General features: G+C 42.9%; 1 protein-coding gene across 2 annotated transcripts; it reads right to left on the bottom strand.

The window, feature by feature from the left end:
* Window positions 1-17,626: 17,626 nt before the first annotated feature.
* On the bottom strand, window positions 17,627-57,749 carry LOC147610112 (thylakoid lumenal protein (Mog1/PsbP/DUF1795-like photosystem II reaction center PsbP family protein)). 2 transcript variants are annotated; one of them, XM_086786943.1, is made up of 6 exons: window positions 57,471-57,749; window positions 57,259-57,395; window positions 29,005-29,108; window positions 28,012-28,123; window positions 27,598-27,825; window positions 17,627-18,018 (listed from the first exon to the last, which is right to left on the bottom strand). In XM_086786943.1, the coding sequence occupies exons 1-6, from the start codon at window positions 57,734-57,736 to the stop codon at window positions 17,954-17,956; spliced, it is 912 nt and encodes a 303-aa protein (XP_086643069.1). In that variant the 5' UTR covers window positions 57,737-57,749; the 3' UTR covers window positions 17,627-17,953. The 2 variants fall into 2 exon arrangements, with proteins under 2 accessions (XP_086643069.1, XP_086643068.1); XM_086786942.1 differs by having other exon boundaries at window positions 57,259-57,749.
* Between the last annotated feature and the right edge of the window lie 14,340 nt (window positions 57,750-72,089).

The following is a 72,089-nucleotide window of genomic DNA, read 5'->3' as shown; positions in this document are numbered from 1 at the left end:
GAGAGACCCACCGCATACGGCCGTAGCGCCGCGTGCTAAGAGAGAGACAAATCCCACAGCCGTAGTGCCGAGTCCTTCGAGAGAAAGCCGTTCTATGGCCGTTGTGCCTAGTGAACATGTCTATGACCGTAGCCCGCGAGAATATGCGCAATGCCTGCATCCTCCAATGTTTGGTACCAGTTGTGGACGCATTGGTAGAGTCCAACCCAGTCGTGCCGTAGTGCACCTGGCCATTTGTGGCATAACGCACTTGCTCGTGCGGTGCACGTACGTCTAAGGGTGCCGTAGCGTGCCCATGTCTGCTGAACCATTGACAGTCTTGCACACACGTCATGTCATGGCGTGCACATGTTGGTGTCACGTCGTAAGTGCACTCATACCCACATTGTGCCGTAGTGCACTAGAATTTTTTTAAGGTGGCAAGAGGGAAATCGATGGTAATGTTCTCGCGTAGTTCGAGAAGTATTCGTTGACAATACATAAATACATGATATAAATTCTCTCTGTTAGTGGTTTAACCATGTGGTTTACCACAAAGTAAATATGAGAGCAGATCAGACACATTGTTCTTGTTGAAAGTCCACAAGAAGATTTTCAATGTGCTTAGACCCAATGAAAAATGTCTACTTGGATGTGGTCCATTGTGACAAACAAATGTAGTCCGTAGAGACACTTTTGCAAGCGCAGTCTTGCCATGGTCATGACTTCTAAAATTGGTCAATGGCATTTAAGATAGCTGGGATTGAGGTCGCGTTTGTCGATTACCTAGTAGTTCTGGTGAGTCTTGATCACATGACCCCATTGGCAACGTACTCTCTAGACATAACTAGTGTTAGACTCTGGGAGCGTAGCCTCGCCAGATTTCAATTTCCACTTTTGCGAGCGTCGTCTTGCTAGAGTTAAAGTTTTGTTCGGACAACTTTGTGTTTGTTTTGTAGTGACAAACAAATTTGAAGGGGTATAGTCTTGAGATGTAATGCTCAATGCCCTTATAAAATTGAACGAAGAGAACTGTTCTTAAACTTATTAGCATGGTTTTCTCTTCTTTTTATTGCCATGCGTTGACATCCCACTGCTCGAGAGTTTGTGGTGATCTTTCGAGGGGGGAAAGAGCCTTTTTATATGTCACATCAGTTGGTTGAGTGGTAATTTGATGGTATGGGACATCAAATTCTCACGGAATCAATTGTAGTCTGGGTGGAATGGGACGCCAAGGCTTGTGCATGTAACTTGACTCTTTGGCAGGTTGTATGTACACTTGTCTGTAGTGATAAAGTGTGCAAGATAAAATTTGAACTTTGACAATTACAAATATAGCCATGAGTTGGGATAAAACCCAGTTACAGAGTTCGGAGAAGCTCTAGGTAGCAAGACCATGATGGTGTGCTAGTGCTAACAGAGTGATTTAGTTCCGGAGTGATCTAAATCTAGAGGTTAGCAGTAATACTAGTTGGTTGGACAATTTCATGCATGGGGGACGCCCTATAGCATTTTGCAAGTGTAGTCTTGCCTATGTTCAACATAAGTGTGCGATTGTAAGCACATTTTAGTTGCTACCATATTTGGAAAATAGATTACTTTCCTACATAAGCAATTGTAATATTGCATGACAGGCTATGTTGCTTACAAAGTTCACGTGCGTGTAAACCCTATGAGTCGTATGAACCTTGGGAATGAGTGGAGCATTCCATGGATTTAATAAGGTTTTACATGGCAATAGTGAGTAGTATCTCACTCCAGATGAGCCTGGTTGTTGTTAATATCGGATCCGACATATGAAGTGTACATAAACTTGGGCTGAGTTAGGATAGAAGGCTAAGCCGGAGAGCTTAGTGGTAAATCATACTGTATCTGGTGAGTTTTGACTTAACCGGAGTGTTAAGAAGTAAACTCAAAGTCTGGGGCTGAACTGGAATGTTCGGAGGTAGACATATCTTTTGTTAAATCGGAGAATTTAGCAAAAGATGAGCTTGGGGTGAACCATGGTACCCAGAAAAAAAGCTCTTCACACTAAAATAGTGCACAATAATTTTTAGGGTGATAAAAATCCATCGCAGGAATGTTTTACAACTTTCCATAGATGATAGATGAAGACCATGTACTTTACGGAGTTAAAGTACATAGGTGGTGACTTCGGCGCCACATTTTTTGTAGGAAGTCACCAGTGGTGTAGTTAGGTCAGCCGAGACTCCACAAGACCTATGCACTAGTTTTTAAGTTGACCTCTATTAAGGACGTCCAAAAATTCGGGTTGTAATACCAGAGATTGTACTGCAATGTGCAATGGAGGGGTCAATTTGTGTAGTCACTTCTTAGCAGCAAGTGACTTAAGCATCTTGTTATAGATGGCTGTATATGGTACTCCCACTCGGGGGAGGTACACCATTGGGTACGGAGTTACTCACAGACTAGTATGGAGCTACTAGTGTGATGATAGTGGGTACGTAGTTACTCACTACTAATACATAACTGCTAATAACATTAAGATCCTCGAGTGAAAGATACTCTAGATCAACATTTTGAATTACCGAACCACAATCCATGAGTATCGAGGTACTCATAAATATGTTAACGTTGCTCAAATCGAGGGACCGATTTGTTCGATGGTATGGAATAAGCAAGGAGAGTGGAGTAACTTAACAGTTACACATCACTAGTCCTAGTGAGTTGTCGAGGTCATCCGTAGTTTGATGATCCCCTCTACCTATCAGATAACATTCAATTTTACAAGCCCTGGCATTTAATCCGTAGTGATTATGAGTTGGGTGTGAGATATGGTTATGAAATTCTTACAAGAGTACTCGTTTATTTGCTTGTCATTGGTTATAGCTTGGTAGAGATTGCCACCTGTGATGGGTAGGTAGCTTTGCCGCTATGATGAGGAGGCAGCAAATAATGTTCTCATAGTTATACTTCATACCAACACCAAACAGGGATAGGTAAAATTCCTAAGTTTATCTTCACGAAGTACTGTGATGTTTGCATTTATATTGAATGTATGATGTAATGAGACATTGAATTGTGTAATTACCATCAATTATCTAGCAACCTATGGCTTCGCAGCAAGCTCAGTCATTAGCGCGTAGTCCGCTTCAGAGTAGAGTTTTTGAGGACAAAAACCTTTCTTGAGGGAAAGGAGGGATATCCTCAAATATCACATAAACTCGAATAGTTGTGTAAGTCTAGACACTACTTGAAGGGATGTGTCTGGTAATAGCAACAAAGAGTTGTAAGTGATTGGATGTAACTCCAGACACCCGTAGTGGTGCAAGAATCTTTATCAAACATCTCCACATACTATATGATCTGCTCGCAGATATAGTATGGCATAAGAGATAGGAAGTTTGATTGTTATATTTGAAAGGAAATTTTCAAAAAGTTACATTTACTCTGAGTTAGAGTGGAGTTTAACCATCCGGAGATTGATGGTAGTTAGAAACTCAACAAGATTCTAGAGCATATGCTTGTGCAAAGATGTTACTATGAGAGGAAGTATCTCTCAACTTTGGAACTAATCCTTGTGATGCATGATTAGATTGGCCGTAGAGCTTTCCAAGGAGAAGTTTCAACAAGTTGGTAAAGCAACATGGTAGCGTAGTCTACAAATATCTAGTAGCATAGTCTAAGAACTTGCGCTACTAGAGTGCTCTCCAGTACATTAGCTTCTGTGCTAACGACATGATGCAAAATCAAGGCATGAAATTTGCCTTGGGGTTTTGGTTGAAATACCAAATCATGGCTTGTAAGTTGTGTGAGCATGATCCTGTCTTTACAGAGGTCTGGCGTGCTGTACGCGTACACACTTTGTCACAGCCGCGCCCACCTTCCTCGCCGGCACATAATGCTAGTCCGGAGAGACTGGCCGTAGGTGCGACGGGTAATGAGGCGAGAGTTAGTCCGGAGAGGCTAGCCGAGCCTTCGGGGTATAGTTTTGATAGTCCAAGTGCGGGTCACCCTGGGATTCGAAGACCTATGCACTAGTAAAAAGACACTTTTATTGGCCTAGTTTGTTTAAGAACGTCCAGACTTATGTGCTGAAATGCAGTAAGTGCCAGGTCAATAAACATGAACGTCTTAAGGTTGGAGGACTACTCCGTCCACTGGAGATTCCTCAAGGGAAATGGGAAACATTTCCATGGATTTCATTACCGGTTTACCCAAGACGAGTCGAAGAAATGACTCAGTGTGGGTGGTAGTGGACAGGTGAATTAAACTGGCAAAGTTTATTACCACGAGAAAACTGTTAAAACGCCAGAGTTGGCAAAACTCTTTATTGAACATCTCTACAAGCTATATGGCCTGCCCGCAGATATAGTGTCAGATAGAGATAGAAAGTTCAATAGTCATTTTTGGAGGGAAGTCTTCAAAAAGTTGGATACTACTCTGAGTATGAGTACGGCAGATCATCCGGAGTCTGATGGTCAAACTGAAAAAGTTAACCAAATACTCGAGGATATGTTGCGTTCTTATGTTAGTAAGAAGCAATCTAATTGGGAAGAGTACTTGCCCTTATTGGAGTTTGCCTATAACAGCTCCAAACACTCAGCGACGACTGGATTTACACCATTCATGTTAATGTATGGATTCCAGCCGAGATCTCCGATGGCTGTAGGCCTAGAAAAGGAGAAGATTCAATCTGTCAAGGATTTCCTTGAAGATATGAATGATATGCTCAAAGCTGTACGCGAGAGCATTCGTAGCGCACAGGATCGCGCTAAAACATTTGCCTATAAAGGACGCAGACAAGTGACCTTTGCAGAAGGTGACTTTGTATTTTTAAAGGTTCCTGCGCAGTCAGCAACCATGAAAACGGGAAAGTGTCATGAACTTTCTCCTAGATATTGCGGTCCTTTCAAGGTCCTTAAGATATTGGGGACGTAGCCTACAAACTTGAGTTACCGGAGAGTTCTCAAGTTCATCCTGTCTTCCATGTCAGTAAACTGAAGAAATCAGTTCACGGGTTAGAGAACGCAGTTTCTCCAGAGATTTTGGTGGAATTGATCACTCCACCAAAGATACCACATGAACCGGAAAGGATTCTTGGGTATCGAGACAGATAAACCCGACATAAAGTGTACCAGAAGGTACTTGTTAAATGGACAGATAGGGATGAGGAGGTAGCAACCTGTGAACGCCGTAGTGCAATTTCCAAAAGGTTTCCCCAGTTTGTTTTCGAGGACGAAAACTCTTCTTAAGGGGGGGGTAATGTCACGTAGGCTGTAACGCCTGTGACCGACGGCGGCAGACCGGGGATGGCCATATCCGGGGTTCAGTGGGAGAGGACGCCCATGCGGAGTCATGGGCGGCCAGGCTAGTGTGGACGGCAGGCCACACACTATATAGCCTGGGGGATGAGGGGCAATTCTCATTCTTCCTCTATGGCTGGGTGGTGAGCCAGAGGCCGTCCCCTCTTGTGGTAATGCCCGTAGCGGCGTTACGGGAATGTAACACTCTGCCTTCCTTTCCCCCCAATGCAAATTTATGTCGTCTCCTTACTCCAAGGAAGTCCAAGCCTATGGAAGAATTTAAAGGATTAGATGGATGAAAAGTTGAAAGTGGGAATGGAAGAACAACTGATTCAAGACTCCTCGAATGAGTCGGAGAGAATGACAAACCTACTCTCAGGAGAGGTAGTTCACCAAGCCTTTCCAAAGGTACCGGTGTGAAAAAGCTAGGCCATTACTTTAAAAGTGATGACATGAATGACATCTTCCCTATAAAATACAATGACCCGAGTTGTTGCCATCTTAGATGGAGGGGGTGGGATCAACATCATTACCGAGCAGTGCTGGGAAAAGTGGGGACAACCATCACTCAACACTACCAGCTTGATAGTCAAGCTCACTAACACAAAGCCACAACAAAACCCATGGGGCTATTTTGAGACTTGAGAATTAAGACTTTTAGCCTAAGTTTCCACCACTCTTTTGTGGTGATGAACTTCTCATAGCAACTTAAGTCCTATGACTACATCCTAGGCTGACCCCCCTCATGAGAGAGATTCAAATGGTTCATGATTGGGGCATAAACCATATCTATGTTTGGAAAAGAAATGAAACCCTCAAAGTGAACCTACAAATATGGGAAACTCATCCTATGAGTTGTGGACCTTTTGCCAAAGTCCATAACCACCAATAACACCACTGAGCTAAATATGTGCCAAACATTTCACAAAATAATGGATGAGGAATGTGAAAGCTCACAGTTTGTCTCGCTTCCAGAGTTAGAAGACTCAAAAAATTGGATGCACATCCTTGCACTTGGACATCCTCCCATAAGAACAAGCACAAAAGATATTACATGACAGATGGTAAGGAAATCACTTCCATATATATGTTGAGCACTACAGTAATGCAACGTGCACCAAAATTTTAAGGCAATATCTATGACCAAGAGGTGGTAGCTTGGGGTCCAAAAAGATAAAAAAGGGATGACCTTTATATTTTCTAGAGAGGAAAATAAGACAATTGGCTTTCGATACGTCAAAGCTATAGACTCCCATGTAGACCTCTGCCACCCATCAATGGTAGGAGGAGTTCAATCTTTCGTGAATTTCAGTCAAGTTAATGGCTATCGAGAGAGATATGAACACATAGGATCGAATGGGTCCATAAAACTCTCTCTCTTGCAAGAAGAGTAAAAAGAAAAGCCTTAGTAGAAGTGCCCTACAAGAGAGAGCCTAACCACCTTATATAGGTCCTTGATCATTTCAAAACATACAATATGGGTGATTGCTTTCTACACTTTGAGAAGGTAAAGAGAACCCCTGATGGGAAGCTTAGAACATCTTACGATGGACCCACTGAGGTTAAAGAGGTCCATATGGCAAAACCTAACGAGGATTCCAAACCTCTATACATTGGGAAGAACCTAGCTCCAAAAGAAGAAAAAGGCCTCCTTAACCTACTCACCTAATTCTAAGACTACTTTGCTTGAAAATATACCGACATGGACATACCCCCAAAGGTGGTCAAGCACACAATTCCCATTTATGGAATGAGTACAACCATCGCCTACAAATGAATGCCAAGCACTCCAGAATGGTCAAGGATGAGATTAATAAACTCATTGAAGCTGTATTCATTTATGAGATAGAGCACATGAAATGGCTATCCCCCATATTCATAGTGCCTAAGAAAAATGAGAAGATCCGAGTTTGTGTTAATCTCAAAATAGTTAATGCAAGTGAAGAACCAATACTTGTTACCATTCACCAAGCATGTGCTAAAAAAAGTAGTAGAGCGGCAAAGGAGGCCTACAACTTCCTTGATGGATTCTCGGGCTATAACCAAGTGGAAATAGACCCAAATGATCACATAGAACTACATTTACCACAAGAGTGGAGCACTTATGCATACATAGTTACGCCATTCGACCTATCTAATGCCCCATGCACGTTTCAAAGGCTTATGTGCTTAGCATACAAGGAATACCTTAGGGAGTTCCTTGAGGCTTTCATGGATGACCTTTGCGTCAATTCCAAATAAAAAGTACATCTCTGGGAACTTATAAAGGTATTGAAAAAATACATATTATATTGAATATCCCTTAACCCACTCAAATGCCAATTTTGGGTGAGGCATGATGTAATAGTATGCCACATTGTTTCTAAACATGACATCTCAAATAAAAATAGTAAGGTGAAGCTAATTCTTGAGCTTCCACCACCCACTAACTTCAAGGGTGTCTAACATTTCATGGGGAACGTCAAGGGATACTATAGAAGACTTATAATCATGTATGCCGAAATCCCAAGACTCTTGTATAGGCTACTTATTATCTTTCCCAATTGCCTTTGTTTTGACACAACCGAGAGAGCATAACATGGATTTCCTTGTTAGCTTTGCTAGTCACTAGAGTTGAATGATGCTATAAAAAACTACACCACCATGGAAAGAGGACTCTCAATGGTCTATGCTATAAAGAATTATTTCCATTATCTGATGGCGGACAACTTCGTATTCTTCATGGACCAAAAAACAGTTATCTACTTAGTCAATGAGCCTTGTGACATGGAAAGGATAACCCAATGGTTCCTAATCCTACTAGGGTTTGATTTCATAGGTGTGACCATGCGATGCAAAAAGGCTCATAGCATGTGTATGCCAATCACTTGTTGCACATCCCCAATGGAGAATTGTAGAGGATGAACTACATGGCTGATGCCCTCCCTGCTCCTCAAACTCTATGTTGTTATGGAATGGGCCAAAGAGATATCCCATTATCTGGTTAATGGGTTTCCCTAGGAGAGACCCCTCACACAATAGAGCACGACGTCTTATCAAAAAGTCACCTCCTTACAAATTGATTGTGGCACAATTGTACAAGTTAAGCTAAGATGTGAGCAGACACCATCGCCAAAAAGTTATACTCGTATGCTTGTGGTGGCCCACTTTATTTGGATATGTAGTTGAATTTATAAAAGACTACGATGTGAATGTCCATTGGTGTTCTCAAACAGTTGAAGAGACACTACACCTCTTGTAGTGTCTCTTCAACTGTTTAAGAAGTGAGGCATTAACTTTGTTGGACCGATTAGTCTAGCGGCTCGAGGAACTCAAGCATGATTTATCATTGTTGCCACCACGTACTATATTACACCAAATGGGTTGAGGCACGTGCACCCAGAAAGGATGATGCTAGGGCAACAAGAATACAATTAATTGATTTGGCAAGCTTGCACTTGTTGAAACGGGTGCTAGCCATAACCTCATGTCCCACATAACTTGGTGTGCACTGAAACAACCATTATTGACACCCACAAATGCATGAGTTGAAGGATTAGACACATTCAAAACCTCATGCATTAGATCACTCTCACTAGTATGTTTTACATTGGAAAAACCCCTTACAAGGTTTATCTTATGCTTACATGTAACATGTATGAACAAGTACTCCTCTCGGATGAGGATGGATCGAGCATAATGGATGCCAAATAGACTAAGCCTCATGAACTGCTACCTTGTAACTAACCATTGGGCAAGTAACTGTCCTTGGGAGGGAAGTTTTATGTCATAGAAGTACTATGTGTGAAGAAGTACTTCTCAAACGAGGATGGATTGACGTCAAATAGACTTGGACTGGCAAACTGCTTCCTTGCAACTAAACGCCAGCTAGGTAACAGTCCTAATGACAGATCAGGAACCCATTTCCTGTCAAAATTTAACACTAGAGAGCCATTCTTCCATCAAAGAAGTGATCGCACACCCAACAAACCTCCAAAGGTACCCTACACTCCAATCAAGCCACTAAACAAGAGGTCTACTGCTGCAGAGGTACATGACCAATCTCCATTATAAACCTCACCTAATGTCACGTGCATCCCGCACTTGGATGCCACGTAGACATATCTGAACAATAAGGTGTAGAATCGGGAGTGGAAGTTGGTCCCATGTGAACCCAATCTGAGACGCGTCAACCAAGGTTCCACTCTATGCGTCCGAGGTCACGTGTGCATTGTCCCCTGCACATGAAGAGAAGCAGTGCCACTCTAAACTATGAGCCTCCCTCTGGAATGATGTCAGGTGATCTGAGTATCTGGTGCTAGACATCTATAGATGCATGTAGGTTTGCATGTAGAAAAGGGGCCAACCCATAGGGCTACCCCAAAGCAGAGCCTAAAGCTCTTGTTGTGGGCATGGCGAAGGTGTAGAACCACCTCCAAGGGAGACGAGGAGGGCCCCAGGTTGTGCCCACCAGCCTTGGCTTGGACTGGGAGGGCTGTCGAATAGCCCTTGGAGCTCTGGACAGGCAGTCGACAGGGCCCTAGGTTCTGGATAGCCTGTTGGCCAGGTATGGTGCAGCCCACACAGCCACCACATGGGCTGTCCCAGCAGTCCAAATGGTGTGCATATTGGCCAGCCCTTACATAGGTGTGAAACATCTGGATTAACTAGCATTTAATGCCCTTTTTGCAAGTTGTGAGTTGCAAGTTGTGAGGAATTAACCAACAAACCAACTTCTATAAGCTGGCCGACTTGAAGCATGAAGGGGTATTTAAAGCCCAGCCATAATTCATGTTTGATATCTCATAATTCACAACACGTTGCTGCGTTCAAAGGGCCACAATAGCCAAGGGGAAAACTTCAACCAAGGTGAAAAGTGCAGGTCAAGATTCCATCTTTATTTTCTACCTTATAGCGTTCTAGTAAAGCAAATACACCATTTGTGGTGGGGGCCCTACAAAGGGTATTTGGGACCCAATATTGTGTCCTCTTCTCCCTCTCCCTCTCTCTCTATTTTCTACACATCTACTTCAGTTTTGTGCATTATATTTGTCGTGAAAGATTATTGAATTATGACCACGAAGTTTCCACATGTTACATTAGTATTAGAGTCTTCTTCAAGTGTGAAGATTCAGCTAGAAAAACAGAAAGAATTTTTTTTCTAACTTGTGTGGTTGATTTCTAGACTCTGATGGACCATCCCTTTCGGTGCAACTCCTATCCCTCAAAGGACGGTTGATTTTCAGCCTCATGAAGCCTTCGAAAGTCTCCCACACGCATAGTGGATGGTCAGATTGCGCTCCAAAAAGGAAGTGCATTTTCCTGCTATAGCGAGCTACAACGAAGAGAGAGAATGACAAACTTCAAAACAGAGTGCATAAGGCAGTCCTTCTAGGATGGCCAACATGAGTGTACATGAGATGTTCCAATAGATGATGCAAGCAATCACCGGACAGGGTACCAAATTGGAAGAGCAGAAGGCACAGATCTTGGCCCTGGAAGAGCGCACCCATTCTCTAGTCCCTTCCCTCTCCTCCTCCCTCTCCTTCCATTTCCCAGATTCCAGATCCTCTACAACATGACCCTTTTGAAGGGGTGCAGAGTGGTAGTCTTCTTAGGGCACTCCCTAGAATTATGTCCTTTTGTATGACAAAAGAAACACGTACCCTCCTTGTACTAAGCTATCTCCTCAACACTCAATTTGCCACTGGTCTTGCTTGCCTGAGCTTTCTGGTCTAGAGTAAGCTTGGGCACATTGGTTGAGTTCTTGGAGCCAGAGGCTCATGTCCCCTTGTCTTGGAAAAGACCTCGTCTGGTTCTAGCCTTTGTCCCCTCCTGAGGAAGGTGCTTTGGGAGTGGTAGGCTAGAAAGTCTTGGGCTTTCTGCCCCATTGTGCTTCATTTCAGCACTCTGCGCAAGCGAGAGTGCGTCTTTGAAGGTGGCTGGCCTAAACATACAACACACCTCCCACTAGGCTTGCGTGTCAAGGCCATAAACGAACTGCCCTTTTTGTCCTTGTCAGATAAGACCAACTACAAACATAAGTTTGAAATTTTGTTGGCAAATTGAAGGACTAGTTGTGTGTTTTGACACGCTCCCCTAAACTCGTCTTCAAGTCGCTCAAGGTAATGGGGCAGTAGAAACCACCGCTTAAGGTCGAGGACAAACTTGTCCCAAACATAAGCCACCATGCCTAATCTGGTGTGGGCATGATCCCACTTGGTCCACCAAGGAATGGCCTCACCTAGCCAAGGTCACTCTGTCAGTATCACTTTTTCTAATTGCGAAAAATAAAGCTTTAAATAGATGCAACTAGGGATAAAAAGTTGTGGGGTCGAGTTTACCATTATACTTACTGAAGTTCATTTTCTCGAGGAAATGACTCGAGGAAGCTGTTGGTGTCATTCTTGCATCTAAAGCTACGAGGTATCTTTCGTGTTCCACTCGTTGCCTGGTGTCTTCTTATGCAGCAGCATGGGATGCTACTGCACAGTCTTCCATTGTCAAATCTCCATTGATTGCATCTGCAACTTGAGCATCGAAATCCTCCATGGCTTCCATGGTGACCCAAGCTCCCACACAGACCCCAACGGTTGTCCCAGATCCTAGTGCATTGGTTGGTGCAATCGTTAGTCGGGAGCTCGAAGATAAGCAGAAGGGCACCCATGACCAGGAGTATGAGCACAACGAATTGCTCTCAAGACCTTTGGCTACAAAGGTGGCCAGAGTGTCATTGTCTTGTTTGATAGGCAACACAGAGGATGTGGTCTCACGAAATAGGCCACTCGGCGAGCCCGTTTCGTCCTGACTTCGGTGGACAAGAAAGTAGAGGATTTTAGCACATACATGACTGCGAGCATCAAGTTTGAAGCTTAGATTGCTAAGTTAGTCATTCAGGGTATAGAGTTTGTGTGTGATTTTATGGTTGCTCCTCTTATAGGAGCAGACATAATTTTGGGAATTCAATGGTTTCACTGTTGCAATCCGGCTTCATACGTCCCAGTGTGTCACCATTTGCAGCACCGATCCTGTTTGTCAAGAAGAAGGATGGGTCTTCTCAATTGTGTGTCAATTATCGTGCACTCAATAAGCTGACTAATGCCTCGAATAGACTATATTCTTGAGAGGCTGAATGGGGCCAAGGTGTTCTCAAAATTGGACTTGAAGAGTGGGTACCACCACGTGAGGATTGTTGAGGGGAACATCCCCAAGACAGCCTTCCGTACAGAACGGGCTCACTATGAATTTGAGGTCATGCCTTTTGGCTTGACGAACGCCCCAGCCACATTCAACCGCATGATGATGTGTGTGTTCAGAGACTTCATAGGAAAGTGTGTGTTCATATTTATGGACGACATACTAGTTGTTTCAGCTACCGTTAAGCAACATGACATTGATGTGGAGAAAGTCGTGAAGTTGCACGAAAGCAATGAGCTCTACGTCAATGAGAAAAAGTCAGAACTTTATTTGTTCAAGGTTCACTACCTTGGATACATTATCAGTGCCGAGGGCATCCGACTTGATCCGACCAAGGTGGCCGAGATTGTCAATTGTGAAGTACCACATACTAATTATGACATCAGATCCTTTGTGGGTATATGCCAGGCATACTCTCCCACATCGACAAGTTTTCTAACCTCCCAGGAATCTCACCCATCTACTAAAGGGTGTCAAGACTAGAAGGTAGTGGATTTGAATGACTCCATGGGCGTTAGAGGCATTCAAGGACCACAAGGTGGCTTTGTCAGAAGTGCCTTGACTAGCGCTTGCCTCGTGGGGATGAGCCATTCCAAGTGATCACCGGTGTCTTACAACAGAATGGCCATCCAGTAGCTTACATGTCTTGTAAGTTACTACTCGCAGAAAAGAATTACTCAGTGTATGATCGAGAACTCCTCGCCATTATTCAGGCCCTCAAACATTCGAAAAATTTCCTCTATGGCGATGAATTTGAGATTCGCACACTAACCATCACGCATTACGCTGGATGCCAAGTGGACTGTGGAGTGATAGCACCGTTGGAGCAAGATTTTCCAACAATTTCGTGGTATGATCAAGTACCGTTCAAGAAAGGCCAATCCAATGGCCGATACTTTGAGCAAGAAGGGACAAGTGACGTTGATTCAAACCACTAGACTTGACCTTGCTGGTATGAGAATAGATGACATGAAGCACACGTACGCGAATTCCAAAGAATTCGGTACACAGTGGGAACATGAATTGAATGCCACAAGACCATGCCACTTTTTGATACGCGATGGTTTACTTTTCTACAAAGGCCAACTTTGTGTCATGAAGTCGTTTAGTGCAGCTCTTCTCCATAAAGCCCATGATGCCATCACTTGTGGTCATCAACGACATGAATTTGACTTTGGAGAAGTTAGAAAGGCAATATTATTGGCCAAGAATGAGGCAAGACGTGTTTGCACATATGCAACAATGTGACATTTGTCAAAAAGTGAAAGCTCCTCGTGGGAAGAAGATAGAGTTGCTAGCCTTTACCGATTCCCGAGGGACCTTTCCATGATATATCAATGGACTTTGTCATGAATCTGCCTCCTAGTCCAAGTAAGCATAATACTCAGTGCTTGACTATTGTTGATATATTTAGCAAATTTGTTATGCTTATCCCATGCAGGGTCAATGTGACCACCGAAGATGTTGCCCATTTGTGCATTCGGCATTGGTACCCGATTGGCAGGATCCCTAGAACCATAGTGTCAGACCGAGATGCCAAGTTTACCAGTCATTTTTGGAGGGCATTGTTTGCTAACTTCGGTGACTAAATTGAACTTTTCAAGTGCATTTCACCCAACAAACGGATGGCCAGACACAACCACTTGGCCTTTGATGTGTTGAAGTGTTATGTCCGCGATCATCAAGGTAAGTGGAAATCGTATTTGCCTTTAGTTCAAGCTATCGTATTTGCCTTTAGTTCAAGCTCTTTTGAATGATTCCTTTTCTTCAGCTACTATTGGTGGTAGGACTCCATATGAAGCAGCCTTTGGAAGACCATTCCAGTCGCTATTGACCCAAACCTCGTCTTCGGTACTTGAAGCAAACACAATGATGGAGTCGTACCAGGAGATTTTGGAGTCAGTGAAAGACAGGGTTGCTAAAGCGCAGGAGGCCTATGCTTGATAGGCCAACAAAGACCAAAGGGATGTGAAGTTCTCAGAAGGAGATTGAGTTTATCGTCGGATCATGAAGCAAAGACTGAAACAGGTTGATAAACAATGCCCAAAGCTATCATTCAAGAGCTTCGGACCTTTTCCCATCCAGAGAAAGATTAACGAGGTTTCAATGAAGTTGAAGCTACCTCCAAGTTGCACTATGCATGATGTGTTCCATGTCGGTTGGCTAAAACCGTATGCAAGTCCAATCCCTTTAGAAGTAAAAGACGAAGCAGAACCAGATATAGTTGACGAAGCTGAAGTGATGGTTCCAAAACATACTCTTTTGTACCGCTTCAAGCATGGCTTCGGCCGAAGACAAAGTCAGTTCTTCCTAATGAAGTTCCAGGACTGAGGGACCCACGAAGCGGTATGGCTTGACAAAGAGTTCTTACATGACTATCCAGCTTTATTGATGAACCATTTGGAGGCTATGTAGCTTCCGTCAAGTTAAGCAGAAGGGGATGTTACGTGCATCTCGCATTTGGATGCCACGTAGACATATCTGAACAATAAGCTGCAGGACTTGGAGTGATAACCGGTCCCATGTGACTCCAGTCGAGGAGACGAGGTAGCCAGGGTTCCAATCTATGCATCCGAGGTCTAGTGTGCATTGTCTTGCACATGAGGCAGTGCCAGTCCGTAATACGAGTCTCCCTTTGGAATGATGTCAGGTGATCTGAGTATTTAGTTTGCGACCGGGTGCCAGACATCTGTAGATGCATGTAGGTTTGCATGTAGGGAAGGCTCCAACCCAGAGGGCTACCCCAAGGCAGAGCCTAAAGCTCTTGTTGTGGGCATGGGGAAGGTGTAGAACCACCTTTAAGGTACCAAGAGGGCCCCAGGCTGTCCACCACCCTGGGCTTGGGCTGGTAGGGTTGTCGACCAACCCTTGGAGCTCTAGACAAGCAACTGACAAGGCCCCAAGCCTTGGACAGCCTATCCCAGGTGTAGGGCAAACTACATAGCCAGCACATGGGCTATCCAACAATCCAAATGGTGTGCATATTAGTCAGCCCTTGCATAGGTGTGAAACGTCTAGATTAACTAGCATTTAATGCCCTTTTTGCAAGTCATGAGAAATTAAACACCAAGCCGACTTCTATAAGTTGGCCAACTTGAAGCATGAATGGGGTATTTAAAGCCCAGCCATAATTCATGTTTGCTATCTCATAATTCACAACAGGTTGCTGCGTTCCAAGGGCCAGGACAGCCAAGGGGAAAACTTCAACCAAGGTGAAAAGTGCAGGTCAAGATTCCATTTTTATTTTCTAATTTACATCATTCTAATAAAGCAAATACACCGCTCGTGGTGGGGACCCTACAGAGGGTATTTGGGACCCAATACTATGTCCTCTTCTCCCTCTCTATCTATCTCTCTCTCTCTCTCTCTCTATTTTGTGCACATCTACTTCCGTTTTGTGCGTTATATTCGTCGTGAGAAATTGTTGAATTCTGAGCATTGAAGTTACCAATTCGACCACGAAGCTTGCGCATGTTACACCTAAGCTAGATCAACCTTCGTTGTGGGGTACCCCCTTGATGCAAGTGGCCTCTCCAAAAACTAACCCCACTAACAATATATCCAACTTTCCAAAATTAGAACCACCCATCAATCCCCAGCACCACCACTTTTTCCATGAGAAGGGCTATAGGTGGTGGGTACCAAAAGTATTGCTCCAAGCATAAGGTTAGTATGAAGGGCAACAAAAAATCTAGATACCCAAGAGAAAGGTCCATCATACATTAGTCAACCATGCCATCGATTGAACCACGTACCAGAACACTGAACCTCCATCCCAAATAAAAAATATCAAGCAAGATGACCACAAAATTGCATACCCAAAGATGGTGATGGGTACCTGACACCACGCTTCTAGTGGACCAAGGCTATCATGAAGGCAATAGAAGCATTTGGCTCCCTAAGGCCACACCATCAATTCCCCCAACCTCTTTAGTCATACCAAAAAGCACCAAGCAGCAATAGCAATGGCAACCCAACAAACCTCGCAAAGGGTTAAAAAAAAATTTGACCAAACATACCTGGGACATGATATTCCTTGCACCCCGTTCAGCTTCATTATATTGCCCCAATTTTCAAGACTCGTGTCTGATTGCGAGAATGAAACTTTAATTTTTCATATTGACTATTACATTTACAACAATTTAATGATGTGGAGAACCCTATTAGCAAGGGAAGGTACGTATACACATATCTAATGTTCTATACACATTTTTTTTTGGTAATGATATATTACTAATGGGAAACCTCAATACGAAGTGAAAACCCATACTAGAGTTCCTTAGAAGCAGTCAAAGAAAAGTGAGAAAGTCTGAAAATCAACATCATGGCCTGCATGACAACAATGCAGTGTCTGTTGCAAGGGGAGCCTAAAGGAGTCTATACACGCACACGAGAACATGCATACATGGAAACACACACATGCACACAATGTAGAACAACACTATTCGTATGTGCTTTTGTGAAGACCATCTTCTTGGGATTTAGTGTTCTAATAAGATTCTCTGAACACGCATCTAATACATATGTACCGTGAATGTATTTTGTAGGAGGTTGAAAAGCTTACATCACTTGCCCTTTGTGGTAGTCTAAAGTGCTCAAAGTAACAGGACCACGAAGATACTTATGTCACTGAATTTGTACTTGTTATTACTACTAATTTAGTTTTTTATGCAAGAACAATGGACCATGTTCATTTATTGACTAGTGGGTGCTGCCTTTGTGAAACTCAAAACTGCTTGTAACAGATACAAATTATATCCTTCAAAACTGTCATGTGGATAAAGGTGCACACACCTACACCGTACACATAATAAACATACAAATGGATCATAGATGGGTTACTTCAGAAGTTTTGTCCTTGCTATGATAGGTCAATGTTTACATCTAAACCTCACAATACTATCTAGTATTTAACAGAAAAGAGTATTGGCCCATTCACACACTTGAAACTCTATAGAATCATAATATTAGTGTAGGGACTAGGGCACAGCCATGCCAATGAGAGACCATTCTATATGAATGAAAAGTATCACCTTCGAGGCACCCCCAAAGATACACCTTCATTTGTAGTTAACTTCACTGGAACGCCCCTTTCCCTTAATGGAAATTTAATTTCTTTCTCATCTCTTCAACTCGTGGGATTGAAACCGTGTACAAAACTGCTGGACAGCAGCTTGTCATACAGTGGTGGAGAGGCTGGTCGATAGGGGCTACGAAGTTAAGCATTCTCATATTATGAAGCTGATCAGTGCACTTGAGTTAATGATAAACAGCCATCATGATGGACTTATATGAGGCAATAGCTTTACAAACAACTCCTTTGAACTGGCCAACAATACCATGCACAATATATCTTTAAGTTATTTGAAGTTTCTTTCAAATGAATAGATACGGTTGGTATAGGCACATGCTTTGAGAGCTATGTATTACAAGAATAATTTGTAAGCTCTTCCATGCTAACAAAAGTGCAGGCTTCAATTTAATATAGCGTAGTCTTTTTCAAATGACAACTGGGGGTATTAGTGGCCAGCTCAGCCCACCCGAAAAGATTCTGCTATTTGCTTCAGCCCTTCCCCATATTTCTTCCACTGTCGAGCTGCAGTAAGTGCCAAAACAAGCTTAGGAACATCTCCTAATGAAAATTCTTTAACTTTTGACTAGAGTAGATTCGTTCATTGAAAACTAGAAAGTGTGCACAAAAGAGTAAAACAGTTCTCTCTAATATGCATGTTGCTTACCCTCCCTGTGCCCCACATTAGAAGGCCCTGTGGGGGTGGGGGTGGGCGTGGGCGTGGGGGTTCAGTACTGGAAAACGCTGTATATCATGTGCACTCAAGAGGGGTTATAAAAACCTTTTTATCTATGAATTTCAGCATTTTAACCATCCATTTATGTAACTCTCTCCCCTGTGCACCTCCCCACACACATACACACACAAAAAAAACCCATCCATGTATATAATTTTTAAAAAGTCTATGAGAACCAAAATTTCTGCTGTTGAACTTATGTGCTCTCTTGCATTCCTAGATGAACCCCTAAACACAAAATTTACAAGGACCATGTTCCGTACACATCTAGAGTTAGAAATATATTTAACCTTGGTGGTTAGGCTACCAGTAAGACCAAGTTGAAATTGGTGTTTGCGTGAACTAGACCAATTTATTTCGTAAAAGCCGCTTAAGTTACTTGAAAACTTTTGACGGGCCTGTAAATAGGCTCAGGGCTACTGGCCAAGCTGAGTCTACATAGAGAGCTATAATACAATAAGCTAGACACTATAAAAAGTAAAATTCTAGAGCCAGGACAGTCCACAAGGATTGCTCCTAGTGTGTGACAAAGTCTCCAACAAACTGAAGAGACTGTGTGGTATAGGCGATAGTTAAATGCACTAATCTGAAAATGAGATTACCTCGTATTCTGCTCCAGATAGCCCAGACAATTCACCCCCTCCTGTTCCACCATGGTTAAGGTAGCTGGACATGAAAGCCTGTACAAACTATGGGGAGTACCTCCTAGCCCTTGGAGGAGCTCATGGATTGGCCATTTATAATGGCCTCGCCCAGTTGCCTGGCTCCAGCACCTTCACTTGCTACCCCTTTGGACATAGAGCTAATACAATGGACTACTTGGTGGGCTCTCTCTCTTTGATACCCCTCATCTCGGATTTTACCATTTTGCCCCGCCCCATTGATGTTGTAGCTGATCATGCATACTTAGCTTTCTCCCTCACATGCAGCTTTCTCCCTCACATGCCGATACTCCATCCAGAAACTGGCCTTACCACACCACCGCCACCCGAGATACCCACACATCCAACTTAATGAGCTTACCACACAGCTTGCAGCCACCCTTCACACATCCGCCACAGCTGCTTTCCCTCGCACTAAAGCCACCCCCAGAGGGACTGTTCCACAGAACAGTTGGTATGATGAGCAGTGCCGCGAGACCCGTGCCCGCCTACAGCAGGAGCTCGCTCTGGGCTCACCAGAAGGCACAACAGATCATCCGCTGTCCCGTACGGAGGAAGAAGCGAGCCTACCTAGCTCACCTCGGGCAGGAGCTGTACCAGTTGTTTCTGGGACGGGACTGTAAGGACTCAGGAGGCCTGGAGGCTCTTCCAAGATCGTCACCCACCAACCCTGATCACCTCACCCAACATATGGCATGCATATGCCACCTCCCTTTACTACGTCCCCGGACAACCACCTCTCTCCCCCCCCCTCTCTCTGCACCACTCCTCCTTCCGCTTGAGCATGGTGAGAGATGCTATTGATAGGATGCAGAATGGGAGAGCACAGGATCATGATGGGCTGATTGCCGAGCATTTCTCACATGCGAGGGATGTATTGGCTCCACTTCTAGTTCATATGTTTGACAGGGCCCTATGCGAGGGTTTCCCCACCAGTTGGTCTTCTAACATCATTGTGCCCATTCTGCAGGTGACCCCATGGATCCCGGTAACTAAAGGACTATTATGATCGGTCACACTTTATGGATCGATCTTGGAGGATGAGCTTAGCAGATGGGCGGAGGAGCAGAGACTCAAAGCACCAGGGCAGGCAGGTTTCCGGAGGACTGTTCCACAGAACAGTTGGTATGATGAGCAGTGCCGCGAGACCCGTGCCCGCCTACAGCAGGAGCTCGCTCTGGGCTCACCAGAAGGCACAACAGATCATCCGCTGTCCCGTACGGAGGAAGAAGCGAGCCTACCTAGCTCACCTCGGGCAGGAGCTGTACCAGTTGTTTCTGGGACGGGACTGTAAGGACTCAGGAGGCCTGGAGGCTCTTCCAAGATCGTCACCCACCAACCCTGATCACCTCACCCAACATATGGCATGCATATGCCACCTCCCTTTACTACGTCCCCGGACAACCACCTCTCTCCCCCCCCCTCTCTCTGCACCACTCCTCCTTCCGCTTGAGCATGGTGAGAGATGCTATTGATAGGATGCAGAATGGGAGAGCACAGGATCATGATGGGCTGATTGCCGAGCATTTCTCACATGCGAGGGATGTATTGGCTCCACTTCTAGTTCATATGTTTGACAGGGCCCTATGCGAGGGTTTCCCCACCAGTTGGTCTTCTAACATCATTGTGCCCATTCTGCAGGTGACCCCATGGATCCCGGTAACTAAAGGACTATTATGATCGGTCACACTTTATGGATCGATCTTGGAGGATGAGCTTAGCAGATGGGCGGAGGAGCAGAGACTCAAAGCACCAGGGCAGGCAGGTTTCCGGAGCCCCCCCCCCCCCCCCCCCCCCCCCCCCCCGCCCCACTCCTCCTCCTTCCACTTGAGCATGGTGAGAGATGCTATTGACAGGATGCAGAATGGGAGAGCACAGGATCATGATGGGCTGATTGCCGAGCATTTCTCACATGCGAGGGATGTATTGGCTCCACTTTTAGTTCATATGTGGCCCCATGCGAGGGTTTCCCCACCAGTTGGTCTTCTAATATCATTGTGCCCATTCTGACAGCAGGTGACCCCATGGCTCCCAGTAACTAAAGGACTATTATGATTGGTCACACTTTCTGGATCGATCTTGGAGCATGAGCTCAGCAGAGGGCAGCGGAGCAGAGACTCAAAGCACCAGGGCAGGCAGGTTTCCGGAGAGGGCAATCCACACTGGACCACATCTTCACATTACGGGGTATCATTGAGGAGGGGAGTGCTGGGCACCGGATATACTGCTGCTTTGTGGATTTCCGCAAGGCTTTTGACACAGTCCCACGGGCCAGATTGATGAGGAGATTGTAGGACATGGGAGTACCAACAAAGATGCTTTGGGGGATCCTCACACTCTGAGTCTGTCATTGGCAAAGTGCAGCCCCAGGGGAGAATCAGAGGACATATATAGCACTATCAGGGTGAAATAGGGCTCTCCCTTATCTCCCACACTATTTGGGCCTGACTACATAGACAGACACGGAGGTCCAGGAGGACTTTTGGCAGGAGTTTTGATACCCATTCTATTGTATGCAGATGACATTATCCCCATTTCTGACTCACAAGAGGAGCTATAGAGACACTTGGATGTATTACAGGCCTTTTGTGAGGATGGGGACCTCACCGTAAACCTTGGGAAGACCAAGGTTATGATCTTTAACACCTCCTTGCAATGGATACGCAGATCTGCACAACAGTTTACAAATAGTTGGGAGCTAGCAGAGCATGTGGCCTCTTATGTATACCTTGGGATCACTTTTACCAGACTGTGTTTCTCTATGCGGATGGCAGCCGAAACCAAATTGATGTGCGGCCATGCAGCCTTGGGCTCACTTGACAGGCAGTGCTCACAAAAACAGTTTCAAGGAATGAGGACGAAGCTTTGGCTATTTGACACACTAGTCACACCTGTTGTAAGCCCAACAGGGTGTGCCGTGACAAATTCAACCACATATCCAAGAGATAAAGATATACAGAGAGCACGAGCGAGAGAAGGGATTAGGGAACTTTGCACATTACACACACACACTGAGTGGGAATAGGCCTTGCCCCTTCAGGAATTTATTCAAGAACAATCCACAGGCTCGCAAGCCAGGATCAATACAATAATGAATACAAAAGCAAACATATATGCTGATGTAGAATATCCAAGTCGAAGTCAATGTTGAGGCACAAGATCTCTGATGCTGAGCACACCACGAGGATGACCCACAAGAATCTCTCACCGGGCTACTACCAGACCCAATATCCAAATCCAAGTAACTCCAAGCTCGTACACAAGGTACACACAAGATGTGTGTAGATGACGAGGTATATGTTGACCAAACTATAGGTTATGTTACCCAAACAGGAATAGAGACAACCCACAAGAAAGCTTGCACAGAGAGGAATGCACTAGGACAAGTCTATGAAGTAGTATGGCAGCCACAGATGGTACAAAGCTGTGGTAGGCATAGTTCAGCAAGAGATGCACAACAGCCAGTCGACGGCCAGTACGGGTGGCGGTGGTTCAAGCTGTGTTGTCTGTAGTATGATGGCGGTAACCGGTAGCAACAGATGTAAGTAATGCTTCCCAGCAGGTGGCGGCGGAGTACAGACAGCAGCAGTTGATGAGACTCAGGCAATCGAACAGAAAATGGCATTTGGTGTGGCGCACGTGGTACTGATATAAAGCAACCAAGCAGGTGTATGGCATGCAACCAGGTGGCACAAGAGCAGCACGTCCACGCGGCAGAGGTTCTGGCAGAGGAAGGCAGTGCACACAGCTCTAGCAACAGGCGGCGCTCGACTCCAACATATGAGTGGCAAGGTAGAAGGACACGGATCCTCTCACCCAAGTGGCTGAGAAGACCATCTGAATGATCATGCCCTCCAACCTTCTCTATCACAAGACCTCTCGAAGTCCAAAGTGGCCATGAGTCACAACAGCAGATAGAGGAATCTCAAAATGTGGAGCTGTTATCCAAGATGTTCCTGTCCTTGTAGATGAAGTTTCTCTGAGTGTTGTGTATGATGTGTGTGTTGGCATTCATGGTGCTAGGATGGAGCATGTGCAAAGAGAGAGAGAGAGAGAGAGAGAGAGAGAGGTGATAGCAAGCACAAGAGAAATATGTTGCACAACTCAAATGATACTCTTGCAATTACAAAACCTCCCAAGTACATGCTTTTATAGGCATCAAGCCTTATCTTTTGATCTAGACTTTAATAAGGGTTGTTCATACCCATAGAGGGTGTTTACAACAACTAACTCTGAAACCAATACCTCCCTTCGAAGTGATGGAGGTCATGCCTGGCAAACCTTCAATATTCTCTAGAAAAGGAGCAAGAATTGTTCCCCGCCACTGACTCAAAACTCATGAGCATGGCTTAGAGGCATAAATGCATGGCTCAGAGGCTCATGTAGCATGGCTCACTGCGAAGGATTCAGAGGTCAAGTCCTCCCTCAGGAGACAAACACAGCCTACATCAACATAACAGAACAATGCCCCTTGCTCTAAGCAAGGTAAAGAGGGAATGATGGAGCATTACAAAAGGAACACAAAATATTCAGATTTTGGAATTCTGGGAGACTTCCCAAGTAGAGAACCCATGACTACAAAATATTCAAATTTCGGGAGACTTCCCCGGCACAAAACCCATGACTACAAAATATTCAAATTTCGGGGGACTTCCCAGGCAAAGAATCCATGACTCAAAGATCACTTAGGAAGTTTAAAAACTTCCTCTCGAACGAATGTCGGTAAAGTAAAGAGTAGTCTCTTTCGGCCACATTTCCATGCCAATACAATGGAGATTTCATTGCGGAAGGCAATGATGCCCTAATAAAGATCTTTGGACCTTCCATGGCACTGCAAACACTCCAATTTGATGTAGGAGACTTGCTTTTGGAAAAGCCCTAAATTTCTACGAATGCAGAAGTTTCAATTTGGTGCAAGAGGCTCAATTTTGAAAAAAACCTAAATTTTTGTGAATGTTGGAGCTCCAATCTAATGATTTTCTCCATATTTCAAATAGCCCCAAATTTCTGCAAAAGCCCTCAATTAGTAGCTTCAATTCGATGGGGTGGTGTTATTGGGCAACTTCATACAATGGCCGTCGGCGAGCATAAAGCTGGTGTCTTCTCAACAGAATGCTGGCCTTCTGATGTAGGCATCTGCTGGACAGCTTTGTGATGTGTGTTTATGCTTCTAGAGGGTGGTTAGACCTGCCCTTTGCTTCATAGCCGCTGTAGGAGTTGCATTTTCCACCAAGTGAGCATCAGATGCTTGCGTTTTGCTGTAAGGCACAGGTGGAACATCAATTGGCCTTCTCTCCCTTGCATTAATGGCTGTAGATTTCAGCAATGTACCTGCACTTGGCTGCCCCAGAGGACTGCCCTGCTGGCAGCGTTTAAAGCTGCTACAGGCCGCCGCTTAAGGTTGCACTGAAGATGGGCTGCGGATTTGCTCTATTGGCTGCCTTGATGATGTGTTATCTTCTACTGCAGATAGTTGCCTGGAGAACCCCCCTTTAGCCGTGCGTTTGGGACTGGATGCTGCAGCTATGACCTGGCCGCCCTATGATTCTGCTCTACATAGGTGTCTCATGAAGAGGTACACGGGGCAGTGCAGAGCTTAAGAAAAGAAAACACAGCATAGGCCGAGAAAAATGCAGAGCTTCATATGGAGAAAAAAACGCAGCACGCATGCTGATGGCAGCAGCTCGGATGAAAAACGCATAGAGGATATGTGGCTAGGGTGGCTTTGATAGCATGTTAGCATTCATGGTGCGAGGATGGAGCATGTGCAAAGAGAGATATGGAGGATCAAGCCATGACTATGGTGGATGGAGAATAGCCATGGTGAGTGTGTGTGTGTGTGGAGGGAGAGAGAGGGAGAGAAAGAAAAGAAAGAAAGAAAGATATATTAAGCGTCTACTAAAGACCCAATGGGCCTATGAGACCAAAGTGATACAATAATGTCCATGGCATATCTCATCATGGAATGGAAAATAAAACAAAAAGAAAACATAAACACAGCTATCTCACAAAACTGTCCATGGAAACTCATCATGGAAATACTAAGAACATAGAAACATGAGAGCAGCATCAGCTCCGAGTAGATGGTATACCACTCTCCAAAATATCAAGCATGGGGCTAATGAGTATGGCCGAGAAGTCTCCCTCAGCTATGTCACGTGGAAAGGTAGCTCGATGGCGATGGAGCATGTCCTGGTTCTGAAAGCTGATGAGGTGATCGTGGCCAGGGACACCGAGCATGCTGGAGTGCAGAGGCTCGGTCCGAGGTAACTCCTCTCAGGCGAGGTAGGCCCGGAGCAGCTCATGGAGGGTCCACAAGATCCACTATATTGGTGTCCTCCACCTCCTGGGTCCAGAAGAAACTGGTGATGGTTGGCTGGCGAGGGAGGGGGTGGGATGGCTGGGGCCGAAGCTCTCTCAAGAAGGTGTCCCTGTGTCTGCGGAGCTCAAGCAGGAAGAGGCCTAGGCAATGCTGGTCCTGGAAGTCAATGATCCTGGAAAGGACCAAATCCCTCACGAAATAGATAGTGAAACCTACCGCGGATCTAATAGTATACTGGGTAGCGGCATATATAATGCTCCTCCGTCTCAACCCCAGTGTGGCATAATCGGGAGATCCTCCTCTCTCTGGGTCTCTGTATGAGCTTCCTGGCTCTGAAGATGCGCTCAGCTCTACCTGTCTTCCACTCTGAGGCGATGGGATGAAACCCGTATCTGGCCAATCGCAATCCGCATGGCATGGGACATGTGAACACTCAAGTAGCCCAACTACTAGATGAATCCATCCTCAGTGAGTGTGAGGAAGTGATCTCTGTAGAAGTGCATCTTCGTGGGGAGCTCTAAAAGTGTGATCCATGAGCAATGGGTGTAGAGGCTAAGAAGATCTAACAGGATAACCCACGCAAGTGCTAGCTGTCTTGAGGACTCCAGGGCAAGCCTCGGGTACCTGTGGGGATCCATGTGACTGATGCAATGGAGGTATGTGACTGTCTAGAAGAGTGCATCCACTACCATCGGAGCTGCAGCAAACTCTACCTGGATAATCTGGTGTGGGATTGATGGTTTGTTGCGGCATACATCAAGGCTGGTGTGACAAGGGTGTCAAAAAGCCAGCCCTTCATCTTGGGCTCCTCGAAATGTGCCTGGAAGCACTACCGCTCAAGTAAGCTCAAGGCTGCATAACCGTGTGTCGCTCTAGCATATGCTGTGGGAAGCATGGTGAAGAGTGGGCCACTGAAAGTGACACCAAGGTAGACATAGGATGAGACAATCTCCACAAGATCCCCTCTATATGTGAAGCTCAATCTGGACGTGAAGGGGCGAGAGGTATTGAAGACCATTACCTTGGTTTTACCAAGGTTAACAGAGAGGTCCCGCTGAGTGTAAAAGTCCTGTAAAGCATCCATCCGTCTCTAGAGCCCCTCGGCTGAGTCTGAGAGGAGGAGGATGTCATCTGCATAAAGTAGTATGGGGATCAATATGCCTGCCAGTGTGGGAGAAAGAGAGAGAGAGAGAGAGAGAGAGAGAGATGTGGTAGCAAGCACAAGAGAAATATGTTGCACAACTCAAATGATACTCTTGTAATTAGAGAACCTTCCAAGTACATGCTTTTATAGGCATCAAGCCTTATCTTCTGAATCCTGATCTAGACTTGAATAAGGGTTGTTCACACCAACTAACTCCGAAATACCCAATAATGTGGGAGGAAAGGCCGCATCATCGGAGGCTGGTGGCCTTGGCCAAAAGTTTGTAACATGTTCCTAGAAAAATGTTGGGGTGCCGATAGTAAAATCTCCTAGTGATCTCCGCCCTCCTGGGGGATCAGATGGATGAGTCTGTCAGAAAGGCATTCCAGCATAAAGCATGTATGCATGATGTCTTCCAGGCCACAAGATTTGGAATATTTTAAAGACACCGGAAGGCCATCCTCTCTTTGGTGGTGGTCCTGAAGAGCTTTGGCCACCTCCTAACTTGAGAAAAGGGACCTCCAAAGAAGCTTGGAGAGACAGAAGAACCAACATTCCAATGTGCTTCCAAACCCGCTGTCGCACCTCTCTAAGGAGAGGCTGGATCTGACAAATGAAGGGTGCAATAAAAATCCATGGAAATTTAGGAGGGTCCAACCGAAGGGTTCCATAATGGTCCCACCTATGCTCTGAAAGTCTGGTGACCCGGCAGGGGCACCACTCCAAAGACTATCAAAAGTCTACCCCTGAGACACTGAAAAGAGCCTAGACTACGGCAGAATGTGCTGCTAATTGGGCCAAAACCTTGAGGAAGGAGGTAATCTCCAAGAGTCCCTGGTCCAGGAAGACCCTCGCATAAAAGGAAAAATCCTCCAAAATCACTTGAATCCTCCACAATCCCCCCCCCCCAAAAAAAAAGGGAAAAAAACCATCAGCCTAGGGTGGCACAGTTGGGTGACCCACTGAATCCTCTGAGACTCCATCCTATGATAAAGGAACGTGCTTGTTTTGACCATCTATGGGCCAATCCATCTACATCCTGATCTGGGCCCAGTTTTGCCCGAATCAAGTGAAGCACCCCAGGTCACCTGCTGCCAGCCAGACTCTTGACCTGGATTAAATGCATCTAATTCAATCAGAATCTACGTACATCAACAGATCTGCTAGCAAAGTGAGCACAAGTTTTGGAACCAGAAATTTCAAAAAAAAATTGGGTACTAGAAAGAAAAATGCGGCTTACCATTACCACTGACAGTCATCAGGTAGAGTCTATTTCCTGCAGCTGTTGCAGTAATTAGGACATGAGGAACTTCAAGTTCATAAAAATAGTACGTCCTTCCATCATGTTGAGTAACTTCCATGTCCCTCACTTGACCTTCTACATTTTGACCAACTAGTTCAGGCCCAAAAGCATCGATCACCTTGTCCGGCGGTCCAACCTTCTCAATTGTTGCATTTTCTCCCAGATCTGTATTCATAGCAATTGGCAAAATTCCTCAAAAGAGCTTAAAACAGAACTCTTATAGCTTTAACTTAACCAAGAGCACTCTTTAAGAACAAGAGGGTTGTCACTATTGTTTTAAGGTCTTGATGTACTCATGAGTTCTTACATCAATCAGATTATAAGTTGTTCATACCATCCAAAAATACCTACCACTTGTAAATCTCAAGACAGGCGCCACGACAACACTTATGTTTCCTTCCTGCTTGCTTGAGAATCTTAGGTCAATCTCAGTGCCTCCAAGATCAGCAATTGAAACTGGAACCTAAAACCATTAAAAAACCAAAACATGTTTTGAGCACAGTTGTTTCAAAAGAGTCCCTAGCCCCTCCTATCACCCCTCTTTTGTTTATTTTGAGCTACATTATGCAAGGTGTCCTGTCTGTCTATAAGTGTAATACTACCTTGGAGGACTTACTACCACAATTCTCCAAAAAAAAAAAAAAAATCATGCTTCCAAATTCGGTTGCATAGAGGGTACATTCAGAGGGCAAAAAACTGTAATCTTCAGGAAGGAAAGTCTTGATTCTTGCCCCCCGAGGATGGGAGATATCAACCACCTCCTCTAAGCAGCTGAGCTAGAGGACGAGGCACCCACCATGGCTTAAACATGCTCTTTACTCCTGAGGAATGATGAATTCAGCCTTCAGTCACCTGGAGGCTGGAGGGCAAGCAGCTGCTCCATTTTTTTGTGCACTATGGAGCTCATTTAGAGGTAGGTGGGCTTCAACAAGCATCTCTTCCAGAACCTACAAAAAATTACACGAGTGCATCCCTTTGACATAGACCTGGTCAAACCCAGTTTGAACCTACAAAAAATTTCGAGTGCATCCCTTTGACATAGACCTGGTCAAGCCCGGTTTCAGTGGCTCTACTCATCACTGACTCTTGAATCTTCTCACATGCTTACTTGATTTTTCTTACTCCCAAATTGCCTTCCCTCATCTCTCTACTCAGATCCTCCTACCAGTGTGTATCAGAGTTCATTACTGATTAAAAACTTATCTTACAAAACCTGCACAAATTTGAATATCATTTTGACACAAAACAGCACTAACGAAAGCTTGCTTCAAATCAAACTATGGGTGAAAAGTTATTAGCTAGTCATGATACTAAGGAGTGAAATTATGTTTGCAAACAACTCACCTCCTCCCATTCATCAGGAACTTTGAACGAGTAAGGAATGATTGGACTCCAACCAACTCCATGGCCGCCTGACTTAGCCTCTGGCCTGCGGTATGTTCTAAGCCCTGATACATCAAACCAAAAAATGATCTGTTAAAGCATCCAACATTGCTTTTATATACCGAAAGCACTGTGTACATGACACACGCATACAGTGTGCACATATCCTCCACTAAAAATGTCAGAGACCCACAAACACTATCACATTCAGCCCTCTACTGTTGTTTGAGAGCGCTGGAGCTCCCAGCATCCCTGTGGATAGCCACCACCACCACCACCTAAACCCCCACCCCCTCTTCCCTCCCCCAAACACACACATCCCCCGAACCTTCTGTCTTGCTACCCTGTTTCACTCCTGCCTTTCCTGTTTTCTCTTGCCACCCCCTTTATCCCCCCTCCCCTCCCCCCCCCTCTTTCCTTTCCTTTTTTCCTCCTCCCCATTCCCACACACACTCCCTTGATTCATTCTTGGCTGCTTTTAGGGTCGACACTGAACTTCACTTGGCACCTACAAGTTTCCCCTCTTTTGAAGGACTCCATGGCAGCGGCTCCACTGAGGCCACCATCAACTGCCTTTTTTGAGAAGCAGACCTCCAGTTCTTGAAATCCTTATTCTTATGCTTAAAAGAAATGGTCCCCTTGGAAATCTGCATAATAGTACTCTTCCTAAGGAACCATGGCATTCCCAAGATGACATCCAGGTGCTTCAAAGGTGAAATATAGAAATCCTCATAGTTCACATAACCTTGGACATGAATAATCAACTTACCAATGATAGGTGTGATTGCCACTACATCACCATGAAACACTTGCTCCGCATACAAGGCCAGTCCCATTTCCTTGGGTTTAATACTCAACTGTTCCGCAAGCTCTATGGAAATGAAACAACACTAGAGCATTCTTGTCCCGCGCTTTGCCCCAAGAGAGGCATAACTCTCTAGCTTCAGGTTCCGAAGTGTTTCAAAGTACATCAGGATTCCCACCAACCATTGGCTTAGACTTTTCCTTGGACTTCTCTTGCTGTCTAGGTTCTTTAGGACGATCCGAACATTGGGTTGACATGTGCCCCTCTTTGCCACATGTAAAGCATTTCCCTTCCTTGCGGTAGACCTCTATTTGCTCATTGGTCAAGTTGTGCTTTCCTTTGTAGGAGTTTGGAATACCCCTTGGCTTCATAGGCTAAAACCTATTCCTGAAGTTCTCACGCGTCTCAAGTACCGAAGACTTTTGATCTCCAATACTTGTCTTTTTCTTTGGTTCATCTACCATGTAGACCCTGACAGCAAATGAAGCTAAATGCATCAAATCTTGGATGGTATCATTCAGGATACATTCACAAAATCTAAAATGTTGTCATGCAAACTGGCCCAATACTTTCTTAACTTAGACCTCTCAAAAATATCCTTAAAAGGAGTAATATTGAGATATGCATCCCAAAATTTCTTGTTGTAGTGATCAACTATCTCACCACGATCTTTCCCATACAAGGTGCACATCATCTTCGAACTTCTTAGGTAAAAATTGATCATAAAAAAGCTTCTTGAAGTCTTTCCATTTCTTGGGAGATGTTTCCTCAACCATGAGTGCACCCCACCATGCATTGGTTGTCTCCATAAGATGTAAACTAGCCATGCAAATCTTGGATGACTCCGAATAGTTAGGCAATATCAAAATGGTAGATAAAAGAGAGGACTTTGTCTCTGTAACCATATGCTCCATCTTATGCTGTAAACTGCACCGTCCTTCCTCCCTTGAAATCCTTAGCTTTGCGCTTACCTTTCTTCCCTTTCTTTCCATTCTGTGGAAAGGGTGACCTAGAAGGGGAAGAAGAAGAAGATGATGATGAGAAGCATGAAAGGCTTGATGAAGAAGATGGACTCTTGGACCTTTCCGACTATGTCGGCTTTTCCCACGATGAGGGCAGGCTAATTTGGAATGGCTCCTCTTCCTTCCACAAGAAGGTGGAGGACTGAGTGATCTCTTTGAGGGAAATCTCTTTGATGAAGACTTTTGATTTTCAACCACATCCTCCTTTGTTGGTTATTCATCCCCTTTCTTCATTTGCTCGATCTTCTTAGATAGTTGCTCAAAGATTCTCATCAAGTGGGGATCTTGGAGAATAGTGTCCAAATTGGTCATAGTTTCTTTGAACACGTTGATTCTTGGGTCTTCTTGGGCTTTCTTTCAACTTTTGGTGGCTTGGTCCTCTTCTTGGTGGCGAGTGCTTCCCATTGCTTGAAGAAAAAGTAAAAAGCACCACCTGTGAAGATAGTTATCCCTCGTAGGAGAGAGATATAACCTTTTCTCTAATACCACTATAACACGCCTTAATAAGGGTTGTGGCATGGGTACCTCGCTTATCTTCAAGAAAACAACAAATTCACGCGTAAAACTTTGAGAAAACCTGAAAATAAATAAAAGAGAGAATAGAGAGAGAAGACATCACACTAGGGATCGCAATAGCCTTGGGCCAACCCTCCCCCCCCCCCCCCCCCCCCCCCCGCCCCCCCTTTTCTGAGTATATTAGATAAAACCCCTTGGAGGAGTCTTGAGTACAAGTTCTTAATAGCTAGAGAGATTTGTTGTCTTTTTACATTTCTCAACAATGAGAGAATAGTTGAATATATAGTTCTTCTCCAGAAGCACTTACGAAAATTGCTTTAAAACTCACTTATAGCCCAAAAAGCATCTTTTTAATAAATAAAAGATCTCCTCTTTTTAGTATTTAAAAAGATTTTAATCCTTTGCTTTCCAAAAGCTAGTCACATCATTCCAAGCCTATAACGTTGCCTAAGCTGCTATCCTGCCACGTATTTTTAATTTTTTTAATTTTATTTTAATTTTTCTTTCTACGTTGCATTTTTGCATGTAAACAACATGTAATTTGATGATTCAGAGGTTTCCATGAAAGCTTGGAGGGACAAGAGGAAAAGTGTAGAAATTAACTTTTCTCACTATAATTACCACTAATTACTCAAAAATATGCCCAAGATTCATGTCCATACCATGTTTTCTCTCAAAGTAGGTGTCCAAACCGTATGTTCTAACTCTCTTTTCCACATTCTACCCTTCCACACACAGAAATTAACTCTATGGTAGAATTTGCCAAAATCTCAAGAAAATTCAAAGAATGACAAAAAACTGCACTCCTCTCTCCAAAATTCACCATCCCTTTGGATCAAAATCAAGGCGCTTATATTAAATGTAATAGAGAATCACTTGTGCACAAATATTAACTAAGATTAGGAAAAATAGAGCAATCACCATGAAAGCTTGCATGCAACAAGGTAGAAATCACATACAAATCAATGATGCCTAGGTGGTTTAGCCTCACCATGAGGATGGAAATAGCCAAGCCAAATGCGTGTAAGCCAAAGGCTCCAAGCTTGTCCAAAAGCTAACAATTTATACTTGAACCCATGACCATAGTCCGTAGATGTAACTATTTGGCCCTCCTAGCTCTATTTTACATGATGGAACCCTTGCCTGAACATTGTACAGGTGGAAGAAAGCATGGGGTTAGAGACCAAAAGGTTTGCTCGTGAAAAGCGCCAATCTTGGTCAAAAAGCAGAGAAAAGCAAAAAGTCAAATTGGATTGACCGCAAGCCACGAGCATTTCTGGCAAGAGGAGACTAAGCTGAACAAAAAAGCAAAAAAACCGCTTTTTCAAAAAGCAACTCTACGGTCAAAAAGCAAGGCCTTGAAGCCAGAAGAGCAGAGCACAAAAGAACTTGGTCTTATCTGAGTAATATTTTATTATATAAAGTAAAAAGAGCAAAAGGCAAAGCAAAAGCATGTATAAGCTTTTTGGCTAACAGCAACACCCCCTTGGGTATAAATAAGCATGAGCCTCTCCAAGATCACCATCATGGAGACCTTACGTTTTCTAATCTTCAACCAAGCATGGAAATCATCATTGTTTTCATCATCAAAGCTTGGAGATTATTGTTACCACCCGCCTATTTGGATCGGCTACTGCTGGTCCATGCCCCCTGACCACCTATGACATTTGTTCAACACCAGCACTTCAGCCAGCACCACCTCTGCCATCTGTCTGGCGGTGCCTGAGCGCTGCCACCTAAGACACCTTCTGCTGCTGGCACTGCTGCCTTCTAAACCAACCTGTGCCGCCTTTTGCTTGTGTGCCACCTTCGCTAAGCTCTAGTTGCCAGCGCCGCCAAGTGACAAGCCAGCAACGCCAGCTGTTTTGGCCAGCGCCGCCAACGCTACTAGGTTGCACCTCCTAAAGTGCCGCCTGCGCCACCTATTACTGCCACCTGGACATGCTGCTATTGCCACCACCTGCCAACACTAGTTACTCCACCACCCTGCCACCTGTTAAGCTGGCTTCAACCAACACCACCGACAGTTTCAACCGCCCAGCCTGTCAATGATGCCTATGCCAACGTTGTTGCATCTATTCACAGCCATCTACTCCCTGTCTGGCAGCCGTCTACAGGAACTGAACCACAAGCTATTGCTGCTATCTACCAAGTGTTATTTAGCTCAGCCTTATTGCTGTTCAGAACTGCTTGTGCCCAGCTACACCATCGAAAGTGTTGTTCATGCATGTGTGCCACCTAGCTTCGTTATCTACTGCCTAACAAAGTTGCCAGCATCATCTTTCATCTGACAACGTCATACGACCTTGTTGGGATTCTTTGGAATTTTTGGATTTGGACTTGGACTTGAACTTGGACTAGGATCTGAACTTGAACTTGGATTTGGTTATTGGATCTGGGTACTAGCCCGGTGAGAGATTCTTGTGGGTCATCCCTGTGGTGTGCTCGGCATCACAGATCTCGTGCATCGACATCAACATCGTCGTCAACTTGGGTTTCTACATCGAGATATTTGTTTGATTTTGTATTTCATTGATCATATTGGTCCTCGCTTGATAAGCCCGTGGATTGTTCCTGAATAAATTCTTGAAAGGGGACCCCGCTCAGTGTGTGTGTGTGTACTGTGCAAAGTTCTCTAACCCTTCTCTCTCTCCCTCTCTTTATCTTATCTCTCTATATTTCTATCTCTTGGATACATGGTGGAATCTGTCACGGCACACCCTACTGGGCTTACAGAGGTATTAGAGTAGGATTTCTCTTGAAGAAACTTTCTTGGGGTGACAGAGCCATGTCAAGAGCAGAGGGAAACCAAGGGCCTAATGAAGGGAACAACTATGAGGCCGATCCACGACTTCAAAATGGGAACCAAGACCATTGATCCATTACTCATGAGATCGCGGCCATATCATCAACAGAATACCAAGACTTTCAGCAGTTCAAACGATTTCTCAGGGATGAAGAATTCCTTGCTTGGAGAGCCAAGAAGGAACAAGACCATAAAAGGACTCAAATGTTTGAAGATTTCATCAAGGATGGAGCAACCGAAGTCGAAGGAGGTGAAGCTACTAAAGCCTATCTTCAAACCAAAGGAGTCACCATTGCAGAAGGATCTAGAGCTACCCGATCCATTTCTCGTGGAGAAGACACGGAGGCTATCCCTAGGCCCGCTCTCTCGGATGCAGCATCTTCGGGTCAAGTAAGGTAAGGAAAGCAAAGGAGCCTTCAAAGTGGACTCCAAGCCGGGAGAGAAAAGCGTGAAGTTCGATGCTTTTTATAGAAAGCGGGACACTCAAAAAGCTTTATCTTTTGTCAAGCAGTAGTTCGATGCCGCTTTTGGAGGAGAGGACTTTTCCAAAAAGTCCAAGCTTCGCATGGTTCGCATGCACTTGAAGGATGCCACCCTGAATTGGTAGCTAAAGGCGGTACAAGAAGGGACCAAGCCAAAGACATGGACCGAATTTAAGACTATGTTCAACAAAAAGTTTCTACTCGCAAACTTTGAAACAAATGTGCAGAAAGAATGGGATGAGATAAAGCAGAAAGTTGGTGAGAATGTGGCATCTTACCTTAAATAACTTTTCCTTTGTTTCTTTGAAGTTTACTTCATATACTCCTATTCCACCGCTAATGGAAATGTGAAAGTTTGTGAATGAACTACAACCAGAGCTTATGCAACCAGTGTATGTGGCTAGACCGAAAACTTTGGAGAAAGCCCAAGACAAAAGCTTTGCAAGCCGAGGCTTTGTACATGCCTTGGATGGAGGGCAAGACAAAGAACGACAATCCGGATCCACCTCAAAAGAAGAAGTTAAAAGACCGATCCCCATCAAGAACTAAGTCTCAAGAGAAGAAGGATATGAGCAAGGACACACCTCCACTCTTCGGAAGAAAATTATCCCTTGCGCAACGTGAATAATACGCCAAAGAAGGGAAGTGTTTTCAATGTGGAAATAAGGGACACTTGGCTGCAAATTGTCCCGACAAGCCAAAGCAAGAAGCCACAGAGATCGCAAGATCATCAAATTGATATCTTGCCATGAAGTTTGTCAAGAGGAGATTGCATTGGAGCAGTCTTGTACCACGAGGGCCATGTTGTGGCCTATGAAAGTCTTAGATAAGGATTTCAAGGATTGTATTGGAACAGATTATATAATAGAAATTTGGCGACCTTTTATGTCATCAAGGGAAGAAACTCATATGAAGTAAACCTGTTTTGTGTAACAAAGGACTTGAGGCCAAAAGTGACTACAACTCAAGCCTTGCAGAGCTACTTTTATTGGCCTTTTATGAGAAACATTTGAGTTATATGTTTGTGAATGTTCGGTTTCTTTTCATCACCATCACCATAGTTTTTCCATACGGCAAACGCATACGGATATGGAAGTACGGAAAAAGTACAGTTCACCTCCCCAAGAAATTCCATACGTTGGATACCATACGGCACCCTAAATTTAAGGAAAAACATGCTACATATGACACAAAAAAGCAAAGAAACTTGAAACTGCAAAGATTTTGGGATTAGAAAAAACATAAATAATGTAGAGCCAGAATCCAAACTCCGGACTTTATATTTATATTACTGTAACTTGTTTACATCATACATGTATGATCAATGATGTATCATGTAACATGTTACATAAGTAGGGACTAGGGAGTGTGGAGTGAGCAAATGTCACCTGTAGGCATAGTTTTTTCATACGGCAACCATACGACATACATGTATGAGTCTGGAACTATGAAATAAGTATGGTTCAAACCTTGGAGAAATTCCATACGTGGGATTTCATACTTGATTCTTAAATTAAAGGGTCATTTTCAAAGAAGTGAACCATGACAGACTTAAAATATGGTCTATCATGGTTTTCACAATTTGACCATGTTTCATCCGTCATGACTTTCACACATTGACAATTAATCTCTATGTCTAGAAAAGATGTAAAACATTTTCTTTTTTAGCTCAAGTATGAAAAGTTTTTCCATACGTGACAATACGCATAGAGGTATGGAAGTATGGAATATTTTCCATACGAGCACAAAAAAAACTATGACCATCACCATGGCTGTGATACAAAACCCCCATAGCTCTTAGGACCTTGCCCAGACATTGGACAGGTGGAAGAAAGCATGGGGTCAGAGACCAACACATTTGCTCATGAAAAAGCGCCAGTCTTGGTCAAAAAGCGGAGAAAAGAAAAAAGTCAAATTGGGTTGACCGCAAGCCAGGAGCATTTCTAGCAACAAGAGGAGACTAAGCCAAACGAAAAAGCAAAAAAAACGCTTTTTCAAAAAGAAGCTCTTGGGTCAAAAAGCAAGGCCTTGAAGCCAGAAGAGCAAAGCATAAAAAAACTTGGTCTTATCTGAGTAATATTTTTTTGTATATTTTATTGTATAAAGTAAAAAGAGCAAAAAGCAAAGAGAGAAAGGCAAAGCAAAAGCATGTATAAGCTTTTTGGCTAAAAGCGGGACCCCCTTGGCCCCTTGGGTATAAATAAGCATGAGCCTCTCCAAGATCATCGTCGTGGAGGCTTGAAGTTTCTCGTCTTCAACCAAGCATGGAGATCATCATTGTTTTCATCATCAAAGCTTGGAGATTATTGTTACCACCCGCCTATTTGCACCAGCTGCTACTAGTTCATGCCCCTTGTACCACCTACGACTTTTGTTCAACACCAGCGCTTCAGCCAGCACCACCTCTGCTATCTGTCTGGCTGTGCCTGAACGCTGCCACCTAAGACGCCTTCTGCTACCGGAGTTGTTGCCTTCTAAACCAACCTACGCTGCCTTTTGTGTTGGGGTAAAGGCGTTATGCCCACCCTTATAGTGTGTACAAGCCCATAAGTTATAGTACATAGTACACTTAGTACTTTTAATGTACTAAGTGCACTATGTGTACTAGTGCAATATACATGTGTGATAGGGGAGTCACACACTTATGCTTTTTCATGAGTTGACTTATCCCCACAACTCTCTCTCTCTCTCTCCCTTGCTTCTCTGTGTATGTCTCCCATGAATGAACTCTAACCTAACCCTAATTCAGGTTTCTCCACATCAACTGGTATCAGAGCCCTGTCCCGTCGAATCTCTGTGCAAGCAGGCTTGCTCGTGTGAATGTGGTGAGGCGCCTACATCAACTGGTCGTGCTGAATTCTGGTCGCCTTTCTCTTCCCACTCCAAAGCAAGCAGCATGTCGACCTCAAACGTGTAGAAGGCTCTAGGCGAATACACGTGCGCTTGCAGCAACGCATTGGGCGGATAAGCGCTACTAGGCGAAGGCAATAAGCGCTCAAGGCGAGTGGCGCTAGGCTGTCTGAGTGAAGCGAACAGCAGCCAAGCGGAGCGTAGTCGGGCGAACACACAACGCGTGTAGCGCAAGCGGCGAAGGCAGATAGCGTGGCTGAGGCAGCATAGCGAAGGTGACTTGTCGGCTGGCTCTCGGTCGTAGGCTGCGTCAACAATAGCGCTAGGCGAGTGAAGCGCATATCAGCCAGGCGAAGCGTGAGCGACTCTAATCGTGTAGGCGCTAGGCGAGTGAAGCGAACAGCAGCCAGGCGAAGCGTGGTCGACTGCAAGTGTAGGCGCCACCCGACGCCACCTGATCCGCCTTCTGTGCTCAACCTTGCCATCAACGCAGCTGCTGCAACGTGCACCACATCACCAACCTCAACTCCATCCCAGACGCCATTGTAGCCGACCTCTTCCAGAAAACTTTAGCTTCTGGGAAGCTGACCGATTCTGTCCTAAAAGTCTTCATGGCCACTGGCAACAAGGAAGTCTTAGGCATCGACAGCTGCAGGAGCATCAGCATCAGCATCAACCCCTCTTTTCCTGCAACAGCCTGCAAATTGAAGAGAAAAATCAGAAATTTGAAAGGTATTTTGCTTCAATTTTTTTTTGGGACTTGCAATTGAGCAGGTACAATTATCAATTGAGCAGGTACAGGTGCCCAATTGCTCAATTTCTGAGCAAAATTGGCAAAATTGGGTGACATTGGTCACAATCAGGATAAATTTGCAGGAAATTGGTCAAATCAGGATCAATTTGCAGGAAATTGGATGTCGAAATTTGGGGCTTTTGATGTAATTGTGCAATTAAGCACTCATACATGCTGTATGATGTAAAAAAATCGCACATTTGGGCAAAATCGCAGCAAATTGCAGTGCAAATCAAGGGGCTTTTGTGCCGATTTGGTTGATTTGCATGCAGGCAATCGCGTTTGATGCTGTGGATAATGTGTTGATGCCTTACAAGCACTCAATGTGCCTGTAAATCAAGGGGCTTTCATGTATTTGATGTATATGTGGCCAGGGGGAAGCATCGTGAACACTCTGGATGCCTTCATGTGCGCCAATGTACCATGCATGATCAGAAATTGATCTCAAATCAAGGGGCTTTTCAAGTTTGTATGCTTGTTGAGCTTGGCAAAGCAGCAGGCAAGACATTTATGCCTTGAATCCTCAAAAATCAGCTTGCAGTCAAGGGGCTTTTGCCCAATTTCTGTTCGGGACTGTTGTATGCAGTGTACGGGACTGTAAAAGTCTGATTTTCACTCATTTGGACAGCCAGGAGAGCATTTATTGCTATTGTACCTGCTGGTACAGATTTGGCACAACTTTGTGCATGTTTTGGCATGGCTGTACACTGTTTTGAGTGATCAAAAGGTTCAAATTCAGCTGCTGAAATTGCCGGTACAGGTTTGGTACATCATTGGTGAGCACTTGGTACTGCTGTACAGTACTTTGGAAGGGCAAAAGAGCACATTCAAGGTGCTGTCCAAAATCTGCAGCAACCAGATTTTGGTGTTTTCATCACAAAAAGTGGGAGAAAAGTTGCATTCTTGCTTCCGCAGTGGGAGATAAAGCTTGGGAGAACATTTGTGAGCACTTTGTGTGCTTTGGGTGCAGTGTTTGCACATCTTTTGGTGCAGTGTTTGCACATTTGCAGGGAGTCAGGCATTACAGGTTGCATTTTGCTATGGCAACCACAGGTGAGAGCTCTTCATTGCTTCACATCAAGAAGCTTGAAGGCTCGCATAATTATGATATTTGGCAAACCCAGTGCTACAATGTGTTGCTTCAGAAAAAGCAGCACAAGCCTATCAAAGAAAGGGGTGTGATGCCCGCTTCTCTTACTGCTGAAGAGTGGGAAGATATGGATGAGCTGGCAAGATCTACTATCATGTTGTCTGTGTCAGACTCATTACTTTTCAGCATTCGTGAAGAGAAGACAGCTTGGGGAATGTGGCAGAGATTGCAGGACTTGTATGCCCAACAAAGTGCCTCAAGCAAAGTGTATTGGTTGAAGAAACTCATAGGTCTTCAGATGAAGGAAGGGGCGTCTATGACAGCCCATTTAAATGAGTTTAATGGTATTGTCAGCCAGGTTATCAATCAAAAGTTGGCAATGGACGATGAGTTCAAAGCCACTTTTTTGTTATGCACTTTGCCAGAGAGTTGGGACACATTCAGGACAGCCACTAGCAATTCGAATGCTATGCTGTCATATGCAGATGTTGAGGGTGCTCTTCTTCAAGAAGAGATGAACAGGAAAAACAACTCTGTTGGCAAGTCCAATGCAATGAATGCACGTGGGAGATCCCAGCAAAGGGGAAAAAGCCAAGAAAGGGGAAGGAGCAAGTCTCGCTCCAAAAAGGATTTGGAATGCCATTATTGTGGCAAGAAGGGACACATCAAAAAACAATGCTACAAATGGAAAAATGATCAAAAGGAAAAGGGAAAAGGCAAAGACAAAGAGAAGGATGAAACCAAAGATGTAAAGCCAAAGGGCAAAAGTGGAGTCAAGATCGAAGAAATCAATGTGTCACATGCAGGTGGCAGTAAGGATGAGGTCCTATTTACTTCTTCACTTGATGCCCATTCACTTCTTACAGGTGGTCATGGTATGCACTCATGGATCATTGATTCAGGTGCCTCCTTTCATGTCACAGGTTGCAGAGACTTGTTTGTCAGGTACACTGCTGGCAATGAAGGAGTGGTTTATTTGGGTGATAACCATGCATGCAAAATTCTTGGCAGAGGTGATGTGAGGCTTGTATTTTCAGATGGCTCACAGCTTATGCTCCATGATGTCAGGCATGTGCCTGAGATCAAGAAGAATCTGCTTTCTACTGGACAGCTTGATGATGCTGATTATGTTACCACATTTGGTAGTGGAAAGTGGAAAATTAGTAAGGGCTCACTGGTTGTTGCCAGAGGCTCTAAGGTGGACACTCTTTACTTTATGCATGCAGGTGTTTGTCACCATGCTAATGTAAATGCAACCGAGCTGCCGGAAATCTCTATGTGGCATAGCCGGTTGGGACACATGAGTGTCAAGGGAATGGAGCAATTGTCTCGTTTGGGTTACTTGCCTTCTCTAAAGTTTTCAAGTTTTCAATTTTGTGAGCATTGTATATATGGTAGGCAACTACAGTGCCCCCACAAGAAAGCTCTTGGACAGAAAGATGCTCAGTTAGAGCTTGTGCATACAGATGTATGTGAGATGCCTCAGCTTTCTTTGGGAGGGGCAAAATATTTTGTGTCTTTTATAGATGATGCCACACGCAAGGTGTGGGTTTATCCTCTTCGTTTGAAGAGTGATACATTCTCAGTGTTTCAGAAGTTTGTTGCTCATGTTGAGAATCAAACTGGCAAAACACTGAAGGCTTTGCGTTCCGACAATGGTGGAGAGTATACGTCCAAACAGTTTCAGGACTTTTGTGATGCTAAAGGCATCAAGAGGGAGCTCTCTACTCCTTATGATCCTCCACAAAACGGGACAGCAGAGAGGATGAACAGGACTACAGGAGAAGGTCCGTTCTATGTTGTCACATGCTGCATTACCTCATGGTTTTTGGGCTGAAGCTGTTATGACAGCCGTTCACCTTATAAACAGGTCACCTAACACGAGGCTTGGTGGGAAAGTGCCAGAAGAAGTATGGACAGGGAAGCCTCCGTCATACAAGCACTTGAGAGTGTTTGGTTGCGTTGCGTACGTGCACATACGCAGGGAAATGCGCACCAAACTTGATCCTAAGTCTCACAAATGCATATTCCTAGGATATGGTGACAGAGGTGAAATGGGGTATAGACTTTGGGATCCCATGAATAGAAAGATCATACGCAGCAATGATGTCATTTTTGATAAAACATGCATGTATAAGGAGCCTGCAAGGCAACAGGAGCCTGGCAGAGTCATCTTTGATGATGATGGACATCATGGACAACAACAAAGGGCTGTAAATCAGCCATTACAGCAGGAAAACCAGCCCTTAAATGGTGCTGAAAATGGTCCAAATGGACAGCCAGATATGGCAGAAGATATCCCTATGGATATACCACAATTAGAGGAGATACCGGGCATGATTTTTCAGCCTTATGGCATGGAACAGGAGCCACCAATGGGTGATATGCAGGCTGGACAGCAACCTGCAAATGATGATCATTGGGTACGGAGGTCCACTAGACCCTCCAGAGTCCCTGACAGGTTTGTTCCAGGGGTTGACTATTTGATGCTTACTGACTGTGGGGAGCCCTCATGTTATAAGGAGGCTTTACAGAGGGCAGACAAGGCTCTATGGGAGCGTGCCATGAAGTCAGAGATGGATTCTCTGCATAAAAATGAAACATGGAAGTTGGTGCATTTGCCTGCAGGCAAGAAGGTTTTGCCATGCAAGTGGGTATACAGGCTCAAAGTTGCACCAGATGCAAAGCCAAGATACAAAGCCAGGTTAGTGGCTAAGGGCTTCAAGCAGGAATATGGTGTGGACTTTGATGAGATCTTCTCTCCAGTGGTCAAAATGACCACACTTAGAGCTGTGTTGGCTTTGGTTGCGCATGATGATCTGGACTTGATTCAGATGGATGTGAAGACTGCTTTTCTTCACGGTGATCTCCATGAGGAGATATATATGCAGCAGCCAGAGGGTTATGCAGTAAGTGGAAAGGAGAAGCTTGTATGCAAGCTGAAAAAGAGTCTTTATGGGCTCAAACAGGCACCAAGAGAATGGTATCATAAATTTGATACATTCATGAAATCTCAGAAATTCAGGAGAAGTGACATAGATCACTGCTTGTACACCAAGAAAGCTTTGGATGGCAGTCTCTTGATTCTCATTCTGTATGTTAATGATATGTTGATTGCCGGGAAATCTCGTAAAGAGATGGATGCCTTGAAGCAGAGGCTGCATCAAACCTTTGATATGAAGGATTTGGGTGATGCTAATCACATCTTGGGTATGCGGATACTTCGGGACAGAAATCAGCATGTGTTGTATTTGTCTCAGAAGGAATACATTGGCAAAGTCTTGCAGAGGTTCAATATGGACGGGGGGAAGAAAGCTAGTACTCCTTTGCCTCCATATGTGAAACTCAGTGCTATGGACAGCCCACAGTCGGATAGTGACAGGGCTGATATGGCCAAGATTCCGTATGCTTCAGCTTGTGGCAGTCTCATGTATGCCATGGTTGCTACTAGGCCGGACATTGCATTTGCAGTGGGAGTGGTTTCTAGATACATGGCCAACCCTGGCAAGAAGCATTGGGAAGCAGTGAAAGGTGTCATGAGATACCTGAAGGGCACACAGGATTTGTGCATTTGCTTTGGCAAACAGGATGCATTAGTGCATGGTTACACGGATTCGGATTATGCCGGTCATCCAGATAACCGGAAGTCTACTACCGGTTATGTGTTTACATTCACAGGAGGTGCTGTGTCATGGATATCCAGGATGCAAAAGTGCACTGCCTTATCTACTACAGAGGCCGAGTATATTGCAGCCACAGAGGCTTGCAAGGAGGCATTATGGCTATCTCGGTTAGTGGTTGATTTGGGTTATACAGGGGATATTCCATTGTTGCATTGTGACAGTCAGAGTGCCATTCAGTTGGCAAAGAACCCTGTTTTTCATGCAAAGACGAAGCATGTGGATGTGAAGTATCACTTCATCAGAGAGGTGATAGAGAACAAGCAAATTCAGCTTGTTAAGATTCATACGGATGACAACCCGGCTGATCTGTTGACGAAGAGTTTGCCTCCGGAGCGGTTTGCTCATTGCAGACACTTGATGGGCATTGGATGAGGCCAGTTTCAGCCTTGATATGGCCTTGTATATTATCATGTACATGCTGATTTTTTCTTTTCCTTTACTTAAGGGCACATTGCCTTTAAGTGGGAGGTTGTTGGGGTAAAGGCGTTATGCCCACCCTTATAGTGTGTACAAGCCCATAAGTTATAGTACATAGTACACTTAGTACTTTTAATGTACTAAGTGCACTATGTGTACTAGTGCAATATACATGTGTGATAGGGGAGTCACACACTTATGCTTTTTCATGAGTTGACTTATCCCCACAACTCTCTCTCTCTCTCTCCCTTGCTTCTCTGTGTATGTCTCCCATGAATGAACTCTAACCTAACCCTAATTCAGGTTTCTCCACATCATTTTGCTTGTGTGCCACCTTCGCCAAGCTCTAGCTGCCAGCGTTGCCAAGTGACAAGTCAACAATGCCAACTGTTTTGGCCAGGCTGCCAGCGCTGCTGGGTTGCACCTCCTAAAGTGCCGCCTGCGCCACCTATTACCGCTGCCTGGACGCACTGCTATTGCCGCCACCTACCAGCGCTTGTTACTCCACCAGCGCTACCACCTGTTAAGCCGGCTTCAGCCAGCGCCACCGTCAGTTTCAACCGCCCAGCCTGTCAGCGACGCATGTGCCAGCGTTGCTGCATCTATTCGCTGCCATCTTCTCCCTGTCTGGCAGCTGTTTATAGGAACTGAACCACAAGCTATTGCTGCTATCCACCAAGTGTTATTCAGCTTAGCCTTATTGCTGTTCAGAACTACTACTTGTGTCTGGCTGCACCATCAAAAGCGTTGTTCTTGCCTGTGTGCCACCTAGCTTCGTCATGTACCGCTAACAGAGTTGCCAGCATCGTCTATCATCAAACAACGTCGGCCACCTTCATATGACCTTGTTGGGATTCTTTGGAATTTTTGGATTTGGACTTGGACTTGAACTTGGACTAGGATCCGGACTTGAACTTCGACTTGGATTTGGACTTGAACTATTTCGTTATTGGATCTTGTACTAGCCCAGTGAGAGATTCTTGTGGGTTATCCCCATGGTGTGCTCCGCATCAGAGATCTCATGCCTCGACATTGACATCATCCTCGACTTGGGTTTCTACATCGACATACTTGTTTGATTTTGAATTCATTGATCGTATTGGTCCTCGCTTAATAAGCCCGTGGATTGTTCCTGAATAAATTCCTAAAAGGGAGCCCTACTTAATGTGTGTGTGTGTACTATGCAAAGTTCTCATATGTCACTGTCCAGTATATTATGAGATACGAGGCCGTTTTCACTGCCTGTTTAGAGAGGGTTTCGGACCACTTTCTAGAGTCATGAGATACCAGGATCAGAGATGCCTCGGATTATACTTGCTGGAGCTTCGTAGACATAGAGAGGGTCTCTTGAGAGGGAGGGGATCAGAGAGGGAGAGACACCTACAAAGGCAGATTACAGACTTCTTTCGACCAGAGATTGAGCACTCAGGCCAGCAGGCATTGCAGCTAGCCCCAGAGTATAGCCGCACTAGAGGTACACTGATTGATCGGGCTATAGAGCTGGGGCGGTCCAGGCGCCCCAAGATGAGAGGCCCATCTCAACACCGGCGGAAACTACAACAGAGGATCAGGACCATACTAGCACGGCATGGGAGACGTCCAGTCAGAGTACTCACCATGGAGGACATTGAGGATATCCGCCATCGACCGATGAGAGACTTCTTTGGATAGTGATGTGTATGATGCTTACCTTTGTTGCTGGAGTTTTCCTCCCAGATGTTATCCATTAGGAGCTCCTAGTACCGTACTTTTCCTCATAGTTATTTCAGTTTCATTTAGTTGTTTTTAGCTTTTCTTACAAAGACATTGTATCAGATCCACCAATTGTTGTAACCTTTTTGGTCTCATAGGTCATTTTGGCCTTTTGAAGACGTTAATATATCATTTCATTTCATTTCATTTCTACTCCTCTCTCTCCCTCTCTGTATCTTCTCTCTCTATATTTCTATCTCTTGGATACGTGGTGGAATCTATCACCACACACCCCGTTGGGTTTACACTAGACCTAACTAATAAAGTTGCTACTTCATTACAACCGAACATGAGAAGCATGTTCGTAAAGGTTTGGGGATCTTGAGAAAGCATAGACTCTTTGCCAAAAAGAGTAAATGCACCTTCTTCACTAATTGCTTTGAATATCTCCGATTCAGTTTCTCAAAAGATGGAATCGCAACTAATCTCAATGAAAGGTTTCTTGGTTTGATTGGATGGTACCGCATATTTATTCAAAGATACACGAAGATTGCTTCCCCCCTGACAACACTTCTCAAGAAGAATGCCATTTCAAATAGACTCCAATGTGTTAAAGTGCCTTTGACAAGCTCAAAGTTGCCTTGGTAAAAAATCAAGTGCTGAAATCGCCCGAGTTAGGCAACCCTTCGAAATTATTACCGATGCAATGAGCTTGCAATTTGGAGGAATTCTTATTCAGGATGGTCGACCTGTGGCTTACGAGTCTCGAAAGTTGAAGCCCCACGAAAGGAATTATGTAATTCATGACCTAGAACTTCTAGCTATTGCTCATGCATTGAAATTATGGAGGCACTACTTGCTAGGTTAGCGATTCACAGTAACTATTTGGCCCTCCTACCTCTATTTCACATGATGAAACCCATGCCCCGACACCAGACAGGTGGAAGAAGAATGGGGACAAGGTCCATAAGGTTGGATTAAGAAAAAGCACCATTCTTGGTCAAAAAGCAAGAAAAATAAAAAAGTCAAATAGGGTTGACCGAGAGCCAAGGGCATCATTGGAAAGAGGAGGTTGAGCCAGACCAAAAAGCTAAAAGCCGCTTTTTCAAAAAGCAACTCTAGGGCCAAAAAGCAAGGCCTTGGAGCTAGAAAAGTTAAACAAGAACTTTTGACTAAAGTTGAGTGATATTTTACTATTAAAAAGACCAAAAGCAAAGTAAAAGGTAAAAGCAAAGCAAAAGCATCACTTTTTGGCAAAAAGCAAGGCTTCCCCAAGTACAAAAGAAGCATGAGCCTCTCTTGAGCATCAAGTTGAAGAAGAACCTCTTCATCGCGTTGCCATCTTCGTTGAAGCGTGGAGATCATCTTCTCCAACATCATCTACTTGATCATGAACCAAATCATGGAATTTTTCATCGCTGTCCGTTGATTTCAGAGTGCATTCATCGGCTATAATGCCATGTCATCATCTATCCATACGACTGTACAGATCCGTACAGCCGTACAAAACTGTATGGGCATGTCGAATTGAAAATTTCCAAAACCCTAAAGGTTCAAAAACCCTAAAAACTGTTGGTCATGACCACTCCCAGCTAGTTCATGTGTGAACACAACTTACTCACAGGCACTTTTTCCTTGTGGCTGTATACGGGTTTTTTCCCCATGTGAACACACTTATGTGTGTTGGGCACTTTGCCCTAGGCTATATTTTTGCACTCATAGTACTTTTGTATCTATCATTATCATTAGTGTACTTTCCAGCAACTAGCTCTCTCACGTGTGTTGTTCAAGCTTAGTGTGAGTGTGGTGGTGTACAGGCAAGCTCAAGGTTTCGCCCACTTGCTCTATCAAGTTTAGGGTTAGGGTTTCTTCAGCCTGATGTCTTGCATTAGGGATTCGTGCTACCCATCTTCGAAAACAGCGCCCCCTGCAGATCAGCTCCGCCCTACGCTGCCTTGCCTGCGCCGTCTACACCTATCCGCCACCCTCTGTACCTGTTCACTGCCCTTGCGCCACCTGTTCGCCGCCTGTTCGCTACTCTGCACTGCCTCTTTGCCTCCTTGTGCCGCCCTGCTCCAGATCAGCTACTACAGGACAGCGCCGCCGCCCAGTATCTGCACCGTCGGTACCTACCTTCGCCGCCTGTACCTGCCTTCCCCATCTGTACCTACTGCAGTTCGCCGTCATACAAATCCAGATCTATGTCTTCCACGACTGCAGTCGATTTCTCGAAATCAATGCCACCAATAACTAGTAAATTTTTTGCTATTATTTCTAATTTCTGTCCAACATTACAGAAATTGCTTTTAAAAAATAGCAAATTGACTGCATTAAATTTGGGGCTTTTCATCATTGAGCCTAAAATTGCGACATTGAGCCTAAAATTGCGGCATTGATTTCCTCATATCAAGTGCATAATTGCACTAAAAATTTGGGGATTTTGCAAAAATTAACAATATTTGCAAGGTTATTAAAGATATTTGCAGGCATTTTTGCTATTACAGGTACATTGCTTTGGCATTGGGGCATTTCCCCAATTTTTTGGGTGTTCCAGCATTGGAGCAGGTGATAAAGACACAATTGGGGCATTTCCTCCAATTTTTCATGTGTCTCAACATTGGATTGAAGATTTTTGCCTTGATTTAGTCATACTACCACTTTGTACGCATTTGTGACAGCCATGTCTAGGAATACTAGTGATTTGTTTGGTATGCTCTCCATTGAATGATAAGTTGGATAGCACCAACTATCCTATGTGGGCATATATAATGAAACATGTACTAGTTGCAAAGAATTTGTGGGTCTATGTATCAGGGGCTGATGTCAGGCCTATTGTATCTACACGAGTAGCAAGTACTTCAGGAACCATTGATGCAGGTGATGATGTATCTTTAGGTGGTGCTACATCTTCTGCACCTTTGCCACCCACTCCAAAACAGCTCAGATGGGATGCCAAGGATACTTAGGCACATGCTTTGATTGCCCTTTCGTGCAAAAGGCAGGTACCGCACATTCGTTCATGCACTTCTGCTAAGGGTGCATGGGATGTACTTGCTTCTTTGTATCAGGTTCGCAATGAGGCTCGTGTTGCCTATCTTCGCAAAAGAAGATTGAGTCTGAGCATATGGATAAGGGTGATTCAATGAACAAGTTCCTTACTCGCATCAAGGATTTGCGAAAGCAGCTCATCAACATTGATGAGGCCATTCCAGATGGTTCACTTGTATCTACGGTGCTTCAGGGTTTTCCAGAATCCTATTAGAGTTTTGCTACTACTCTTCATCTACTCATGAAGGGTAATCCAAAATTGTATACCTTTGATGAGTTGGTGACTCTCTTATTGCAATTCTAACAGGCTACTATGCTTTCTGCTGATCAGGCATTTGGTGCTTTTGATCGAAACAAAGGTAAATCTAGGGCTGCGTCTAGTGGTAAGCCAAGGGCAAACCACATGCCCATTCAGATTCTACCTCGTCTAAAGAGGGTGAAACCAAGAAAAAGAAGAGATGCCACTATTGCAGAAAACCTGGCCATCTCATTGAGGAATGTAGGAAGCGCATTGAGAGTGAAAAGAAAAAGCAGCAGCAAGGTTTGGTTGCTACTGTGGACACTAAAGAAGAGGCTAACTTTGTTCATGAGGGATATGCATTAGTGGTTGCATGCAGTTTGCCTACTTCTTGTATGTCTATCTCAGTTGGAGATTGGTACTTTGATAGTGGTGCTTCTAAGCACATCACTTCTTGCAGAGATCTATTTGCCAATTTGCACAATTCGCCTCCAGGTGGCATAGTTATGTGTGCCAATGATGCCTCTTACTCCATTAAAGGCATTGGCAATGTGGAGTTGACAGCATGTAATGGGGATAGTTTTACTCTTTGTGACTTTATCTGTACAAGGCATTAAGAAGAATCTCATTTCTCTTTCAGCCCTTACATTATCTGGGTTTAAGGTTCAGTTTTCTAAACATTGTTGCTCAGCGTATGACAGCAAAGATTCAGCTTCTCTTTTGCTTTCTGGGACATTATGCAACGGCTTGTATAAGCTTGACATGTATGACAGGAGTACTTATTCCCATGATGCTATGATTGCATCCACCTCCCATGTGCTGAGTAAGACTGAGTTATGGCATGCTCGGTTTGGTCACTTGAATTTCCCATCTCTTGTATGCTTGTAGAAGCAAGGTATGGTGCATGAGCTTCCTCCTATGCAGGTTCCCTTCAAGCATGTATGTGAGGGATGCATCCTTGGAAAGATGCACAAGAATTCCTTTCCTAAAGATGGTGCTATGAGTGTGACATGTGAGGTCTTTGACCGTAGTAAACACAACCTTAGTCTAGATAAACTGCACTTAATGATGTTTAAGAGATAGATAAATATGTGTCAATGCAATGCAGCTATATTAGATGATGAATGCGGTTACAATGAGATCCAAATGGATCTATACTGCTGAATATGCTGCCTATATGCTGAATATGCTGGATGAACTGCTGTCCACTATCTTTCCCTTGTCTCCTGGGAAGGAAACGCTGAAGGGAGGCTTTGGAACAGATGCTGAATGCTGACCTGATGATGAAACGCAGATCTGATGGGCTGAACTGAATGCGTTTGCTGATGATGATGCTGAGGATGATGCGTTTGCTGATTATGATGCTGAGGATGATGCGTTTGCTGATTATGCTGCTCCCAATGCTTCCTAGAGGAGATGCGTTGGAGAACACACTGCTGAATGCTGCTATGATCAACCTGAATGACTGAATGGAGAGGCGCCTGAATATATAAGCAAGCATGCTGCTGGTCGGCCAGCATAAGGGCTGTCGGCCAGATGCCATGTCCACAAATGCTGTCGGCTGCCCCATAAATGCCTGTAAAAATGCCTATAAAATTGCATAAATGCCAGTAAAATACCTGATGACTACTAATGATGCTAATGATGCCATAAAATGATGCCATGTCACTGTACACCTGACTGGTGTGCACGTGACATTCCCCGTTGCTAAACTGTTGCTGGGTGATAAACCTGGCAACCTTCGACTCCTCTGTGATCCTTCTCCTCCGAACCACTGCCCCCTTCTGTCTTCTGCTGGGACTGAGGCCGTCTGCAGGAGTGAAATCCTTTGAGCCAAGACTCCATGTACTGCGGGAACTGAATGGCAAATACCTGAGTCACCCCTGACCTGCCTATGGAAACCTTTCACCTACCATCTCCGTCGTACCTGAAGCTCTGAACCTCCAGAGGCGATGTTGGAGCAAACTTCCGTCTTCTGTGGAAGAGAAACCCCCTGCTGCTGCCAGTTGAAGCCCAAAACTTATGTCCTCCTTTGATGATGGATGTCATTCTTCCCTGAGAGTTCATGGGCAACATGTATGCAAGATTGACTGCTAGGATGTCTATTATGCAAGCCATGTGCAACCCTAAATGCTGTGCAAGAATGCAGATGGAGGGGTTACTGATGCAGACCTAAGGGAAAATCCCTAAAGGTGGCTTGCAAAATTTTGAGAACTGGGTTTAACTGTGCGGAAGCGATTAACATGATGTCTGACTGAATGACTGATGAACTGAACATGCTCTAAGGCTAGTTACCCTGTAACGCTCTGATACCAATGTGACATGTGAGGTCTTTGACCGTAGTAAACACAACCTTAGTCTAGATAAACTGCACTTAATGATGTTTAAGAGACAGATAAATATGTGTCAATGCAATGCAGCTATATTAGATGATGAATGCGGTTACAATGAGATCCAAATGGATCTATACTGCTGAATATGCTGCCTATATGCTGAATATGCTGGATGAATTGCTGTCCACTATCTTTCCCTTGTCTCCTGGGAAGGAAACGCTGAAGGGAGGCTTTGGAACAGATGCTGAATGCTGACCTGATGATGAAACGCAGATCTGATGGGCTGAACTGAATGCGTTTGCTGATGATGATGCTGCTGAGGATGATGCGTTCGCTGATTATGATGCTGAGGATGATGCGTTTGCTGATTATGCTGCTCCCAATGCTTCCTGGAGGAGATGCGTTGGAGAACACACTGCTGAATGCTGCTATGATCAACCTGAATGACTGAATGGAGAGGCGCCTGAATATATAAGCAAGCATGCTGCTGGTCGGCCAGCATAAGGGCTGTCGGCCAAATGCCATGTCCACAAATGCTGTCGGCTGCCCCATAAATGCCTGTAAAAATGCCTATAAAATTGCATAAATGCCAGTAAAATACCTGATGACTACTGATGATGCTAATGATGCCATGTCACTGTACACCTGACTGGTGTGCACGTAACAATGAGGGTTGTTCGTCCATTACAGCTCATTCATAGTGATCTTTGTGGCCCCATGAGGGCTCCATCTTTTGGAGGACACTTGTACTTCATCACATTCATTGATGACTACACTCGGTTTTGTTGGGTGTATGGTTTAAAAGTGACGTCAGGTGCCTTTGCATCTTTCAAAGACTTCCGTCCCATGGCTGAAAATGCATGTGGACACAAGCTTGTCACATTGCATACAGATCGAGGGGGGGAATATTTGTCAAATGAGTTCACATCCTACATGCAATTATATGGTATTTCCCATCAGTGTACTACCCCCTATACTCCTCAGCAGAATGGAGTTGCAGAGAGACGTAATCGTACACTTATGGAGATGGCACGTTGCATGCTCAAGAGCAAGGATCTGCCCAGTAAGTTTTGGCTTGAGGTGGTTATGTGTGCCAATTATGTGCTTAACCAAAGCCTTGAAATCTATGAGGCATGGAATGCCAGGATTCTAGTGGTGACTCATATGAGAGTCTTTGGGTGTTTGGCATACGTGCATGTGCCTACACAACAAAGACATAAGCTTGATGCAAAGGCAATCAAATGCATTTTCATTGGTTATAGTACTGAGAGTAAGGGATACAAACTCTATGTGCCCAATACAGGCAAGATCCTTGTGTCAAGAGATGTTATCTTTGATGAATATGCATCTCAACCACTTGTCTCATGTACCAAATAGCCATCTATTGGACCGGAAGATGTGTTTGATACTTTGTTGCCTTTATTCAATTGCAATGTGGATAATGTAGAGCCAGTTTCAGCTCATTTACAGCCACCTATGCCTGCTGAAAATCAGTAAAATCAGATGCTGAACTTGCCCCAAATTGATCAGGATTCCTTGGGTGATGCATTGGCAGAGGAAGATGCAAATACTTGGAAGTCAAAAACTGTTCCTAGATGGCTGCTTGAGACTTTGCGTGATAGCAAACAGTCTACATTTATGCCAGGTCGTACACGTGCTCCTTCTCGCCATGCATCTTCACATTATGTGGATACAGCTCTTGTTGCCACCGCTTGTAATGAGGAACCCATTTCTCATGTTGATGCATTGGAGGATGATAATTGGGTGGCAGCCATGCATTCGGAGTTGGACTCCATTGACAAAAATGGTACTTGGGAGTTATGTGACTTGCCTCCTGGCAAGCGTGCTATTGGCACAAAATGGGTTTTCAAGCTTAAGCGTAAGCCTTATGGTTCAGTTGATCGCCATAAGACTCGCTTGGTCGCCAAAGGGTATGCCCAACGTGAGGGCATTGACTATGAGGAGACCTTTGTTCCCACTTCACGTATGACTACCATACGTACTGTTATTGCATTGGCTGCACACAAACAATGGCATGTACATCAGTTGAATGTCAAAACTACCTTTTTGAATGGCGATTTGCAGGAGGAAGTTTATGTATCTCAGCCTCCTAGCTTTGTTCAAAAAGGTGCAGAAAGTAAAGTATGCCGTTTACATAAAACACTGTATGGTCTTAAACACGCTCCTCGTGCTTGGTACCACAAAATTCATGCATACTTGACTACCAAAGGGTTTCAGAATAGTTCAGCTGAGCGTACACTTTATGTACGCCACATTAGGAACAATGTTTTCATCCTTTTTCTTTATGTGGATGACATGCTCGTCACTAGCCTTGAAGAGGGTGATATTTCAGCTTTTAAAGTTGATTTGCAACATGCATTTGATGTCACACACATGGGGCACTTACATTACTATTTGGGCATACAGTTTATACCTTTTAAGGGAGGTATCTTGTTATCTCGTGCAGATATATTGAGCAACTCCTTAAGCGTTTTCACATGACAAATTGTAAACCTGTTTCTACTCTTATGGAACTAGGTCTAAAACTGTCACTTGAGCATGCTTGGTGAGCCTTTTGATGTTGCCACCTATCAACAGGCTATGGGATGCCTTATCTATTTATACTCTACTCGTTTGGACACACAGTATGATGTTTCTCACTTGAGCAGATTCATCGATTGTCCGAGCACTATGCATTGGCAAGCGTGTAAGCGTGTCTTTCACTATCTTAAGGCACTGCAAATTTTGCCTTGTTTTACGGCAGTTCTTCTACACTATGCTTGCTTGCATTTACAGACAGTGATTGGGCAGGTTGCTATGACACACAAGTGTCAACCAGTGGTACCTATTTTCTTCTTGGTGACTCATGCATCTCATGGCTCAGTAAGAAGCAATGTACAATGGCCACTTCTAGCTGTGAAGCTGAATACAGGATAGCCTTTACAGCTGTGGAATGTGTTTGGCTACAATGGCTTTTAGCCGATCTTGGTGTTGGACAGCAATCTCCTACCACCATTTACACTGACAGTCAGAGTGCTTTGGCAGTTGCACGAAACCCAGTATTTCATGCCCCCACAAAGCATATTGAGGTTCACTATCATTATGTCAGAGAAAGGCTCCATGCAGGAGAGATTGACTTGGCTTATGTGTCTACACATGCTATATTTTGTTGGTCATGACCACTCCCGGCTAGTTCAGGTGTGAACATAGCTTACTCACAGGCACTTTTTCCCTGTGGTGGCTGGACACAGGTTTTTTTCCGTGTGAACACACTTACGTGTGTTGGGCACCTTGCCCTAGGCTATATTTTTGTACTGATAGTACTTTTGTATCTATCATTATCATTAGAGTACTTCCAGCAACTAGCTCTCTCACGTGTGTTGTTCAAGCTTAGTGTGAGTGCGTGGTGGTGTACAGGCAAGCTCTCCCCAACAAAAACTGCTTCGAAAACCCTAAAAACTGCTTTTTGGAGGTTTTTATCGCCCGAAAACCATTAAAATAGATTTTACATCAGTTTTCTTGCCAGAAAAAGCTTTTCCATGGTTTTCTTCATCGAGGAGACTGTAGGAGTTGTGGAGATTGGATGAGCGAGTGATTCTTGGACTTCGACTTGGACTTGGACTTGGATCTGGATTTGGACTTGGACTTGGACTTGGACTTGGACTTGGTTTTGGATTCATTGGATTTGGATTTGGATTCATTGGACTTGGATTTGGATATTAGATCTGAACTAGCGCGGTGAGAGATACTTGTGGGTCATCCTCATGGTGTGCTGGGCATCAGAGATTATCTCTCTCTACAACATCTCAAAGATTTTTCAATGATTTATCTCCACTAATAAAATAGAGGATAAGAGGGATCTTACATTCTCCCCCACTTGAAGATCCCAGATGTCCTTATCTCGTAAACTAATGGTAATCTCGTGCTATATCCTCTACTGGGAAGAACTTCCATTTAATTAAGTACTCTTGTAGAATCCTGTTCCTTAGAGGTTTTTCCCTGGTGTCAAGGACTTGACTGCATTTGATGATTCATCTTATCCAGCATCTGTCTTAAAGCTTCCACTCTGATCAAGGGATGTGACTAATTTAAGGGTGTAAGGCATTCTTATCCATACAATATCTTAAATGGGCTCATACCAATACTTGGACGGTGAGAAGCATTATAGGCAAATTCCACTAGATGAAGGTAGTTCAACCATGTTTTTGGCTCACGTCCGCAAAAGGCTCAAAGACTGTCTTCAATAACTTGATTGATCCTATCTATCTGATCATCGTCTCTGGGTGATAAGCTGTGCTTGAATTAAGTGAAGTTCCAACTGCCTCAATGAAGGATGTCCAAATCTAGAGGTGAACCTGGCATCTTGGTCAGTGATGATTCTACTAGGTAATCCGTGAAGTTGAAATATTTCACACAAAAATATTTCTTCAGTAGGTGGAGTGACATCTGATAGGTAGAAGAAGACATGGAGGCAGGGTCCGTAAGATTTGTTTAAGAAAAAGCACCATTCTTGGTCAAAAAAGTAAGAAAAAGCAAAAAGTCAAAACAGGGTTGACTATGAGCCAAGGGCACCATTGGAAAGAGGAGACTGAGCCAAACCAAAAAGCTAAAAGACACTTTCTCAAAAAGCAGCTCTGAGGCCAAAAAGCAAGGCCTTAAAGCCAGAAAAGTAAAGCACCAAAAGTTGAGTAATATTTTATTAATAAAAGTAAAAAGAGTAAAAGCAAAGGCAAACAGGAAAAAGCAAAGCATAAAAAGGAAAAGCAAAAGCATGGACAAGCTTTTGGCAAAAGCAGAGCTCTTTTCAAGTATAAAAAGACTTGAACCTCTCTTGTAGCATCATGAAGGAGATTGTGGAGTGTGTGGGCATCATTATGATCATGGAGAGCTTCTTCTTCGCAATCAACACCTTCTCCAACTTGCTTTTCAGATGTACGGTCAATCCAAGACTTGTATGGACATATGCATGGGCCATATGGACGTCTGTACGGAGCTGTACGGACAGAAATTTCAAAAATCCTAAAATTGCTCCAAAAACCCTAAAATTTGCTTTTTGGATGTTTTTATCGCCCAAAAACCATTAAAATAGGTTTTTTATCAGTTTTCTTGCCAGAAAGAGCTTTTCCATGGTATTCTTCATCGAGAAGGTTATAGGAGTTATGGAGATTACTCATCGGAGCTTGGCCTAATTGAACTTGGATTTGAAGTTGGATATGAACTTGGACATAGAGCTTGGATATGGAACATAGAGCTTGGACATGGAGCATAGACATGGAGAACTTGGACATAGAGCTTGGGCATGGAACTTGGACATGAACATGGAACTTAGACATATAGCTTGGACATGGATCTGGACTTGGACTTGATCTGGACTTGGTTTTGGATTTGATCTGGACTTGGATTCATTGGATTTGGATTTGGACCCTCGACATCAACATCGGCATCGACTTGGATATCCTACATCGGCATATCTCTCTGTTTTGTATTCATTGATTGTATTGGGCCAACGTGCCCGTGAATTATTCCTGAATAAATTCCTGAAAGGGAACAAGGCCTGTTTTCCGCTCAATGTGGTGTACTGGACAAGATCCCTATTCCCTTCTCTCTCTCCCCTCTCTCTATATATATTTATCTCTTGGACATGTGGTTGAGTCTGTCATGGCACGCCCCGCTAGGCTTACATGGAGTACTCAGGCCTTCCCAGCCGATGCTTCCTTTGCCGTCAAATGGGTCACCTCGCTAGAGCTTGCCCTCGTTGCCAGTCTAGGCGAGCTCCGCACACCAGTCCAGCCCCTTCCCCCTCACAAAGTGAAGAGAGCAGACCGAGCGCCACCTCCCCCCTCCGGCAAGACAAAGCCCTAGCATTCTACCCCCACCGAGGACGAGGATGGGGGTAGGCGGCAGACAATTGGGTAGAGACAATACTGACGCCCTACCAACGTAGCACGTCGCCACCATGCAAGACAGGACCCAGGCGGAAAAGGTCATGTCAAAGAACCGTTTCGCGCATTTATCTCAGGATCACCCATCTAGAGTGGAGGCCCCACCCACCCACCCCCGGCATAGACAACCAGGCGGAGACAACACCGACGCCCTACCAAAGCAACACATTGCTGCCAAGCGAGATAGTTCGACGGGACCCAAGCAGAAAAGGTCATGTCAAAAAACCATTTCGAGCATTTATCTCATGATCACCTGTTTGGAGTGTAGGCCCTACAGCCAAAATCTTGAAATGGAAGAGTGATGGCAATGTTGTTTAACCAAAATCTTGAAATTATGAAAACGCTCTATAATTGCTGCCAAAATTGATAAACATGCATTGTAATTTGTACGGTAGCTATTGTGCGTGTACAGCCGACCATGACACACAGAATCCCAATCTATCTTTCATCCTAGTAAAGTGAGATGACAGTGACATAAAGGTTGATTTGCAACCTTACCATTTTCGTCCGGTGGAGAGAGACCGGGTACTCGGCCAGCCAGGAGGACTTGCTTGACCGCCAGGGCGTTTCCCACGCTGAAGATGAGGCTGGCCAGAGCGGCTGCACCCGCCGCCACCATCATCGATCTCCTCTTGCTGCCGGAAGTTGAGCATGCGTGTGATTCCTGGTCTTGCACACGTGCTGAAAAAGAAACTCCTTTTTCTACATACCTCGCCTTCTGAACGCGGAGGTTCTTGCTGGTTTGTGCATTCGGCACAACCCCTGCAGGAGGTGCGGCAGCTATTGTTCTGTGCAGGCGACGGTGGTACCTCTCATTACGCGAGCATGTACACCCCGCAGGTTTGAGAGACTGCAACCTGGAAGGTAAAGTGAGACCCGCGGACTGAACTGCCATGACACAAAAGAGAGAGAAAGAGAACAGTTTCCTGTCACTCGCGACTCGCGAGTCCTTTCGACATTCAAGCAAACCGTTCATGCGGCTAATAGTATGCCACGTGGCACTTGTCATTAAACAAGAGTGAGATACTATTCGTTATATTGATTATGGCTGCTAAGATGAATTTAATCACTACTGATTCAAGTTTAAAAATGAATATTCTAAGAATTAATATGCCTTTTTTTGTGTCAACCCAAAAAAAAAATGCCTTCCTAATTTTGCTCGATTGAGCCTCCACCTAGTCAATTATGCCTTCTTGTTGACTATAATCCCCATCTCATGCATCCCCCCTTCTCTTCAACCTAGGGCCTATTTCTAAGCTATTTGAATCTCGCAATTGGTTTTGAGTTTAGAAAGAATTGGAAGAACGAAGCAAAAATGCCCACAACTTTTGTGGTTCTAAACTCGACACATCAGATTTTGGAGGGTACTGTTTGTTGCCAAAACTCCTTGTGTGGAAATTGGCCCCTCTGCAACCTACATGCTGTAATCCCTCCCCCCTTCCGAGCAAGATCCCTATCTCCCCTAGGGCCTTGCCTGAGTCCATCTCTTAAACATTTTAATGCTCAAAAATATTATCTAACACATTTTTTCAGCCACAATAGAGTTAGCATACTTGTTTATCGTGGATAGATCTGTGACTCAATCAGTAACAAAAAATGGGGTGACAGAGGTATGTAATGATCATCTTAGTAAGTCATTCAAGATAAAGGGATGCTCTATTAGGTTACATAATTGTATAGAGTAGTGGCATCTAATGATTTTTCTTTTAATATTCTTGCTATACAAATGGTGTTCCATCTTGATATTCAATTTAGGGAGAAGTTTGTTGTCAGAGGTGATAACCTATTAAATGATGAGAAGCGAACCAAGGTCAAGAGCGATGAGGATGCACAAATTGTAATTACCTTAATTAAATTGATGCCACCAAGGAGTTCATAGAGGTTAGCATTTGAAATGGTTTCAAACATTAAACAAGTTGATGAGATTCGTACTACATATGATGGGAATATTTTGTTTGAGCTTCTATTCAAAGGGTCGTCTCAAAGAGGAGAAGGAATTGCGAGAGAAAATATGACTGGCATATGTGGACAGATGATGTCTCACCAGTAACATTGTAGCTTCTGATGGAGTTGGGAGGATTAGAAAATGTGGAGGGCATTTGTAAGGTTAAAATTCTTTATGTTCTCATTTGGAACGCACATGTCTAAAGAATGAGAAGCACTAGTAGGGAGGGCTTTTAACGATATGCAAGGCAAGTTTGAGTGTGGAAATCAGTGGCTCTTTAAAATGTCTTTATTGTGGTATCCTGCCTTGGTACATACAGGAATGTCCTTGTCGACTTTATATTTTTTTACTAGGGTGACCATTGAAAAAAGATTTATTCCTATTGGTGATCACCTACACCATGTTGAAGATGGTGTTACACAAGAGGTTGTCAAATATCTAAGAGATAAGATAAGAAAATACATAGAGCATGATGGCACAGGAAGACCAAAAACTAATAAGGAGAAACTGGCTAAGAAACTATTCTGACACTTTGGAGAGAATGGATGACCATAGAGCAAGATGGCATAGGAAGACCAAATACTAATAAGGAGAAACTGGCTAAAGAAACTATTCTGACACTTTGGAGAGAATGGATGACCATGCATTAACCTCATTGCTTGATTACCAAATCTAGATAAAAGAAGGTGAAACTTGATTTTTTGCCTTACTTAAACATTGAAATTAAGCATTATATTACGTCTTTTTTTTTGGCTTTGTAGGTTATCTCTTTGGAAAAGCTAATCCCAACTGGTATTGTTATTACAAGGATTTGATTCAATATTGCAACTTAAAAAGAGATGCATTTATGACTACTTTCAAAGCATGGTCTTTCCAGGGCAACTAGCTTTTTCTTTCTTTCAAATGTATCATGTGTTCAAAATGTCAACTCAAGGACCAGGGAGAGTGGTGTAGAGTTAGTTAATAAGATGAGGCTTGGTGGAGACCTATGAGGATCCCCTCCCCCTATATACAATAAAATGTATCTTCCTAAAGTATGGTAATGATGTCTACATGTATCGGGTAGAGAGTCCCACCTGGGGACATCATATGTCATGGCTTAGTATGCGGCTAACTAACAGCATGCATCTTTTGCTAGAAACTCCATATACCAAGAAATATATATGATTCTCACATAACAGTGTAGCTACATATAGCTACACTGTTATGTGAGTAAACTTTCTTGAAAATTTAATTATATTTATTCAATAAAAATTTTAGTTAGAGATGAGAGTACATGAATATCTCTAAAAAATTAGATAAATATAAAGAAAATAAATTTATGATAAAAATAGCATATTTATGATAAAGATCCCCAAAAAGTATGTTGGTTTTTGCATACAGTTGCATTTAGTGAAACCGCCCGAGAAGTTGTAGACCAAACCTATTCTCGTAATTTTAAGTACCAACTCAATTATATTCTGACCAAAAACCAGAGAGATACAGTGGCTGCAAGTTGCAAGCCTGTACTTGTATACAAGGAGTCAAGACAGGCTGAGAGACAGGCAAACGTCTATAGGGAGTATTAATTCTCTTAATGGTTTCCTTATATGGTTTAATTATTTCATGAGTGTGTGTGTGTGTGTGTGTGCGTGTGTGTGAGAGAGAGAGAGAGAGAGATTAAACATGGTTTGTAAATTGCAGGTTCCTTGAATGAAGCTCTCTTTTCTTTCTATGTTCTCTTTTCTTCTCTAATGAAAAGATGTATGATTGTATCAAATTACTTCATACCTTAATAAATCATTGAAATACTCATATGTGAGACCGCGGGTCTTACATATGGGGGGGGCAGATTGGACCCAATGCTTTTTGTCTTGTGTTCATAAATATTTTTTCGTTTAAGTTTTCCATTTAATTCTTCCTTTAAGGTTGATGTATTAACTTTTAGTTAACTTATTTAAAGTAATTTGTAAACTTTATTGAAATCTTGTACTTGGAGAAAAGATCCTGTAATAGTGGTATCAAAGCTACAGGCCAAGTACAAGATCTTTTCACATGCTTAAGTAAAGAAAATCAAAGATGTGGGTTATTGACTAATCTATTAATAGATGGACTATAGTGCTTTTGCTATTTTATAGAACATTTGTTTGCAATCGAATCTATGTAAGGTAAGCACATATATTTAGACTTGTTGATTTGAGCCATTTCAAACCTAAGGATTGCAAAGAGAGAGAGAGAGAGAGAGAGAGAGAGAGAGAGAGAGAGATTAAACATGGTTTTTAAGAATTGCAAGTTCCTTGGATGAAGCTCTCTTTTCTTTCTATGTTCTCTTTTCTCCTCTGATGAGAAGATGTATGATTGTATCAAATTACCTCATACCTTAATAAATCATTGAAACACTCATATGTGAGATCCCGGGTCTTACATATGGGGGGGGGCAGATTGGACCCAATGCTTTTGTCTCGTGTTCATAAATATTTTTTTCGTTTAAGTTTTCTATTTAATTCGTCTTCTAAGGTTGATGTATTAACTTGTAGTTAACTTATTTAAAGTAATTTGTAAAATTTGTTGAAATCTTGTACTTGGAGAAAAGGTCTTGTAATATCACACCATCTTACTCATCGATCATGAAGCAGGCAGCCTTTACACCTTTGGATTGACTCCATCGTTTTTCCTGGTTTACCCATTTTTCTTAGTTTTCAAACAAATTTTGGTTTTGTTTAGAAATAATTTTCTTATTCAGGTCCACCCTTCCACTTGCTTTCCAACTTTGACCGAATCCATAGGCATAGCCTAGACCCCATCCAATCCCATGGATCTAGCCCTTCCACTTGCTTTCCAACTTTGACCAAATCCATAGGCATAGCCTAGACCCCATCCAATCCCGTGGATCTAGCCCACCGTCCTTCCACTGGGCCTATGGAGCTAACGTGACCTCACACCCATAATTTATATTCCTGGTTCATTGCTCACACACCCAACTAAAGTAATAAAAATAGTTCACACACTCACTCCATAGCATACATTTCTTTTCTCAAAAACTAGCATTTAATTTAAAAACTTTTATACATCAAAATGTACTAAAAAATATACATACCGAAACTCTAGAATACCATCCAACTATCAAATAAAACAATGTCACATATATCCAAAATACCTCCTCGCACCAAGCATGTGCTCTCCTCATACTAAAAAGGTATGCATCACTGAGCTCAAGCACTCCAACTTGTGATGCCATCCATAGTGAGGAGCCCCAAAGTCACATTCCAGATTGGCATGAGCCGCTTTTGTTACCTACACCATTCCCAAGGCATGAATACTCTAGGTCATGGTCACATAAGAGTCTCGAGAGCAACGCGTATGTCCAGCCTAGACCAGGATTGGCCCAATGACACTCACGAGCTACCTCTTATCCAGACACCAGGCATGTTAGGAGCACACCCATGTCTGCCGAGATGGGTCAAGGTCATGGTCGACCATCTTCATGATTGGATTCACCACTCGGATGACATCCGCCTAGCATTATGTGGTACCTCACAAGCTCCATAGCAAACCATATTACAACAAAACCATATCCAAATAAGTATCAAACATGATCAAGTAACCATATATCATGCATGCATCATGAAGAAATGGGGTAAACTATCATAAGCATGCATCATGAGACAGTCTGAGTCCTCCATTGAATCTTTGAATGCATTCCTTGATCCAATAATCTATATCCAAGTCTTCTTGATCCTTGTAATAATAGTCAAATTTTTAAATCTTTCCTTTAAGGTCTCTAATGGTCATTTGCTCTAACTTTTTCTAATCCTTTGTTGCTAAGGTAGTTTTCAAAATTTTAAGCACTAGAGTCATAAGTCTTTCTAAAGATATTATTTTTTCATTATTTTTTCAAAATTAGCTATACTTAAGTCACTTTTCCAACCTTATACTAAGGTCTTAAACTTAAGGTCACCATTACTTCTTCATAATAAAACATCTAACTATTCAAGCTTGATGTTCATGATTTTACTTGGATAGATTCCACTCTTTAAAGTCCCTTTTCTCTTCCTTGAGGTATTCCCTTACCTAGCTTCTTCTTTATCCCTTGAAAAGTCCATCTAATATTTTAATAGAACTCTACGCACTCTTCCAAGCAATGTGCCATTCTACATTGCTTGAGATAATTTTTATACAGGGTTCATGAGATATTCTAGAACTCTCTCTCTAAAAATGACTAGGCCTTTGCCAATTTTAGGGTCATATTCACATGGCTTAACTACCATTATTTATTAGGGATTTCTATGTGGAATAATCCCATTATTTTACTAACTCTTCTAAAGATTTCTATGGGTAAAATTTAGGGTATGAGTTCACATGCACAATTATGTATTTGACTTACAACTTTTAAGGCATGCTTCAACCTCATATTTCTACGCTTAGCCTCTTCTTTCTTTTTAAAAATTTCCATGAAGTCTAAGGTTAGATTTAGAGTTTCTTCTATGCTAAAAATTAGCAATTTGCAACTAGGGTAAAAGACTTTTAAAATATAGTTGGAATGGGAATAATAACCATCTTATGTGCATTTTCTGTGGTGCACAATTAGAGGATTTGACCTCACACAATAATTTTTTAAATCCATCCGATTTAATTTATTCATGGGCTAACTTCAAAACTATTTATGAAAGGCACATAAAATTAGTTGAATTGCACATTTTTAATGCACCTAGAAGCTCCAATTTTGATTCCCAAAATAATTACCCTTTTATGGCTTCATTGATTCCAAACATCTAAGATTGTCAAAACATAGTCCATGCTTTTTATCCTAAGGTTTATTCAATTAATTTTATGCATAGGTTAAATAAGATATCCCTTAAGGTTTATTATTTGCAATTGCTAAATCTAATGTTGACTACGAATACCTTACAATGGAATTACAATCACGGGATTGAACAATGATGAGTTTCTATGGTCACAAAGGTCATATTTAATTGATTTAATCATTAATTCTATTTACCGCTGATTGGCAAAGAGGTAAAAATGATTGAAATTGAAATACAAGCACTCAATAACTATTGTACTTCCAAAATTAAAAAATATGAACAAGGGTTAAATCACTAGTAGAATTACAAAAGCTTGAGGTTGATGTGTTTTAGGGTGTTGACAAGTCCACCGATTCTCTTTAGAAACCTATGCTTCCTTCTGCTAGGGAATTGTGTCCTAGAAGCTCCCAAATGTGAAGTAAATGCTCCACAAGAACTAGGCTAGCTTCTACCTATATTGGGTAGCACTTAATGTACATATTGTAAGAGAGGTACTCACAAGATTATGACAACATAGAAATTGTCAAAAGTAGGCATGGAGATTTGAAGTAAATGGGACCCCTTTTATAGATTATACCCCCTTCACATGCATGTAGATGACCCTATTTGGTATAGCCTCCATCTAGGCTAGTTAACTCACACGTATTTAAGTAAAAGGTTGCTTTACTAATGCATGAACTAGTCTAAGGTGGATCTACTAAAATGAACTCAAGTATCTCAAGTCTATCTAAGGCAAGTGAGCCCAACTCTAGCAAACCACTAGCTCCCCAAAACCAGCAATCCATTTCCACTTACCACTCAAGCCAAACGATGTGTGCCAGACCACTTACCACATTCCATATACCACTTGTTCAATTCCACTTGTATTGTTCAAACCCATGGTTTTTCAACCTTTTCCCCTTAAACCATAGTCTTATTAATTTATTTATCCAAGGGTCCACACCAAGGCTTGGTCAATTTTAGTTTTTTTTTTGCCAAGTGCTTTCAACATTCTGGCGGCCCATGCTACTAGCCCTAGGGTGAAACCCACATGCCGGACTCATGAATTGGCTTTTACAAATTCTTTTAGGATCAATAAGCTTCCATATATGTGCATTTTGTGTGCATGTGTGCACTAATATTACAATTTGACCTTCTTAAAAAATTTTCCATCACATGTGAACCTTAGATGTTTTAGGTTAAATTAATTCTCCTATCTAGATATTAATTACCATCTCGGGATACTTCCAAGAACTCATTTATCTTATCTTCTTCATACTCTAGAGGGCAATACCTTCGAAACAAATACATCTTCAAGTCTTCCCACTTTACCTGATCTTGATTAAGGTGTTTGGCCTCAACATGGTTCTTCCAACCAAAATGAGTTGGACTAGTAATCTTGAGACCTATTAAGGCCATCTTGCTTCGTTCGTTATAATCGACGATATAAAAATACTCGTCCTTTACATCCATTGAGTTAATGAAACAATTTCAATCAAATTATTCCTTTCACCGCTGGTCGAGATTTGTGCAAGGCTTCATGAATATCACTGTCAAGCTCTTCCACCAAGTGGGAAGATTTACCCACATGGCTCATGGTGACTATTTTGAAAATGGTTCCATAACCAGCTTTAATTAGAGCCCCCATAAGACCAATAATTGGTATTTCTCTCTCAGAAGAGGGCCATCCTAGCACCCCTTAAGATGAGATATCCCTTGTTGTTTAGCCTCTTACTTTGATTAGCATTTTGAAGAGCCAGAGGTGGACCACACGTAGTACCCAAACAAGGAATTCTTAATGGTTCTAGTTGATTCTTGTAGTATTATTTTTAGTCTTGATACTTAACTTAGTATCTCTTACTAAACATTGAAATTTTATTATTCTTTTTGCTAACACCTTTTGTTATAGTGCGTAAAAACTAAGACTTTTTTTTTTGATGTATTATGCAAATATACTTCATGATGGCTTTCAAAAAAGTAATCTATGTAAAATTACCAATAATTGACTAGAATAAGCACTTGAAAGCGTTAGCTATACATGATTATCTACTCGATTCATTAACATCTACTCATTTTGTGACTTATGTTAGGAAACATGGACCGAGACATAGGCTAAGCTATGGTGGATCAAACACAATGCTAAACATAATTACTTGATCAAATGGTAAGACCAAAAGAGATAGACAAATATGAACCAAATAGATTTACTTGATATTGATGCTTGAGTTGGCTACTAAGTTGCTTGAGAGCTCATGTGGGATAAATTAGTTTTGATGATGTGGCAACTTGTTAGGCTTTGCACTTTCTTAACTTAGTCAACTCACTTCCTACCTCTTCCTTGCGCTCTTTGGCACCACATTTCTCAACAACTTACACTTGAGAAGATGCATAAATCAACAAGCCTAGTTTGGCAAGGTCAAGATTGGGGTTTACAAAATATTTGTGTATTGTTAAAGCATAAATATAGTATGGATTGAATATAAAAAAGAAAAGACATTAGATAAGAATTTGACGTAGAAAAGTCATGAGTCTTACCTTGAAGGCTCTTAGACATTATGAGGGCTCTTAGACATTATGAACTTGATCACCTTATGGCTTCTAGACACAAGTAAGACTTTTTGAGAACTTCTTAGACCACCTCATCTAAAAATTATGATGCTAAGTTACTTTAAATCTGAAACATGGCTTCTTGATATATAGTGAGACTAAGCCATTTAATAGGCATTTTTCAAACATAACTAGACCAAATTTTACTAGCCGAGTCTCTTAGAAAAGATAAAGTCATCTTTAGGAACACACATAAATTTTGTTAGCAGTAATAAAGGAAAGCTTAAGGTATGTATTCATCTCAAATCAACATAGCATTCAATTTAAATCAATCTAGCACCTACACTATGTTTCTTTAGTTAAAGTACATGGATATATAATGGCTCCTAATGGTGAGGAAACCTATGGTAATACAACTATTTCCTACAGCTATAAGAAAAACCTATGGAGATAGATTGAGACTAAGATTGAGTCCAAGACAAGAGAGAGCGAGAGAGAGAGAGAGAGAGAGAGAGAGAGAGAGAGAGAGAGAGAGAGAGAGAGAGAGAGAGGTATTAACATCGGTAGAATGCAACACGAGGGCATATACGACCAACAGTGGGACAAGAGAGATGGACTCATATGAAAAGAAACAACGGTTGTAGACAACATTACACCAAAAAAGATTTTTTAATCAACACAATGGTAAAGATATAATCAAAGGCCATCTTATATTCATCAATGTTATTCTTATTTTCTAGATTCACATGATTATGTTTTTGAATTTATGCTTGATTTATTAATTTAGGCACCGACAATATCAATCTCTAATTATGAATTCATGAGGCATTAATTATCATGTTCAAATATCAATCTACTATATATCTATAAGATTTTTTGTAACTATTTATTCTAGTGAGAAAACATTAAAAAATTGCATAGGGGGTTTCGCCAATAAAACCCCTCAAGAAAAAAGTTTTATGTATCTTTTTAGGGGATAAATTTCAACCAAATAACAACAAGACCCATAAAAATACACAAACAATGGTGAATTTTTCTTTTGCAAAACAATCCACTTAAATAGTTGAAATTAATTTGTTTTGAGGGTTTCGCAACAAAATTCCTCATTCTTAATGTTGAGTGTCACCAGAGAGAGAGAGAGAGAGAGAGAGAGAGAGAGAGAGAGAGAGAGAGCAAACACACAAAATAAATGAGGAATGTAAAGGCTTCATTTAAACTAAACATCACAAGCAAAAAAATCAAAGTATCTCAAAAATAGTGTTCAAAAATTTATACAAGGTGTTTCACCAATGAAATCCCTTATGCATTTTTTTTAGCATGCTCTCCTTTACATGATTCTGAACCTATGCCCTCACCCCCTCACCCACGCTCTTGCATGTTAGGAAATATTCAGGAGCCTAAGCTATGGAGCTAAACCCAAGCCCAAGAACACATATTAAAGGAAGCTAATCAAAACTGACAACTCTCCTCAACTCGCAAAGTGAAGACCAACAAGAAAATGACCTATGGTTAGAGTGTGTGCCTATGTTCACTGTCTGGAATGTGCAATGCAATCTTATCTAAATATCCATCCCACTAATAAGCTCAATGTTTATGCATGAGACATGTGTGTATTAAATAGAGATAATCATCTTCACAAGACACAATCAAGACAAAATGTGTATATCAATGCTAATATATTTATGTCACCACGTATAAATTATTTTTACCACACACTTTGACAATGAATAATCTTGTTTGAATTTGTTTTTATTAGCATATGAGAGTGTTACAATTTATAAACAATGGTATTGGACAAAAAATATCTTATCTTGAGCTTTCTTGTTCAACTTGAAGGTTCGCAAGCTCCTTCTCCTTTCATTCATCGAGTTTAAATTCCGTCTATGATGTTGTTGTTCTTGTTGCCATTCTTGAGTGGGTATATCACCTCTCAATGCTCAAAACACATAATTAATCAATATAATCATACATTCATCGAGCCTGAATTTCGTCTATGATGTTGTTGTTCTTGTTGCCATTCTTGAGTGGGTATATCACCTCTCAATGCTCAAAACACATAATTAATCAATATAATCGTACATTTTTTTATCAAGGCCTCTTATGTGTGCAAAATCATAAGTGATGTGTTGTGTGGCTTCTCATTTTTTAGAGAAGGGAGGTTTCTCACAAACTGGCACACGCAGTTTATATTATCCCACATATAATACAAGGCTTTTAATTTTTAGGGTATATATATCATATTGACCACTCTTACCAAGTATTGATAGAGAGAGAGAGTGGTTACTCTTCTCGCCCAGTTGCTCTAGCTCTCGCACCCGGCCACCACCTTTGAGAAACACTTGGCACTATAGCTTTTGTTGTGGTTGGGGGCGTTGTTGTTTCTCATCGCTTTGATGGCACCTAGTTGTGATCCGTTTATTGTGGATCGTTGTTGCACTGGCTCTCTTGGCGCACGGGGCTATTGTGCACTCCCACTTTTATCAAGGGTTGTAATCTTTCTAAAGCTCACCTTTGTTTGGTGTTCAAGGTTTTTCTTTCTTTATTATTTCTATACAAGGTGCTTCTTGCTTATATTAGTTTCTTTCACTTTGATTATGTTACGCTTCTTTTGCAATCATCTCCAATGCTTTTATGCTAGGTGATGCACATCTCTTTTCTCTAAGTATTGTGCACGTCTTTCATCGTGAAGAAACTCCAAACAAAGTTTCATAGGTGAAGGGAGTGGAAGGTCTCAAATGTGCACCCCTTCACGTGTTGTTTCACCACACAAGGCCGGCTATACGATGCTTTATCCCCTCCTCTCGGGGCGAACCATCTGAATGATGCCCCCCCAATACTAGACACCCCTTTGTGATGGGTTCACCTCTCTAAGAAGCCTCATTTTGATCGCTTTGACATCCTTCTCTAATATATGATTCTCTCTCTCTCTCTCTCTCTCTCTCTCTCTCTCTCTCTCTCTCTCTCTCTCTCTCTCTCTCTCTCTCTCTCTCTCTCTCTCTCTCTCTCTTAGAGAATCTCTTTTAATAGTTGCATGGCCTGCTCATCATAGATGGCCTTCTCTTTTGCTTGGTTCTTTTTTGATCCAACACATGGTAATGTCTCACATTAGGCATTGCATGCCTCAATCTTGTCCTCTTGTTGCGTTTTCGATCCACAAACTTGTCATAGCACCTGAAGGCCGACCAAGTGAGATCATCATCTCGATATGAGATAAATATTATGCAAAATGCACATAACGGTAGTAAATGGACATGTGCGAACACAAAACACATACATGCATGCAATGCTCACACAATAACATGCTCTCGAGGCTCCAAAAGAAATGCAATTGTGGCATCCTGCAGGGAAACTAGCCTACTGGCGTGAACCCAAATTTTCACTTAGACCAGTGCCTTATCCATTGGGCTTCTACCAAGTGTTTTTACTATCCTATTTTATTTTCTTCTCCAAACATAAATCATCTTCTTCTTTGGCCCTCTAGCCTTTTGTGTAATCACCTTGAAATGGTACATTGCGTGTGCTTGCTCATTTTGGTTTCTCTCCCTTATGCTAAAATTTGTCACATCTTTGGGACTACCAAGTTGAATTTCATTTCTCTTTGGCTCTTGCCAAGCTCTAAATTGTAGTCCTAAATTTGTATCCAAAATGGCTTTTTCTACCTCACACATTTTTGCAAATGCATCTTCAAGTGATAGTGGCCTTGCTAACCTCACATGGACTTGTAAATGAGCATAACAAACCCTTGATAAAGCTCTCCATCAATAATCTTTTATCAAAACTATCAGGATCACAATGTTTTCTTTTAAACTTGGCAAATCTACCCACATAGCTTTACATTGTCTCATTGTCCCCTTGAAAGAAACCACCTAACGTAATTAGGGGCATTTAATGGACTCACGGTAGGTGAAAAATGTTTAAGAAAGGCTGTTACTAAAACTTGCCAAGTAACGATCTTATGGGCTTCATGCTTCTCCATGTCATAGAACCAATTTTTGGTTTTTTCACTCAAAGTTAATGGGAACCATGCTTTCCACTCATTGGGGTGCATATATCCAGGTATTATACATTGAAGGATAAAATCTCTAACATGAGTATCTGCTTTCTCACTCCCAACCCCATCATAAGGTTTTATATCAACCTTTCTAGGCTTAGGAGGAGTATTGATTGCATCATTATCTCTCCCTTAAACTCTTTTTTTCCTTTACTCACAAGAATCTCTTTAGCTGAGTACATTTCCTTTCCAACTACCTCATCCAGCAAAAGAGTCCATAAACGTGAGTGGAAAGGGATCCTAGGTAGTTGTGTCCTTTAGCTTGCGATAGTCCACACAGATTCTGATCTTCATATTCTTTTTGAGAACCACCACAATTGGGGATATCTAAGCATCTTTCTCTACTAGCACAATGAAACCTACTCTTAGTAGTTTGTCAATTTCTTCTTTGACTTTTTTTTGGCATATTTAGGGTTCATTTTGTACCTCTGTTGTTTGACCAGTATGGCTCCTTCTCTTAAATTGATGTTGTGCTGGAAGAATTTAGGGTTAATGCCCTCCATGTCCTCGTACGACCAAGCAAAGACATCTTAGTATTCTTTCAATAAGGACACCAACTTTTGCTTGATTTCTTCATCCAGTTCCAGACTAATCTTCATAGGTTTTTCACCCAAATTAACCTCTTGTAGTCTGTCCGGGCTTACTTTTATCGTATTTTTCTTCTGGTTCTCTTTTTGCTTCTGCACCCAATCATGGATCTCTTGAATCTTTTCCTCTTGCTTCAGATTTTAGGCCCATTCAATCTCTTCCAAGGCTTTCTCCTGCATGGTTTTGCTTAGTTTTGTTCTCCTTGAGCCCTCTGGTTTTACGGAATCTGATTATTTTTTCTTTATTTCTTTGGCTGCTTCTTCCAGGTTTTCATCTTTTGCTTCTGCATAGTGCCCCATCACTTTATCCACATGTAACATGTACAAGGGCACCAGGTTGGGATGTTCGTGGAGTATTCTGTCTTCTTCATCATCATCAAAGCCTTCTAACATATTGAATGTCTCCACATGAATTGGCCTTTGAGCAAGTGTTACTGATCCCTTTACGTTGGAAAGATCAACACGAACTTTCTACTTCCCCTTTCTGATAGAGATTATGTTTCCGTCCCAGTCCTGCTTTACTTTGACATGTCTCAACCAAGGCCTTCCTAGTAACACCTGGTAAGACTTGGTGTGGTTTTTAGTGGTGTTGACCTTGAAATCTACTTGTTTGATTTTCATTTGGACATTCTTGATAATTTCTTTAGGAACCACCATTATGTTATCTGCCATTCTTATGTTGAATGGAATGGGCTCCCATTTGAGACCCAATCCCATTGCAGTTTGCTTAGTAATGATATTTACTCTAGATCCACCATCCAATACTGCATCATTGATGAGCATGTTGTTCAGTTGGATTATGACTTTGGCCACTTCATCATTTCTAGATGCTGGGAGTTCCTCAGCTTGCACAATGCTGCATTCTGGGGTTTCTTCTTCTTTTGAGTGCTTCAGTTCCTTGCTTAGTCCTTCAATACTTGCCACCAAGATTTTAGCCTTGAATCTTAGACATAAGTCCATCACTTATCTCAACAGAACCTGTCAATCCAATAGCATTGATACTACATTGGTTTGCACAACTAATCAGCATCCTTCTTGCTTTCTTCGAAGCAAAATTCTTTATTGTTGTGATCTGCACGCATCTTGTGTAGATTTACGCCTTGCTTCCAGGTGATTTGCGATGGCTTCACATGAGCCACCCTCCTTCTGCTTGCCTTGCCTTCTTTCTATTTCCTTAGTGGTTTGGATCCTCACCTTCTCCTGCTGTTCCTAGTCCACAGCTGCCTTCTTGCGGGCTTTGGGTGAGTCCTGATTATCTAGCGGAGTGATTACTACACCAGATTCATTTGCTTTTGCCCTTGTGACTCCCAAGATATCTTGAACCTCCATTTGTATGTCATTTGCCTATATCATGTTGGCACTTGGCGGATTTTCTTTGATTTCCATTAATTTCACATGTCTTTCTTCATCATGTTTTTTCTTCATGTCACATTCCA

Source organism: Cibotium barometz, chromosome 50, assembly GCF_041138505.1.
Source record: "Cibotium barometz isolate CiBa-2024 chromosome 50, ASM4113850v1, whole genome shotgun sequence".
In the NCBI taxonomy this organism is placed as follows: Eukaryota; Viridiplantae; Streptophyta; class Polypodiopsida; order Cyatheales; family Cibotiaceae; genus Cibotium; species Cibotium barometz.
The sequence above is the reverse complement of the archived record's forward strand: the minus strand, read 5'-3'. Positions and strand labels throughout refer to the sequence as shown.

Bases quoted from the DNA above. Each gene is read 5' to 3' on its own strand.
- LOC147610112 (XM_086786942.1), bottom strand. From the start codon at position 57,736: ATGAACGGTTTGCTTGAATGTCGAAAGGACTCGCGAGTCGCGAGTGAC. The intron at 28,124-29,004 runs GTGAGTTGTTTG...TAATGGTTTTAG, and splicing joins TTCCTGATGAATGGGAGGAG to GTTCCAGTTTCAATTGCTGA. The intron at 18,019-27,597 runs GTAAGCCGCATT...CACTTACTGCAG, and splicing joins GATGACTGTCAGTGGTAATG to CTCGACAGTGGAAGAAATAT.